The sequence below is a fragment of the Thermobia domestica genome, chromosome 7 (assembly GCF_964235325.1).
Source record: "Thermobia domestica chromosome 7, izTheDome1.hap1.1, whole genome shotgun sequence".
NCBI lineage: Eukaryota > Metazoa > Arthropoda > Insecta > Zygentoma > Lepismatidae > Thermobia > Thermobia domestica.
The window spans coordinates 30,903,938-30,962,002 of NC_137460.1; the positions used below are offsets into that span (position 1 = coordinate 30,903,938).

General features: G+C 36.0%; 1 protein-coding gene and 1 long non-coding RNA gene across 13 annotated transcripts in view; one reads left to right on the forward strand and one right to left on the reverse strand.

Annotated features, from left to right (window-relative positions):
- Window positions 1-451: 451 nt before the first annotated feature.
- On the reverse strand, window positions 452-29,761 carry LOC145689974 (uncharacterized). Of its 12 annotated transcripts, none has more exons than XM_081764394.1 (3): window positions 29,613-29,761; window positions 19,077-19,840; window positions 452-2,053 (listed from the first exon to the last, which is right to left on the reverse strand). In XM_081764394.1, the coding sequence occupies exons 2-3, from the start codon at window positions 19,661-19,663 to the stop codon at window positions 622-624; spliced, it is 2,019 nt and encodes a 672-aa protein (XP_081620520.1). In that variant the 5' UTR covers window positions 19,664-19,840; window positions 29,613-29,761; the 3' UTR covers window positions 452-621. The 12 variants fall into 12 exon arrangements, with proteins under 12 accessions (XP_081620520.1, XP_081620516.1, XP_081620513.1 ...); XM_081764390.1 differs by having other exon boundaries at window positions 29,558-29,618; XM_081764387.1 differs by lacking the exon at window positions 29,613-29,761 and adding an exon at window positions 29,542-29,609.
- Window positions 29,762-54,543: 24,782 nt separating this feature from the next.
- Window positions 54,544-58,065, forward strand: part of LOC145688843 (uncharacterized) — a 10,805-nt gene continuing 7,283 nt past the window's right edge. The window contains exon 1 of the long non-coding RNA XR_014132002.1: window positions 54,544-54,786. This is a non-coding gene — a long non-coding RNA (uncharacterized LOC145688843). The remainder of the gene's footprint in view (window positions 54,787-58,065) is intronic.

A 58,065-nucleotide genomic window follows, 5' to 3' on the forward strand; every position in this document is an offset into this window, starting at 1 on the left:
GATTCAAGTTTAATATCAATTTTTGTCGTTAGTACTTATTTCCTCACCACGCTGTGCACCAGTTTACTCTTTGTCTAGAACCGTTAATCTAACTCTGAACTGCTGCATAGTTGTTAACATTGAAAGTAAAGAAAATATTATACTAAGCTACTGATGGTACACTGAAAGTACTTACTGCTACACTACCTTTAAGCCCATATGCTTAAAATTACTAATATTTTTAACACACTACTTGTGTGTGTTCCACGACAATGTGTTGCGAATGTTTCCTTATACGAACAGTATAGTAATTAAGTAGATATTTTGTATATAAATGGACAACAAAAATTGAATGCATAACAGAATATTCAAATCTATATTTTGAAGTCTAAATTCTTTCACAAAATCGATATATCAATACATGAAATTTTGAGATCCAACCTTCACCAAAGATATTTTGAAAAAAGTAAAATAGATTCAAAATTCTGTTTATTACTATTGTAAGTATACAAGAATTAATTCCATATCACGAGAAACAAGTTTCGAAAAAAAATTGAATGTAAGTACTACCTATATTCATGTAATAAAACTACGATATTCTTTCCTATCATTCGTTTAAACTATTTTCCACAATTTATAAGTTTATTTCGCTGTGTGAGTTTCCATGTGTTTCGAAAGGCCATAGCTTCTGGTGAACCTTTTGCCGCATTCTTTACATTCAAAGGCTTTCTCATTAGCATGTAAGGACATATGATTTTGAAGACTGTCCTTCCGGATAAATTTCTTCCCACATGTTTCACACTCAAATTTCCTATCTCCTTTATGTATTCTTTCATGCTGCTGACGCGCTGAGCTCTGTGTGAAACTTTTTGAACAATAGGAACATTTGTATGGGCGTAACCCAATGTGAATACGCACGTGGCATATAAGGTGGGCTCTGTCATAGAAAATTTTCCCACAATCATTACAGGTGTAAGGTGTATATTTCAGATGACGTTTCATATGCGTAAATAGATTATATCTGGCATTGAAACATCTCCCACATTCGTCACATTTAAAAACTTCCTTGTTAGTATGCGATTTTAAGTGACAATTAAGATCGCTTTTAATTTTGAATACCCTATTGCATTCTCTGCATTGGTGCTTTTCATTTGAGATATGTCTTTTCATATGGATGTCGCAGTAATTTTTAGTTGCAAAGGTTTTTGCACAAATTTTGCACTGAAATGGCTTTTGATCGGTGTGCAACATTTTGTGTTGTAACAAACTTCCTTGTTCAGTAAATTTTGCTCCACAGGTTTCACATTGATATTTTTTCTCCTTAGTATGAACTACAAAATGTTTCTCCAAATTACCTCTTTGTGAGAATGATTTCCCACATTCATTACAAAAGTACAACTTCATTTTTGTATGTTTGTTAATATGATTATGAAGGTAATATTTACAGGAAAATTGTTTTTGACAATACTCACACACAAAATCTTTCCTAACGGTATGTACCTGCTTCATATGGACTTTTAAGTGCGCTTTGGCCACGTATTCCTTCCCGCATTTGTCACACTTAAAAGGGCATTTTTCAGTATGAGTATATTTATGATATTTTAAAGTATATTTAGAATTAAACGATTTAAAACAAATATTACATTTATACAATTGATAATGAATATGCATTAAATTTATGTGTTGACATAAAGAGTGTTTTGTCGGAAATGATTTTGCGCACTCAAAACATGTTAAAGGTTGGTACTTAATGTGCATTATTTTTTTGTGTTCCTGTAACAGGTGTTTTGATGTGTATGACCTTCCACATTCGTAACATATACATTGCTTATTTACAATTCGGTTGAAAATGCTATTACTCTTGTATGGCGTTGTCTTTCCGATAGTTGTGTTGCTCCTTGTGGCTATGGATTTTGTGCTTTCAAAAAATATATTTCCTTGATCTTTCTTCTGCGATGATTGAAAAACATCGTCATTTGAAGAATTCTTATTACATGCTTCGGGAACATCTCGTGTTTCATTATTTGTTACAATATGAGATAATTGTAAGACGTCAGCAGATGTTGAAGAGTACCTGCAATATTAAATTTACATGTATTACTAATTTTGAAATTCAATGAACTCTATATATATACAATTTAATTTGCTGTGGTATATATATATATATCAGCAGGATTAATGAGTTACTCGAAGAATCGTAAGGAATGCTTCACCACCATCACAAGAAAAAAATTTATATGGATCTGAGGAAAATCCATGGTTTCATAGCTAGGTTTTTCCAGAAGTGTGGCAAAAAAAATACATAGTAGCATCGTTATTAGGAACAAGAGGACTGATGATTCCTATCACTACCTATTTCCGTCGACGACTCTAGTTTTCATTGCTGTTACGGCTTATTTTGAGCAAGAATGCTGGTAGTGCCCTGTGAATCTTCTTCGCGCCTATTGCACATTACTCAAGTACTCTCTCCGGTGTTGCAAACGATCTATTTACGCTGACATGCACCGCTACTCAACGGTTCGTCATGTTCATATATAATGTATTTAGAGTATATAATGCCTTTTTGCTACGCAGTTGGACGTCCTAGCTCTTAAACTTAACACATTTCCCAGAAGTTCATTTGAAAACGTTTTTATTATTGTGAAGAATCATTTTTGCTGTTTGTAACAATACCTTATTTTATATATATATATACAGACTGTCCCATAATTCGTGTGTAAACTTTAATTTCATAGTACTCAGAACTGGTAAAAGCTAGAACTGTGAAATTTGCAAGCAATTTAGAGGAAGGTATGAAGGTTTTTTTTTAATGGCAAACCGAGATCGTGGGTGTTATTGTTTGAGAGTTACAGGGTCAAAGGTCAAAATGCGAATTTTTTTCTCATGGGATTTCAAGGTTAAATAGTAGTCTCACATGTCATTTTTTTGAATATCCATCTCAGGTAGCAGAAATTGATATATCGACATAAATTCTGATCCGAAACAATGTGATAACGAGAAATGTGGGCAATCGTGATCCGATGACCTCTAACAAGTCATCTGTGACCCTCGAAGAAAAGGCTCCGTTTTCAACAGCTCATTGTATACAACTAATTCAGTTGAAGATAATGTTAAAAAAAACATATGCACAAAGGATCTACTGAACATGCTTTTTAGCAAAACGAAGAAGTCAGCAATATCAGAGGTCAAAGGTCACGTAGTTAAAATGTCGTATTTGATATGTTAACAAATAAGAAACTGTAACATTGGAAATAATGCTTTGAAGTGGCATAGAACACATGAATAAAGATCTTTCCAACGAGTGTGTATGAGCATAGGGAAAAGGTCATCATAAGAGGTCAAAGGTCACGCAGTTAAAATTTCATGTTTGATGTGTTAGCAACTATGAAACTGTGACGTTTGATTAATGATTTGAGTTACCATGGAACACATGCATAAAGGTGTTTTGAATTGGTGTAGATGGGCATAGCAAAAAGGTCAACAATGTCATGAAAGGTCAAAGGTCACACAGTTAAAATGCCATGTTTGGTGTGTTAACAAGTATGAAATTGCGATGTTGGAAATTAGGATTTGAGCTGCCACTGGGCAGATGAAGAAAGGATCTTCCAATTGGTGTGTGTGTGAGGTCAGCAATATCGTAAATAGTCAAAGGTCACGCAGCTAAAATTTCATGTTTGATATGTTAGTAAGTATGAAACTGAGACGTTTGGAAAATGATGTGAGCTACTACAGAACACATGCATGAAGGTCCTTCGAATTGCTGTCTATGGGAATAGGAAAAAGGTCTACAAGGCCATAATGGGTCAAAGGTCACGCAGTTAAAATTTCATGTTTGTGTTAGCAAGTATAAAACTGTGACGTTTTAAATACGGATTTGAGCTTCCATAGAACACATGCAGAAAGGTCCTTCCAAGGGGTGCACATGACCATAATGAGAAGGTCAATATTGCCATAAGGTGAAGAAGCCTGATTTTGTAATTCAGATCCTGCCGGCAATTGTAGGTATGTTTCTGTGATGTTTAAAAGAATGAATAGAACATAGTATGAGTCCCACCTTTTGTTAATTACTTAGCTTTGCAAAACTGCATTCGAAATGTTTTTTTTTCTTTTTGAAACATATTAATATCTATTTACTGCACAGAAATATTTGAAATATTGTCTTACCAGACACTGACGTGCTTGTAGACTGTAAATCTTTTTAGTACTTCGCAATTTATTCCACGTGATCTCCGTGATGTGCTAAACTTAAGTTCACTCTATGTATAAGAGTCTTTGTGAAGATTTTTTCAAGAGTGTCTGGAGTTATCTGTTCAACGCCACGCTGTATCGATCGTCGAAGTTCTTCAAGTGTTATTGAAGGAGTTTCATAAACTTGTTGCTTAACCCATTAGTGCCCAGAATTCCCCAGTGGTATTTTGAAAAGTTTCTCTTCGCCTATTTGGTCTTAATAGTACTCTAAAATAGAAATTAGAATATTTTTGAAAAATATTTATTTTTTTCTTGTTTTTAGGCCGGCAACTTAAGTTGCCAAACGGCACATACATATTCAAAAAAGGGAAAATTTGGGAAAGTTACAATTTTGAGCGAGAAAATACACTGCGAAAACATAACTATTAAAATCAAGTTAATCCTTCCTTTACAGACCTTCAATCCTTCCTTCTGGAGTCTTTGAAATCAATCCTGTTGAGTCTTTCTCCTCAAAACACATTGTAGCCAAAAACAATGCTAACCTTACGTCAATATATCATACAAAGAAAATGCAACGATGCTATGACGAAACAGACTCCAAAGTAACTTCATGCTTAAAACCTGTAACGTCAATCCATGAATTTCTGCGCTATAACGAAAAATTGCCGTGGCAACTTAAGTTGCCAAGGGGCAGTAATGGGTTAAGAGAGCCCCATAGAAAGAAGTCGCATGGGGTTAAATCAGGACTTCTAGCTGGCCACTCAACATCAGAAACTATACTTATTAAACTGTTTCCAAACATTCCTCTTACAATTTGTAATGTTGCCCTAGTACGATGTGCTGGAGCACCATCCTGTTCAAACCACATATCATTGTGTGGATCAAGATTTAAGCGATCAAGTTCAGGGAAAAGAAATTCTCGCAACATATTTTGGTATATAAGTTGATTAACGTATCCTTCGAAGAAAAACGGCCCTATTACACCAGTTGCTGTTAGTCCCATCGACACCATAATACCCCTTTAATCTGCACAGCGTTTAATTCTTTCCGCCGGTAACTGGGTCCCAAGAACCGTTCACGTGACGAAGACACTGTTCCATTTAAAAAAGGAGCTTCATCTGACATTATAAGTTGAAATAAAAACATGGGATTTTCATATAATGTGTCTATCAACCAGTTACAGAATAAAATTCTGGCACCGAAATCATCATCATGTAATTTATGTACAACCATCATACTGTACGCCTTAACCTCAAGCACAAGCAATATCCTACTCGGGGAACTTCTTTTAACGTTAGGTGCAACACTCCAGCGACGGATTGATTTTCTTGGTGAACTAAGCACAAAACGAACCACTTTGCGTTTAGTATCCTCGGTAGAGATCCTTACAGGTGGTCCTAGATTACGTTGTCGCTGAGAAAGATGTTCCTTGCTAAAACAGTTATTCCGAAACTGTTTGTAAAGATGAAGAATTTGGGTATTGCTTATTTTCACACCCCACCGTGCAAACGCCTTTCTCCGCGTTTTTGTAACCTAATTTCTACTAAGAACTGTAGGCAAATCGGCATGTTATTCCTTTGTTAGAGTATCCCTTGTGACTTACACAATTACACACGCACACACTTCCAAACACGTAGGCCTATGAGTATAGGGAAAATAAGAAATACAACAGTTTTTTTTCTTACACACTCACAAAACACACACTCACTTAATTCACATTTCAAAAACTCATTTAATTTTAAGCTCAACTCCACACTCCACTGCCTCACTGTCTCTGTCCAACTAGATTATCATTCTAGTAACACCAAATCACACTTTTGAACGAAACAAACTGATTATTTGACGTGATTCCAAAACATAAACAGATTGTGTTTATGCTTCAGTCACGAAAGGGTATAAATAAACTATAAGAGTGCGTCTCTTCCTACATATGGGGAAACAATTTATTTCCAGTGGAATTATTTTTATTTTTTTTTCTCAATTTCCCAGGTAAGCATCAAGGCAATATTAAGGCTGGCATTTTTATTTTTCATGAGAATACGGGACATCTTTGTTCTCCCCTCAAACTTCACAACACAATGCATTGCTCGGAAACAGTTTATTTTCAATGCATTATCCTATTTGATATGGATACAAAGGAATAACGAACAATCTGCAGTACAGTCTGTGCTCAGGATTTTTTTTTTTTTTTGAAGGACTCCTGAGTGATTTGCATTTACATGTGATATTTTCATTGGAAAATGCTACTCAAATAATATGTTTTTAGAATCTATTAGACGAAAGAAAATCCGTGCACCCACTATGATCTAGAATTTCCTGCACACGATAGTGTGCATTCTATAATCACTTCCTAAAATTAAGTATTCTTGCTATTTAAAAGAGATTTCCGAGAACCCAAATAAATATTCTTAATTTTATATACCATACCAATTAAATTAGTTCTCAAACATTGCCGTCTCATACTTGCCAATATACGAACTATAAACTTCTTATTTCGTGACCTTTGACCTTTTATGACATTGTTGACCATTAATTATGCATGTATTCCATGGCCACCTTTTTGCATGTGTTCTATGGCAGGTCAAATCACTTTTCAAACATTACACTTTCATATTTGCTAACACATAAACTGATGTTTTAACTGCGTGACCTTTGACCTTTTATGACATTGTTGACCTTTTTCTATGCCCATACACTCTCCTTGGAAGGACCTTTCTGCATATGTTCTATGCGAGCTCCAATTATTCTTTCTACCGTCACAGTTTTATACTTGTTAACACTTCAAACATGACATTTTAACTGCGTGACCTTTGACCTTTTATGACATTGTTGATCTTTTTGCTATGCCCATACACACCAATTAAAAAGACCTTTATGCATATTTTCTATGGCAGCTCAAATCCTTATTTCCAACATCACAGTTTCATACTTGCTAATACATCAAACATGAAATTTTAACTGCGTGACCTTTGACCTTTAAGGACATTCTTGATCTTTTTCCTGTACCCATACACATCCAATGGAAGGACCTTTCTGTGTGTATTCTATGGGACGTTAAATCATTTTTCAAACGTCGCCGTTCCATATTTTCTAACACATCAAACGTGATATTTAAACTACGTGACCTTTGAACTTTAATGACATTGTTGACCTTTTTCCTATCCCCAAACACACCAATCAGAAGGACCGTTATGCATGTGTTCCATGGTAACTCAAATCATTAATCAAACGTCACAGTTTCTAGTTGCTAAAACATCAAACATGAAATTTTAACTGCGTGATCTTTGACCTCTTATCATGACCTTTTCCCTGTGCTCATACACACTCGTTGGAAGGATCTTTATTCATGTGTTCTATGGCACTTCAAAGCATTATTTCCAATGTTACAGTTTCTTATTTGTTAACACATCAAATATGACATTTTAACTACGTGACTTTTGACCTCTGATGATATTGCTGACCTCTTCGTTTTGCTAAAAAGGATGTTCAGTAGATTCTTTGTGCATATGTTTTTTTTAACGTTATCTTCAACTGAATTAGTTGTGTACAATAGGCTGTTGAAAACGGAGCTTTTTCTTCAAGGGTCACAGATGACCTGTTAGAGGTCACCGGGTCACGATTGCCCACATTTCTCGTTATCACATTGTTTCCGATTAGAATTTATGTCGATATACCAATTTTTGCTACCGGAGATGAATATTCAATAAAATGACATGTGAAACTACTATTTAACATTGAAATCCCATAAGGAAAAAATTCGCATTTTGACCTTTGACCCTGTAACTTCGCAAAGAATAACACATTTGATTCAGGTCTAGTCAAGAATGGTTTCCAATAACATTCGGATGAAAATTTTTCCAGAACTTCGCATGATCCACTCTAAATTTTCGCACTACGAAAGTATTAAAAAACGTAACAGATTAATTGTTCGAGATAAATTTCGAATGTACGTTTATCCAGTAAATGACAGGGACGTATATACAGACAACCTGTGGCTTTTTACTTTTTTAGTCCAAAATGAAATTTAAGATTAAATTTAAATATTTGACGACAACACTCTTCGTCATTATTAGAAAACTCCTTTGTGTCACGACTGATTAATGTTCTAGTTGAAAAACGAGTAAGTATTATTCAGTTCTGTTTAAAGGAAACTTCAGTTCTGTTTAAACGAAACTTAGTTCTATATTATTATGTCATTTATTACAATGTTGTAGTTTAGGCTTTCACACAGCATACTCATATCTTGATATTTATTTAGTTCGACACTGCTGCAGCCAAATTATACTTGAACATTTCAAAACCTGATGTAGATGCATCAGTTATATATATATATATATATATATATATATATATATATATATATATGTACAGGGTGTCCCATAAGTCCGTTTACATAGGCCATCTCGGTAACTATTGAAGATACGAAAAAATGGTAAAAGAGCAAAGTTGCTGGAAAGTAAGTGTTTTCAATCTAAAATGTTGAAATTTTCGGAATTTGATCAACCGTTTGGGCTCTACACAAGTATAGCGCCCAATGTTAAAGAAAAATGCAATGTTGCCACGTCTTTTTTGGACAAAAGTGAAGGTAAGTGCGTGTGTTTTGGAGTATCCTGGACCGAGGAGAATAGAAGGGAGACCTTCAATCCAAGCGAGTGGTGTCACCATCAGAAGGGGAGGGGGAAGGTACGAAGAAGAAATTGAATTGAATTTATTAAAGGCAAACTGGTATTAATTACTTGATGGTGTTAACGGGAGAGACAAGAGGACAATTAATACAATTAGGAAGAACCTAAATGCCAAAACTAAAAAAAAAGTCCATAAACGTGAGTTATCGTAATACAAAGTAAGCAGGTACTGCGACCATATGACTGCTTTAAAACAGAAGCAACAACTTTTAAGTTATAAACACCTTACAAACGTATTCTACTTGGTACTAAGACAACTTTGAAAGATTCAATTCAATTCTACTTATTGTGGCACTTAGATCCTGTCCCATTATTCAATTGCTGTCTCGTCTAGAAGCAGAAGCAGTCACGTTTCGAGACGAGTTGAAACGAAATTAATTTTCTCGTACCCAGCCGCTGGTATAGGGGTAGTGTGCCTGCCCTCAACACAGCATTTGTGTAGGTTGAACGTGGGCATCAAACCTGCATTGACAGGCGATCCTGACTAAGTGTTTTCCTGGTTTTCTTTGGTCTCCCCGGTATATGTCGGGATGGTCTCTTCTCTCAGCCCAGGGCCGCTTTCTTCTTCAGTCCCAGACTCACCTAACGGTTAGATGTGATCTCTGAGTGCAGGTTGAATCTCTCCTTGTTTCATTTCCTTGAACAAATAAATAAGTAAAGTTTCCTGCTGGTGAGCGTCGTTATTTATTTTAAAGTCTCATATCGGCTCGTAAACTTGTTGCCTCATCGCATTTCGTTGAACGATTGTCTAGTGTCGTATATGAGTTTTCGAAACGAGACGAGACACGAGAATAGGAAACGTCCCGCGGAAACGTGTTTCATTGGAAAGGGTTAAAAATGTAGAAGCCAGCTATTTGAAATGTACCATTCCAGCATTTGTCTAATGGGTGACACTGACAAATGAATGATATGAGAAGAAAGGACTGCGACACCCACACAAGGGATACCACACCTAACCTACTCCAATCATTTCAAGTCACCTGTCTCTTGGAAGATCCTGAAACAGGCAGAACGCTGCAACTGTGCACAGTCTTGATTTTCGAAGGGATGTCGACCTTGTGCACGAATTGCCATACAATGTCGATAACTAGCCCTAACCTGTTGCAGTTTCAGTGGTAATAGCAGCGCAGCCCTCGCGAATATTATGTTGTAGGGCATCATTTGTACGTGGGTGATCACAGTAAACAACGGATTTTTGTGGCTGTACAGAAAGAAAAGCAGCGTTAAATCTGGGAATCTCGGTGGCCATTCCGCCAGATCCGGTGTCCACGATATGCTGCATGCAACCAATGTCGAACAATGACACTAAAGTACGGTGGCGCACAATCGTGTTGGCAGTAAGAAGTGCAGATGATTTCCGAATGGCAAGTTAACTAAATAAGGTTCCTGCATTCCTTGTATCTGCTATGATAGATTTAACATGTTAATTCCCATTCTAGGATCACAGGACCCAACAAAACACTACCGTGAATTGCACACCACACATTTATATGAAGGTCAACTTGATTATGGGAAACTTCGGCAACATGACGGTTGCTGTCTGCCCAATACATGTAGTGATGTCTTAACAGTTCCATTAACATAAAATGTGACCTCGTCGGGAAACGATGTTAGCTCAAAGTTGGGTTGTTTACGTTTTCTGCGTGTAAACCATTCGCAGAATTCACGTCGTCAATCGGCATTATCTCCATTCAACTTCTGCACGAAATGTACCTTCAAAGGATGAAAATTATGCTTGCGCAGAATTTTTTTGGACAGACATTCGGCTAGTATTACTTTCTTGGGCCACCTTTTGTGTCGGTCGCATTGGACTGCATGTAACTTTAGCCAGAATGTTAACGAGTGTGCCATCCTCGGTTACAGAACGCCGTCTGCCAGAGCGAAGACACTGACAGTATTCTCGAAGCGTGTCAATAAATTACTAATCATTGTATGTAATGACAATGGGAGCTGTGGATGGAGGTGATGAAACTGTTCTACAGCCGCACTTATACTCAAACCGGATGCGTGAAAGATCATTTCCGCTTTGTTTGCAGGTGAATACATAGTCACTATTCTTCATACACACGGACAGTACAGTCACCAACTCAATAAACCACTTGAATGCAACACACAATCCAGCACCAATTCAACACACAATGACACAAACAAAACTAAATGGAAAGTGAAAGATGAGTGGTGTGTTGCTTGTGCTTGATTACGTGAGACGCTACCACTTGAGTTAAATAGGAGTATCATGGTACTATGGTCATTTAAGAAAATCGCACAATGCCACTTTCTGTAATATTTGACGATATCCTCCCCTCCTGCTTGTCTACTTTCAACGGAATTTCCATCAAATAATGCACATTCGAATAGTTGCTCTGTCCAAACTCAGGCATTTCATTTTTCTTTCTTCATTTATTTGATTTCCCAGTTCCTATACAGTTCGCAGTAGCTCTGTCGGTAACGAGTCTTGACTATTCAGGTTATCCAGGTGGTCATGGTTCAAACCTTGGTTAGGACATTGGTTCATTTTAAATGCTCTCGTGTCTGGCGACACTGAGGTGATTTCAGCCTTCTATTAAATTACATAGCAGTGTGTGTGTTTTTTTAAAAAAAACAGTACGATTTTTATGTTCATTCATTTATTTAACAAATAGATGACGAGCGCTGGTACTCACTACATGATTTGGACTATCTTGATGCCATTCATTTGTCAAAGAAAAAAGGATTGTATACTATTGTCACACTTAAGACGAATGCTGGGATGGTACATCTCAAACAGCTGGCTTCTACATTATCATCCCTTTAAAATGTAATAAGTAGTATTCGTTCATTCTTGTGTCTTGTCTAGTTTCGAAAACTTATACATGACACTAGATTCATTCAACGAAATGAGATGAGGTATCAAGTATACGTGCCGAGACGAGACCTGCAAATCAACAGTAATTCTCATCAGCCGAGAATCTTCACTTACTTATTTATTTGTTCAAGGAAATGATACATGCAGAGATGGGGCCTCTACTTCAAGGTCACATCAACCCTTTAGGAGTTTCCAAAAGTGGAAAAGGAAGCGGTCTTGGAATGAGAAAAGGGACTATCCCGACATGTATCCGGGGAGACTGAGGAAAATCAGGAAAAAACTTAAGTCAGAGTGGCCCGTCGGAACCGGTTTCTTGCTCACGTTTGACCTACCCAAATGCTGGCTGTACGAGATAATTAAACTATTTCGTTTCAACTCGTCTCGAAACGTGACATGCTTCTGTTTCTATAGAGCGTCCCACTCTTAGATTGCAGTACAGAGTAAATGGAGCGCGCTGTTGTCACATTTCTTCCGTCGTATGTTTTCTTTCGAAGAAAGAACAAGAAAGACAGAAAGAGTGATTGATGAGTCTGTAAATAAATCCTTAAATTCATATATTTTAAACTTTTTTGTCATTTCATTCGCGCAAATTAATTTAGAACGGCGAATTGGAGGGTACGAAATAACAGTCTATCAATTGTGTGTTAGAAGTTTTTTTTTTTTTTTTTAATGTTGGTTTATAAATCGTTGCAATAAAATTTTGATGGAAGCAATACGAAATCGAAAGAACATATGAAACGAATAGAAAACATATGATTGAAATAAATGGCAGGCAAAACAGTTCCACACACAAATTTCCTGTACCTATCGTGCGGCAAACTAAGGAATAGCAATGGGTAAGATACTGCTACTGAAGTTGGATAAGAGTGAAAACTGGAGTAGGGTGATAGTGATAAGTGACGAGAAAACGTGACGTACGAGAACGCTCATTCGTCTGTGTACGCAGAATATCCGCTAATCCAATTCCGTTTGTCAAACAAGTTACATCATAAAGTATATTGTGAAGGCGGCTTCTCCCCACTTCCGATGTTTAAGACTGTATCATGAAGGACGTCCTAGAAGGTATGGTGGCAGGAAACACAGGGAGGAGACGAAAAGAGAGACTACAATTACTGGACGATATCAAAATAGAAAAATCATACGTGAAGACGAAGAGGTTAACCGAAGACCGAGAATCATGAAAGCTTCTGAGCTGCAGCAAGTGGCCTGCCAATAAAATATGATGATGATGATGACGACAAATGCAATGGCGAATAGGAACAACCTCCCTAGTTTCTATACTCACTTCCGACACCTCAGACACACAATATCAGTCTGGAAACGGAAGAAGAATGAAAAGAAACCCCATTATATCCGTTCTAAACAAACGCCCAAGTTTGACTTTAAATCACGTATAGTGACAGCCAACAAGATATAGATCATTGGGCGAGGAAACAAAACCAAACAGAATTATCAAACCCTGTTTCCTAAAGAAGCATGGGGGGAAAGAATAAAGAGGCCTTTCATTCTGCTTTGTGAGCTCATAAAGTTATTTGTTGTGAACGCCGTCATTTTCATCTGTGTATGCAAAGTAAATAAGTAAAGTGGAATTGCAAACGAAACCAACTTTTATTGTCAGTATTGTCAGCATCTGAAACAGCATTATGGATTACATGCGAACTATAAATGAATCAATTACAAAACGAATAACTTTTTATCACCAGGAATGAGGAGATTTATTATTAAAATATATATATATATATATATATATATATATATATATATATATATATATATATGTGTGTGTGTGTGTGTGTGTGCAACTCACGGAAAACGAGCGAAGTAAGTAGTGGAACGTAAGATTGAGTGGAGTTGACGCAGTGTTTATCGTAGGTGAGGTCCAGGATTCGATTTTGCGAATATGCTTCCGTTAAGCAGTAGATTCGTGCTCGCATAGCATCAACGGTAAACACTCATCGGTATAGCACAATACTCTACATCAGTAACTTTAAAACAAACATTATAAGGAAAATAGAATCGGCAAGATTTATCACTGCTTTTCTTCTGGTCAGATGCGCGCGTTTTGGAAAGTTGATGCTTAACACTAAAAGTCATAAAACCTAAATGAAGAAAGATATTGACCTGCGAATTGTTTTAAAAATAATTTCAATCTTTTCTCAATATTTTTCTCGCTTTGCACTCCATCTAACCTGAAAAATAAAGAAGTTTCTCACTAGTCAACTTTTTAGATATTGCATTGTGATTGTATATGCACATTCTCTTACATTTTATTTTTTATTTTAAAATTCAAAAAGTTTTTTTTTTGGATGCAAACTTATCCAACATTGGCACCAAATATGGTGTTAATAGCTGTATAAGTTTCAACGTTGTATCTCTTAGAGTTCCGAACTTATGACGTGATATATTTAACGCGACGTTAGAACTTGCCATTAGCAAGATTTCATTCTTTCAATTTATTTCAATACTTGAAAATTCTTCTTGGTGTGAGAAAAACAGATTATTTGATAGAGAATACAATGTTCTACAATAATTTATTTATACCTAATAAAATAAACTATTTCTAAAATTCAGGCTAAGTTTGGCAACAATGGGCATAAGGAAAAGCATTGCCATTTACTCCTGTACTGCAATCTAAGGGTGGGACGCTCTATAGATGAGACAAGAATTGAACAATGAGACAGGATCTAAGTGCCACAATAAGTAGAATTCAATTGTATTTTTCAAAGTTGTCTTCGTACCAAGCAGAATACGTTTGTAAGGTGTTTATAACATAAAAGTTGTTGCTTCTGTTTTAAAGCAGTCATATGTTCGCAGTACCCACGTAACTTGTATTACGAAAACTCATGTTTATGGAGTTTTCTGTTTTTTTTTTGTTTTTTTTTTTTTAGTTTTGGCACTTAGGCCCTTTCTAATTGTATTAATTGTCCTCTTGTTTTATCTCGTTAACATCACCAACTAATTCATACCAGTTTGCCGTTAATAAATTCAATTTCTTCTTCGTTCCTTCTCTCTCCCCTTCTGGTGATGACGCCACTGCCTTGGATTGACTTTGCGTGTGATACTTTTTCATATACTTCAATGTGGCCAGCCTTCTATTCTCCTTGGTCCAGGATACTCTAAAACAGACGCACTTACCTTCATCTATGTCTAAAAAAGACGTGGCAACGTTGCATTTTTCCTTAACACTGGGTGCTATACCAGGGTAGAGCCCAAACGGTTGATCGAATTCCGAAAATTCCAACATTATATATTGAAAAAAAAAAAAAAAAATTCAAACATTGCTCTCTTACCATTTTCTCATATCTTCGTTACCGAGATGGCCTATATAAGCGGAGTTACGGGACACCCTGTATATATATACACGGTGTTTCGAAACAACGCTGGCAACGTTTGGGATGCGATTTCTGACACCAAGGTAGGCCAAAAAGTATAGACCAACTTGCGTCCACAAAAACTTGCTTTCGAAGTTTTAGGCTGCCGAAAACATGAAAAAATAAACTTTAAGGCCCATAGTTCTAAAACTATGGTACCTACAGTAGTCGGAACAAGACTTTACTTAAGAACTCATATGTGCGATAACCAAAAATACGTGGTTTAGAATCCTAAGGTATTCACGCAAAAAGATTTATAGAGGGAGTTTAGCTAAAAGCATATAATTCGAAATAGTCGCGAACTACCTCCATAAAAATTGTTGCGGAACTACCGCAGGATTCTGAAACATGGATATTTAGATAGAGCACATACTAGTTCGTAAGTGGAGTCTTGACCCGACTACGATAGCTCCAATAGTTTTGGGATTATGAAGTTTTAAATTTCATTTTCTCATGTTTTCGGCAGTATATAATTCCTTAAGGAAGCATTTCAGCACCCAGGTTGGTGTATACTTTTTGTCTTGCCTTGGTTCAGGAATCTCTTCCCAAACGTTGTCGGTGTTGCTTTGAAACATACTATATATATATATATATATATATATATATATATATATATATATATATATCGGGTGTTGCAAACTAAGTGTTACAACTCTTTTGAGGTGACTCCTGCCACTGAGGCAAGAGAAAAAGTTCTCTTGAACTTTCGGCTATCGGACATAGTTTCGGATCTACAAGGTGCCGAAAGAGTAGGAAAATGACTTTCGGACGCCAATAGTTTGGAAACTATTCAACGTAAAGAGTGCGGGTAAAAAATTCGCTGAAGAAGTCATACCTGCTGTATTGAATTTTGAATGTTTCACAATCCTACCATCCACGCGCAAGGGATTCCCCAAAGGAACGTGGGGAGTTCCGGATAATCTGCCAAATGAAAATCGGTTTAAATGGATATGAACTGATAGAGTTTCTACAGGGTAACAATAATTCGTTTGTATTAAGTCAATATCTGGAACAAATACAAAATGGCGGATACTTTCATGCCCATTGTGTGTGGTTGCATAATCGCCAGGTACGGATGCTGGCCAACAATGACGTTCTGAGTTTTAAGTGTAGCGAATTTGTATTCAAATGCTCTAGAAAGACATCTGGACTGTCAGTAGAACACAACAGATGAAGCAGGGTGATTCACACGTGTGGAAACACTTATCGAAAAATGTCCAGAAATGCACTCGTACTCAGTGAACGTAAGCTCAAAGCGTCCGAAATGTAAGGATTAGCGTCAAGAACATGAGAGCCATTGCTAATTCACCAATAACATTCAGTCAAACCGATGGAATATGATGCGCAAAGTTGCATACCAATAAGGATGCAACAACTGAAAATGAAATCTTTGAGTTTTACGTCCCACAATTATGCCGGTTAGACTAAAGGAGACGGTGATGATGAGTAATTAATGAAATGGTGGAATGAAGAAAGTGGGAGGAAACGGGAGAACCCCGAGAAAACCCACGCACACGGTGTTTGTCCACCACGAAGTTCACTTGGCGGGGGCGGGGATCGAACCCGGGACCCCTAGCACCAGAGGTGAACGCTTTAACACTGAGCCACCGCGGCCCCTGATGCAACAACTGAGGCTAAGTTGAAATTGTGCAAGGGGACTCACTGAGAAACTGGATAAACTAAATGAATGTCACTATTAAGATCGCACGATCAAAATTGAAATGTGACCAATGTGTGTGTTGATATCGACATGTAGCTAATGAACAAATGTCAACATATCCCACTACTGCTGGGACACCGACCCACGTGCGATAAATAAGAAACTAACTACTCGGGTCTTGAATCTAAGGACGTAGACTCCCAGTAAGATTGGAACCTGCGACCACACGAGCAAAACTGAGCGCTCTAGCCCTAAGGCGTCGAGGGAGCCTGACTTTCTCTGTATTCATTTCTTTGAGGAGTACCCACTTTGTGTGGCATGCGCTCTTGTACAGCCTCCCGACATACTTCTGTGTTTCATTGTGTTATTCCTCCTGCACAGTTGTAAACAATCAGAGCTTTAAGACGTTTCTTCATATTTCTCATATCGTTTTGTTTTCCATATGTATGGTATTCCAGCAGTAGTGTTACATGTGCCAAATTAGTTCATTTTCGTCTTTGTCTTGGTATGTGCACTGTGTGTAAGATAGAATTTCTGGATGTATTTCCCTATATTTCGAGTACGTCATATGTCCCAGAAGTGGGACTTGATACACGTTTGTTATTTTCACGCTCTCTCAGAATTTGAATCAAGGATTAAGAGATTTCTTTTCATATGTGTCAACTATAGAACAATGTCCCAAACAAAGAGGGACATTGATACAATCGTGTTCTAGTTACGTTCTACCAAAAAGTGCACCAGATGTAATAGCAGAATGTACGTTATTTTTCTAGTTTTCGTACGTGGAACGGTGTCCCAGCAGTAGTGGGACATGTTGACATTTCTCCATTAGCTACATGTTATATCAACACACACATTGGCCACATTTCAATATCGATCATGCCATCCCACTAGTTACATTCCTTTAGTTTATATAGTTTTTTTGTGAGTCCCCTGCACAATTTGAACTTGATCTCAGTTGTTCCATCCTTATCGGTATGCAACCGTGCAGATCATATTGCATCGGATTGATGGAATATTATTAGTGAATTGGCAATGGCTCTCATGTTCTTGATGCTATTCCTTACATTTTCGACGCTTTGAACTCACGTTACTTAGTATGAGTGCATTTCTGAACATTTTTCGTTAAGTGTTTCCACACATGTGAATCACCCTGCTTCATCTTTTGCGCTTTACCGACACTCCAGATGTCTACCTAGAGCATTTGAGTACAAATTCGCTACACTTAATACTCAGAACGTCACTATTGGCCAGCATCCGTACCGGCGATTATGCAACCACACAGAATGGGTATGAAAGTATCCGCCATTTTGTATTTGTTCCAGATATCGACTTAATACAAACAAATTATTGTTACCCTGTAGAAACCCTATCAACTCATATCCATTTAGACCAATTTTTATTTGGCAGATTATCCGGGACTCCCTACACTTCTTTGGGGAATCCCTTGCGCGTGCATGGTAGGATTGTGAAACATGCAAAATTCAATACAGCAGGTATGACTTCTTCGGTGAATTTTTTACCAACTCTCTTTACGTTGGATAACTTCCAAACTACTGGCGTCCGAAAGTCATTTTCCCGCGCTTTCGGCACCTTGTAGATCCGAAACTATGTCCGATAGCCGAAAGTTCAAGAGAACTTTTTTTACTTGCGCAGTGGCAGGAGTCACCTCCCAAGAGTTGTAACACTTATTTTGCAACACCCGATATATATATATATATATATATATATATATATATATATATGTGTGTGTGTGAGTGTGTGTGTGTGTTTAAACTGAAGATATTAAAATGAAACTACATACATATTGGTAGTTCCACTCGTAAAAATTTTGGTATATTAAATTCACATCTACGAATAACATATTATTTCCAATTTGTCAATTTCTTATTATATTTCTGAGATAATATGCTTAACCTATTCTGGCTTCATGAAATCGTTATTAGTTGCTTCAGAGTTAAAATTAGCACTATTCTAAGTAGATAGTATTTACGAGAAAACGAGTAACAATAATATCTTTACAAAACTTGACTTATTAACGAGCACATAGCACATACTTTTAATTTTTATCAATAAGGTCACCCTATGTTACACATAGAATTTAAGGTGAATCCTAAGCACTTTTGAGGAAACGAAACAAGCACTAAGCACCATGCAGAGTTCAAATTCAAATTTCAACATATTAACAAATTCGTCTTGTACTTTACTTGAAGAACAATAGCTTTATTTGAAAATATTTTGTTTGAGTTTAGCTGAAAATCCATTAGCGTAAGGCTTAGGAAGAAAAGAACCTATTTCAATGTACACTTAAATAAACTTTTACATGGTAGATAAATTGTATACCATACCTTTCTGATGGAGAATCAGCCATGGGTGAAATATTTGTAATTCTTCTTTTGAATTTCTTGTCAGGGTGTAACACAATTGTATCATTCACCGACCTGCTTTCAACGATTGAATTCTCTGGTAAACTTTGGAACTCTGAGGTCTTTGCTTCGACTTCGGAAATACGACATGCGTTTTCGGAAGAGAAACTTAAATGACGGCTGCCATACTTGTCTTTTAATACACGTGTGTGTTTACTTGATGGCAAGTTGTCTTTGGTTTCTTGGTTTCTGAATTCGTTGCTACTTTGATCACCAATATGTGCTTTATTCAAATTGTTCTCGACATTTTTTTCGCTACCACCGAAATGTGTCTTATTATTTAGTGGAAGAGAATATTTCAACGATAATGACTGTTCTTCTTTGAACTTACGAAAATTTCCAGCACAGTCAGAGTCAGTCGTTTTAATTTTATTGGTAGCTAGAAACATGTCCTTTGTAGTTACTAAACTAAGTTCTATTTTATGAACACTCAAAGTTTCGAATTTCATGTTTGTTACGTAAGTTGGTAATCTCTCACATAACACAACGGCCTGTTTTAACGGAAACATTTTGATAAGTAAAATCAATGCTCACGTCTCTTAAATAAGCACTTCTTCGCTCACAATGCACTAAGGAATATTGCCTACAATAAGAAAAATATTAAAAATGGATATGAGACCGCATAGTTATGTTCTCTTTATGAATTCGTAACAGCAACGAAGAGTACGCTTTGCGTTGATTGGCATCTGCAAACAAAAGAAAAAAATATTAGATATTAGTAGACTTTCTACGGTTCAAATTTGATTGCTAGTACCTTTGTATACAATAATAAAACTCTTTAAACGGTTGATTGATTGAGTGGTCAGCCGAGGTTTGATGCCACTGTCAGCACTGAGGCTATTTGTCTTCATCAGGATGAACAAGACTAACGTAAATGAAAGTAAACAAAATATAAGAAAATACTGCAGCAAGAGAAATAAAAATCTGAAAAAGATAACATCGTAAATATGAGAATAACAAACGCATAACTGTACCAGGAAATATATATCAATGACAGTAAACAGTAATAACTGTAACAACAAAACATAATAATAATAATTGTAAAAACCAGTAACACATTAGAAATCGAAGTTTGAAGCGAATCTTTTAACATGAGCCAAGTGCCGTTCACTAAGTGTCCTTTAGTTAATCTACCACCACTTCACATTTCAAGGAAACTGCATGTTGCTTATGAACAAGTGTGGACTTTGTTCTTTTCGAGTAAAGAAGCCTATCATTAAGCTGGGATATACATTAGCAAAATTTTAGGTCGGCCAACCACCACTAAAAGAAAACGGGATTTTGTGTAGATTCTCTTATAAGTATGACTTGGTTCTGAATCTCCTAATTTCTTTGTCGCGAACAAGATAAGTTTGACTGGAAACGTTGGACCTCTGGGTTGCCACAGATTTATAGGAAGTAGCTGCAACAGTAGCAAAAGGCACAGAAAGCGAGAAAGTGATGCTTTATCTAACCTACATTTAGCACAAACAGTAGAGATCTTCACAACAATCATTAATTTTCAGAGAAGTTTCTGACATTCAAAGGCAGGACAATCCCGAGTCCAGGCAGAATGCTCGCCCTTGCAGTTGATACCAAAGGGCTCAGTCTCCTTGAAAGATAATATTAAACATTAAGTTTAACCGATTTGTGTAGTGATGTTCTCACTCTGTATACCAGAATCTATACCAATTATAAGTTGTTTCACCGCATAATTTAATCTATATCAAATGCAAGCCCAGCTTATAAATCAAACGATCTGATCGAAGTACACTTCAATATAGAAAATAGTACAAACTGTCTGGAAAAGTAATGTGCCGCGATCATTCCCTTACGAAAAAAATACCTAGAAACCGCACATAAATGAAGATGAAACTATTCGAGAAAATAAATGAAGACGATGCCATTGGAGAAAGTAAACTAACAAGAAATAATCTTCAAGAAAATGCATACAGAAATGAATATTATGTCAAGAATTGAATATTATACCCCTAAACCTTTATCATCTCCCATACTTAGTTGCAGTTATTAAATAAACGCAGAAAATAATAACAAAGGAGAGATACCAATAAACCTAAATTTAAAAAAAAAATCTCAGAAGATAATTGTTTCTGGAAAGGATAAATTATGAAAGCATTAAATAACATCTCATGTTATAGATGTTAAAACAATAAGTGAGAATCATAGAACCTCGTGGAATTTTAATAATTGCCACAGAGTACTTAATGTAACGAAGAAGTTTCTAATCCAGCAAGTTGTGTATATGGCTATTACTTTCGAAATGATTAATGGGAAAAAGCAAAGTATCAAGCATTAAAATTTAACTCTATTCTACATATGATTTAATTGTAACGATTGAAAATGGTTCACTGTATTTCTAAACTTGGAAGACTATTAAGTTAATTTGAACGTTACGTTGAGCAATTTTAAAAGATTTGAAAATATTACGAATGACAGCATAGTTCTTTTATTCAAGCTGACTTCTAGTTAGTAATACTCTTTTATTTTTATTTATTTATACATAGTTTTAAGCATTATCTGTATCTACAGCCTTAAACTTGTCATGAATAACGGATAACATACATCTTTGGGAAACATACTAGCCCGGAAAATGAAAGTGAAGAATCGGAGAAGGAAGGGGTCTGGGAACTTCGTTATATACAATCCCATCATTTCCCTTTTGGCAAAGAAAAATCTTTATTCAGAGTGACTGGCTTGAAATAGTTGCTATATCTTTTCGACTGAGTTTCCTTCAGTCGAAAATTTTGAATAAAAAAAGAAAAATATTTTACTGAACTTTATCAAGCACGTACTACAATTATATCTTAATTGAGAAGCAGAATATATTATAAATAAAAAAAAAACATTCCCTTAGCTTCTCTTTTATATGTGATCTATTAAACGAAACACCCTGCAATAATTTTCCATTTTCCTAAAAGCGATTAACGGGATTTTAGTCATATTAACCATTAATTTAAAATGCCACTATTGCCACAATACATTTAAAAGAGATAATTTAATATCACGTCTAGTATCTCAATCAATGTTATAGGAATTTAAAGTACGAAAACTGTCATCAGAACAGTTATCTAGAAACATCATGCTACTAGGATATAACCTGCCAGTGTGATATTAAGTAATGTGTATGGTCAATATACAAAACAAAATTGCTTTGCGAATAATCTGAAATATTTCTCGAATTTGTTTCTCATACCTTTAACGATAAAAAATGTTAATCAACAAATAAGTAAACCACGAAGTAAAAACCTCGATGTAAACTCAAGGACACCATGGCTTAATCAAATGATATCATGAACTGGTACTTTTAACACAAGAAGTTAGGTTAGGAAACATGAACATCTGTCTCATTTAAAAATATAATATATAATGGACCCATCGTTGCGGTGTATTTATAAGTAAGTTTGTATAGACTATTTAAAAACAAATAGTAATTATATGCTCATATCATAGAACTAATGTCAATACTCGAACTTTCATGGAAAAGCTTGTGCATGATTTGACTTCATTTTCAGTTAGGGTTCCTCTCAGCACCAAAGCTACATGAGGCGTGGACCAATAGTTTAACGTAGAAACCGAAACACATAACCTGCCGCCGGGAATCTGAATCTCACACATGTTTTATTACCTGAAAGTGTGACTGAAAAAACATATAATATAGAAGTTATAGCTTTCATTGTTGACATAGGATAATTTTCCACTCGAAATCTGCCAATGTAGAGGATTAATATGCTTTACTCTGCGATATATTTTCCCAAGAAATGCGAAAGGGCCTGGCCACGTGGGAGTTTCTTTTCTTTAAATTTATTTCTTTTAAATTCAGCATAGCAGGAGCTCAACCTGTTGTAGAGACGTTACCCATCTTTCATCTTTACAATTAAAGATTGTGGATGAGACCTGATGAGTTAAGGTATGTATGCTACAAACACAAATCATAGCATTGAGTCTATGAACCACACACAGTTAAATATAAAAGGAGTTTCAACCAGGACTGAGAATATACCCAGCCAATTTCATTCACCAAAATGAAGAAATATACAAGAAAAGACAATGTGCCTTAAACGGCTGATGATGTTTCACAAACACATTATACATTTCGTGTGAGAATATCCCGGGTGCAAATTATCGGGGGATTTTTTCCTCCTCAATTACATTTTGTTTTCCCCCAAAGAAATCAACTGAAGTTTCCCCACCGGGGGTGCTCACTTCCCCCCAAAAAAAACATGCTTTGTGTAACGCCAAATTTCACTGATTTTCGTCATTTCTTGTAAGTTTAATCTGCTAACCGTATTTCGAAATGAGCAATGTACACTATCCAGTTTTGATCATTTCTAATTTTCCCATTATTTTCACCGTTACTTACTTTCACTATATTATTATGACTACAGTTGTTACTTGCCTCACACCCTTCAGTTCGTCGTCGTTCATGAATACTGAATGTACTAATTGCGTATATCAAAGTAGGATATGGATTTATAAATGATCTTAGTAGTTGGCCAAGGAGTAAACAAACAGCTTCTTTCATCATACTCGGGCATGTCATATCCATCCTCTACATTTGTATCGATTATCATGTTGTTTTAATTTTTGTTATATTTCATTTTAGTTTGCAAGTTTGCATAATATTTGTAATATCCAATAAATAAAAAAAGTGGACTTAAAAGAACATAAGTGGGCTATTATTGCTTTAGCATCATTGCCTTTTACAGTTTACGGAAATGAATTTTTGAAACTGTACTCAAAATCTGAGTTATATATTCTCTCATGGCTATATGTTAACGTATATGCTTACGATGCGTCTGTAGTGAGCAGACACGTTAGTGAAGGTAAGACCAGAAGATTTTTTTTTTAGCATTTGATAATACGACAGATTCACCGTGTCACTCATTGTCCGTGTCTGTATAAGCACTTCAACTAGAGCAAGCATTTTAAAGTCAACCCTTCACTTTCAATCTTCCTTTTCGCTGTACAGTTTGCTGTCCACGCCAATAATCCTGTCTGAAAAAATTTCAATGTAGTGCTTACACTTCATTTGATAACGTAGCACATATTGAATCAACTCAGCTGTAACCTAACAGTAAAGTAATTATAAGTGTTGATTTCCTGAGCTCAATCATAGAATCGATATTTGAAAAAAAAAAAAAAAAATGGAGAGTGCAGCATTAGCGAGATGTAGAAGAGCAAGCTCGAAATTTGAATTGAGGGTTTTTAGATATTTGGCTTTCGATTTGACCTTGATGCCAGAAATCGGGACCAGCAACAATCCATTTCTCGTATCATAGATTAAAATGTAGATTTTACTTTTTCTGAAGTAAGTCCGGTTTAACTGATAATTTTAGTGGTTTTCATAATAATGAAGTAGGTTTTCTTACGCAAGGCTGTACGCAAAGTGGAAGATTTCAATATGGGTGGAAAAATTAACATGTGTTTGTGATCATGGCTATCACTCGGACCGAATTATTAAGTTAATACACCCTAGGGAGCACAAGAGTGGGTACAACATTAAAACACGTTCAGAAAGGTTAGGTGCGGTGTGTGCATGTCAAACAATATATCCATAGTTTTTCTCGGTATATTTATTGAATTAATAAATCCCTATTTATTAGATTTCACATCATATTCATGTGTGTGCGGGGTGAAGGGTTAAGGCATTATTGTCTCATTTTGAATTATATCACCTTCAGATTCTACGTCAAGTTGGCCTAATTTTATCCCCCCAATGTAAATTGTCTAATTTGCACACTGAGAATATCTGAATGATATGCTTAAAGATAAATTAATTGAAAGAGATTCAGCATAGCACTGCGAAGTCAAGTTATTTCCTAGTTTGGAAATGCATAGCTAAATGACTGAAAGGGTCGGTCGTGTATGCGTCTTGTTTCTTAGATCAAATCTGAACCGGAGAGGAACAGAAATAGCTGTAAACATATTAATTCTACAGCCGATAAAACCATTATCAAAATTCTCTAATGTGTTAAGAATGTTCATACTCGAGCTTGAATATTTATTCCCACAGTGATAGTATTTTTCAATCATGATATATTTCATCTTGTTTCCACAGTTTATCATCATGTAGAACTTACCTAATTAGATAAGAAATATGGTTGAGTTGATTTTGAGTGTAACGGCTCGATCAGCAGTAAGGCTATATGAGACGTGGACCTACTGATTAACGTAAAAACCACACCACAGAAGCACCGACGGGAATCGAGCTCGAGTCTCCCACGCCAAGGGCTACTATGCTACCCACTTAGCCATGAAGGAGATCCTACATAAGAATTATAGTTTAAAGTGACAATCACACTTATTAGAAATCGAATCTGGGTTTTCTTACGTCAAAATCAAGAACGCAAGACCGTCGTACTACAAGAGTTGAAAAAAGTAGATTCTAAAGTGACTAACATTTGCTTACATATTAACATGAGAGATATAACAATATATTAATAGGAAAAAGAAAAGGAAATATCAGTCTCGTAATCTCCGGGTTACGAAGGTAATAACCAGTTTCATCAATCGCATTGTCCGGGAACACTGAAGTGTAGGCAGCTCACGCATTATATTAACACTGTGCACAAACTTAACGCTGGATTTTCCCTCTGAATAATTAACGCCTGCTATGTTACGGAGCACTGTACACCGAACTTAAATAACATTTGCCCTATTCTAAGAAAATTGTGGTATTAACGTGGTCTTTCTAACTGTACTGCAGTGAGAACAACTTGTATATTGGGACCTCGTGTTCTTTTTTTCTACTCAAAACTTTGCCTTAGGGTTACCGTTTTCCTGGATACTTCATACGGATGATGAGACTTTTGAATTACACTGTAGACATTAAAGAGGCCAAAATCATTTTCGAATTAAACAATTTCTTTAATTTCAATACACAACACCAATAACGTTATGGTAATTGCTCATAAATGTTATTTAACCAGTATAAAAAAATACAATTCTTAAATATGCCAATATTGCGACACTTATGAGAAAGAGAAAGTCAGTGATCGGAAACAATGTGCTAATACACATATCAAAAACAGCCTCTTTGAACTGTTACAACAGAGCTTCATACATTTCCTAAATATAGCCCATCACAACGTGATACGTATAAACATGACCACGCTAAAAACTTAAAATTTAAATGAAGTTGCAAAAGAAATTCTGCATTTTTGTAAATGTTAATAATAATAATAATAATAATAAAAACCTTCCTTGCTGCTGATTCTTTGGAATGCGTTCAGGATTTACTTTGATGTGGTCCACGAGAATGCGACGTCTTCGCCTACACAATTTGATAAACTCAAGAAATTCGAATAATTTTAAAGAATAAGGTTCGTACTCAGGCGGGAGTTTATGTGGTTTGGATTCCACATTAATCAGTCGCTCCTAAAAGGGAACTTAAATTCAAAACTCAACCTCAATTTTAAAAAATACACTATTTTTCAATTTAATGTACAAGATAGTAAGGTAAGCAGCACTCTAATAACAGAACACAGAAAGGATCTGAAACCGATTTTGAGCACCTCACTATTTCACCCAACCTTATACAAACTTTCAAAAATGAACCATCATATAACTAACATTTGTCATTCAGAAATATCCTAGAACTGAACGACTGCAATAATACACGTTTACTACATTGACAAAAATAGTAGTTGAAACAATCCTATTTCATGGAGGCACACTCTTGTAATATGTACCGGTGAAATATGATTCTAAAGTAGAAACAGGAATATATAAGAAACTGCCTATCTGTGGATCTTACTTGTAGCATGCGTAAATTGTGAGAATATCTAAAACAAATATTGCACTTGGAACCACAGAAGAACAAATTGTTAAACGTTATTTCTGTTATTTACGGAAATCATTCCAAAAAATTTCTGACTCGTGCCAGTGTACAGTTTGAAATAATGCACTGGCAGGGTTGACAGTTACTAAAAAACAGTGATAAGTTCAAATATGAAAGAAAATTAAGATAGCAATTCGAGTTACCTGATATTCGAAAGAATAAAATATTACGATTACAAGGTATTCCAAATCTTAAGTTCACCATATTCCTAGGTTATGGGAAAGAAACGTGATTAAATAAATACAAGATCGTGAGTTTTTGAAGTCTGATGTAATATTTCTGGAATGCAACGAGCATATGACATTAACAAACTAAAGTAACTTAGTTGATGTGGTACTGTGGTAAAGTGAGACGTAAATTAAAACAACGAAATGAGCAGTAAGAAGAGGGAGAGGAAAGAAGAAAGGACTGATGAAAATTCCATTGGAATGCATGTTAATTATACTCACATGTATAGATTACGCGGATATGCAATATTGCACATGCGCCTGATACCTATGAACACACCCTGCCGCTTTCGCTCGCCCCCATCTCACTGAGATACCATTAGTGCTTTTGAGTGCCCACCTAGCGTAAGTTTGCTTGTGTTTTCAGTTCGTTCGTATCTGTACTCAGCATTCTTAGACTGAATCTGAATCTATTAATGCAACTTCCCGCCAGAAACAGTATTTAAGGTAGTAAGAGTACATTTCCTGCTTAGAGAAAATCATATTACATGAACATAAGTATGCCTTTATAAAATAGAATTGCTCCTAATAGTTTTCAGGTTAATTTCATCGTAAAGATGAATTCACATCGTCAAATTACAGAACTCAATTATTATGTAATCGATGTTTATGCAATGCTAGTGGTACATGTAATCATGTAATGCTAGTGATACAATCGAACGATTTTGAACATTTTTTATATTTCTTATAAAGCTATTTTTTGCATTGGCGCAGATCAAGAATAGTCCGTAAATGTTTTTTAAATAATACGTGGTATCCTAGTACCTGGTATTCTATTGTATGTAATCGTTAGATCACGGAATTCATTTCCAGAGTCTTAGAACTTGTATCTTAGAGTTCGAGTTTCGTTCATATGTGCAGATTCACTCTACAAGAAGCTTTTCTTACTCATATAAATACGCATTCGGATGTATGGCATTATAGACGACTGCAGAAAGCATATATTAACGCGTGCTAAGAGGCCACAAAACGAGACTTTTATTGAATCAAGTCAAGGCAGCAGCATACGATTAGAGCTGCGCGGTTGAGCGTGTGTAAGGAGCAGGCGCGTTACCGACGTAAGGTATCGTATAAAAAGAATAGTACAAAAACAACTGGATAACACACAAATGTCAGCACTTATAATGGCTTCACAGCTGTAACTCCAATATCTAACAGACGATACACTTTTTTTTTTTTTTACATCGTGCAGAAATATTTCGCCGGTAGAAAACAATAACCTGTACAGTAGTCTTTGAAGGTTTACTCGAGCAAATGGTTCTACCAAGCAGAAAATTTATAGGTAAAATGCACTGCAGTCGGTTACATTTGGTTGGATTACCTTACGTTAGATCACATTGCATTAGATGCCAGTATTACTATACGCATCCATACTGTAAGTAGTAATAGTAGCAAAAGCACCAACAGCAGTAGTAGTAGGAACGGGCTATAAGCCCGGCAGGGATTGGTTGGGTTAAGTTCTCGACATGAAATGAGCAAATTAAAGATCCGCCCACATGTTTCTATATATTTTATAATATATGGATTTGTATAATAAAACAAATGTACTTCTCCGCGAAATAGTCTAACTTCCTTAACATACAGTGCTGCTCACAACATCGAAAACAAAATACAAATACAACCACTTTATCAATTTTTACTATTTCCTTTATCTGACTGTCACACATCCTTCCTCACAAAATAAATAAATTCTCCAATTGAGCCGGCAATTTCCTAGAATTTGTCCGGCGATAAAGAAATTAACCATATATAAGTAATTTCTGTCAGTTTACAGCATATTGAAATGAATTTTGAATGATGGTGAAATTATTGTATGTTTATATATGTTCTACTATCCTCGTTTAGGTGCATACGCCCGTCGCTGACGCGCGTGCTCCCTACGGATACAAACACTCGTTAACTACGCAGCTGCCCTCCTGCTGAGACTCGCTGACATAGCGTTCACACTTTTAGTCGCCACCTAGAACAAGCTGGTTCGTGTTTAATGCACTGTAGTTTAATCCATACATCGAAACTGTATGTATATTGAGCCCCCTGAAGTCAATCTACATGCTCTGCACTAGAAATACAAAGCACTAACCTAACCTGTAAATGTAAGGAAAGTGTTAAAATATGGTGGAACCATCTGTTCGAGCAATACAATCTTTGATACGCACTCATTCATTTCTATCCTAATGAGTCCTTGTAATGTGCACATTTGTAAACATAAAACACTGGTTTCCTACATTCTGAAAAAATTCTTTCTACAGTGGAATTTAAAGTCGTACAAAGCCTCTTCTAGATGCACTCACTCAGACACTCATTTTGATCGTAAAATTACCATTTTTATAACGTACTATTTTTGCCCTTATCTCTATATCTTGTCCGTTTGTAATTTCCTAAAACATATACCTTAACACAGTGATGCCAATTCCTTCAGAGCCGTTTTCCCTTCACAAGCTTTAGAATTTCCCTTTTCCGGATAAAATTTCCCTTCATCCAAACCGTTCAAGTACTGTATTTAGTAAACGTATTTTTAACCCTTTCCGGATCCTGGCATTTTGGGCTACATTTTAGACTTTCAGTCAAGCAGCTACTGCATCGTCACTATTTATCCTAGGATCATGGTTCATACCTCATTCTCTTCAGAATAGAGCAGGCTTTCAAATGGTATCACTTCCATGCCCATACCATATACCAGAAGAGGGAAAATTGATGCCAAAGGGAAATTTTTTTGTCCAACTTTGGGCCCCACTTCCCCCCCTCCTGTGTGAACGTAGAGACCTCCAAAAAATCTCATGAATAGTACTTGGTAAACTAAATGTGTGTACCAAATTTCAAGTTTCTATCTTGAATACCGTAGTAAGGGCGGGAGAAATTTTATCAGGAATTCCCACCATGCCCCAAACTACCGCAAACACCATGATCTCAGGGAAAAAATTTCCTGAGACATCCCTAATTACCCTAGAGTCATGTTTCGCCCATTACTCTCTTCAGAACAGAAACTGCCTTTCAGACGGTATGACTCACGTGTCTCTATCACGTATGTCAAGGGGGAAAATCCCGAAGAAAGGGATTTTTTGGGTCTAAAAATCCCTTTTCTCAACTTTTGCCCCCTCTGGACCCCCCTGTTTTTACACAGAAATCGGAAAAGAAAACTTCTGTCAAATACTACTCGGTGGACTGAGTGTTTGTGCAAAATTTCAATCTTCTACGTGAAAAAATAGACCCGCCAGAAAAAATTTCCCTACCATGCCCCACTTTTACCCTATACAGAAGTATATTTGGGTAAAAATTCACTGAGACGGCCCTAATTACCCTAGAATAATAATTCGACCGTCGATCTCTTCAGAATGGAACTGCCTTTCAGACGGTATGTCTCACGTGTCCCCATCGTGTATGTAAGGCGGGAAAATGACGAAAAACGGGATTTTTGGGGTAAAAATATCCGTTTTTTTTAACCCTTTGCCCCTCTGGTCCCCCCCCCTGTTTTAGCACTGACATCGGAACAAAAAATCTGGTAAATACTACTCAGTGTACTGAATGTTTGTGCAAAATTTCAATCTTCTACGTGAAAAAATAGGCCCGCCAGAAAAAAATCCCTACCATGCCCCACTTTTACCCTATACAGAAGTATATTTGGGTAAAAATTCACTGAGACGGCCCTAATTACCCTAGAATAATAATTCGACCGTCGATCTCTTCAGAATGGAACTGCCTTTCAGACGGTATGACTCACGTGTCCCCATCGTGTATGTGAGGCGGGAAAATGACGAAAAACGGGATTTTGGGGGTAAAAATATCCCTTTTTTTAACCTTTTGCCCCTCTGGTTCCCCTCCTGTTTTAACACTTACATCGGAACAAAAAATCTGGTAAATACTACTCGGTGGGCATTCAGTTTGTGGAAAATTTCAATCTTCTACGTTCAAAAATAAGCCCGCCAAAAAATAATGAACATAAGGCTTAAAAAGGGAAAAAATACATTTTAAGATTATGACGTCATCACCTCCTATGTCTGGACGCAGGACGGTCTGAAACCATATGTAATGTCTTCTACAATGTCTCTGGACTTAAAAAAAAACGGACGAAAAAGCTCAAATACAAGAGAAATAACGCAATGTACCATGAAAAATGCGTATGGTACAAATTGTACCAAGGATCCGGAAAGGGTTAATCGTGTTCGCTTCCATCCTCTCACCCCAATCTTATAACCACATACAAGCAGATACCTGACAGCCTTCCTTTTAGCTTATGCGGAATTTGAACTTGATTTGTTGTTTAGGTATCTAAGGCGTCGCGACAGAGGAGGGGAAAGGATATGGAAAGGTGTTGGCAGGGCCGGCGCGAGGGTGAATAAGATTATCAGCTAGGGTGAATAAGATTATCAAGGTATATTTTATGTTTTTCTATTCAACAATGTTCTAAAGCTAAACTCGAAGTATGCAAAAGGTACACTCCCACTTGAGATGCATGGGAGGACCAAATAAATGCCACCATTACTTAGGAAAAGATGTCCAAACTGGAATCATTCAGATTCTTAGTGAACAAATAAAAAGTAAAATACTGTCTTTGTTGAGAGTTGCAAAATATTATAGTATAATACTAGACTGTACGCCAGATATTTCTGGTACCGAGCAAATGACAATAATCGTTCATGTACAAATTACATACAGTAATGGAGAATGCCCTGTAAAAATTTGAGATCACTTTCTTGGTTTCGTAGCGGTAACAGACACCACTAGTCTAGGACTGACAGAAGTAATAATTAAACATATAAAGGAAATTAACATTGCTATCGAAGACATAAGGAGCCAAGGATGTGACAATGTTTCCAATATGAAAAGCAAACATTCAGATATTCAGAAGAGAATTTTAGAAATAAATTCCCGAATCTTCTATGTTCTTTGCAATAGTCATTCACAAAACCTTGTCGTTAATGATGCAGCCACAACATTGCAATACGCCGTTCATTTTGTATAGCTAAAAAAGTTAGATTTTTTTTCTGCATCGGTTCAACATTGGGCTATACTAAAGGAATATATTACCAGTCTCACTTTAAAGCCATTGAGCACCACAAGATGCGAGAGCCGAATTGATGCTCCGACTCCATTCAGATACGAGTCTCTCGTATCAAACAGGGAAAGTTTATGATGCCTTATTTCAAATAAGTAATGGCAATAGAACAAATAGAATGGTCGCCGTCGATGCTCTGTGTATAGCAAACAAGCTGCATAACTTTCCTTTCCTTTACTCACTAGTTATTTGGCATGATTTTTTTACTCCACATAGACACAGTAACTAAAAGTCTCCCAAGCATTGATTCTCGTGTGTTGGATGCAGTTGGGGTTTCTTGACAATATATCTGAATACTTTGAGAGGAGCAGAAATGTTGCAAAGTTTCAATCTTATTTAGTTGATATGATGGAGTTGTCATCAGCATTAAACATGGATGACCCGCGGATAGGTAATACAGTGCAAGCTCGAAGTGGAAAGAGGAAGAGACAATTTCAGTACAAGGCAGAGGATGAAGCTATTGAAGATCCACAAACAAGATACAAGAGCGATTTTTATTATAAAGTTCTAGACGTGATTGTGTTAACTTTAAGAGAAAACTTAAACATCACATCGAGTATTTCTATTTTCATTACGATATAAGTAATCTTAAAGATATGTCACCTGAACTTTTGTCTGAAAAGGTACTGAACTTGCCGGCATTTTAACACACGAAGAATCAAAAGATATTAACTCCAGTGATTTGAAAGACGAACTAAAAGTGTTATCCGCTATAGTTAAACGTAAAAGTTCAACAAAAGAAACTTTAAGGAACATGACTTTACTCCCAATGTTAGTGTTGCACTTAGGATTTTGTTAACCTTACTGGTAACCGTGGCAAGTGGAGAAAGAAGGTTTTCGAAACTTAAGTTTATTAAAAACTATCTACGTCTTCCATGTCTGAAACACTCTTGAGTGGCCTAGCGATGATATCAATACAACACGAATTGGCTGAAAGATTGGACTACGCGAATGTTATACAGAAATTTGCTCATATCTAAGCAAGAAAAGTTTCTTTCAATTAAGGTATGTTAAATTCATGTATCACTATTGTGTTCTAGTACATCATAAGGCTTAGGCTAATCACTTAATTTTGCCGTAATAGCTGATTCACTATTATTTTCATGCTTCATACTCTATTGGAAACACCTTTGGCGTGGGAGACCCGGGTTCGATTCCCGGCGGGAGCTCATGTGGTTCGGATTCCACGTTAATCAGTAGGTCCACGTCTCATATAGCCTCGCTGGCGAAAGGGACGCTAAACTAAAAATCAACTCAATCAACCAACTCTATTGGAAACACCTTTTGATATAAAATAAGTTTAAAAATTAAAATTCTTAGTTGTGACTAAAGCATTTTTTTTTTAATTTTATTTTCTGTATGCGCTGCTGTATATCACAGGTATACAGCGAAATCGAGCATACTGAATATTGTGTTATATATGGAGTCATGTAAATATTACGTAATCATTCGAGAGAGGTAGTTCAATTTTTTGTTTACTTTTACATTTCATACATGTTTTTAAACGGGGCATCCTACTTTTTCGTGACACTTGAACGTTTTCTGTCAAAATAAGGTTGTGGATTAAAGGGGCGGCATGTGAAAGTACCGCTCAGGCGGTAAAACTGCTGGCGCCGGCCCTGGGTGTAGGTCAGGACCTTTGTTAGAGGTGCAATCTCTGCATTTGCCTGGTGTGACTGAGGAAAAACCCTATAAATACCTCGATCAGGACGAACAACCTAAATAAATCATAAAAAATATAAAATAAATATTATGTAAATTTAATTTTTATCCTACGTATCATTATATATTTTAATATTAATGTAACCTAAGATACAAAGAAAATATTAAGTATATATTTGGTATGTACTTAAGTACAGCACTCCCATATTTACTGAAACGAATACGAACAGTCACAAAGAAAACTCTAGCTGCTACTATCTTTGGCTGTACACGAGGAATGTTCGTAAGCACAATACAAACTTAATCAAAGTTTTTTTAGGGGCTGCGGTGGCTCAGTGGTAGAGCGTTCACCTCTGGTGCTTGGGGTCCCGGGTTCGATCCCAGTCCCCGCCAAGTGAACTTTGTGGTGGACAAACACCGTGTGCGTGGGTTTTCTCGGGGATCTCCCGTTTCCTCCCACTTTCTTCATTCCACCATTTCATTCATTACTCATCATAACCGTCTCCTTTAGCCTAACCGGCATAATCGTGGGACGTAAAACTCAAAGATTTCATTTCATTTCATTTAATCAAAGTTTAGAGATGCGGAATTCTTAAGAATTTGTAATTCTGTGAGCACAGTCACCAGAAAATTTGTAAACTTACACACACACACACACACACACACACACACACACACACACACACACACACACACACACACACACACACACACACTAATGACCCAGTATTCGACCATATATACATATTTACATTCACGACACGTCCCGAACACGAATCCAAACCAAACTGTTATAATAGTTGGAATGATAATTTAATTGATAAAGAAACGAAATCCCGTAGTCATTTCTTGTCACATTCCAACCCAGTTTAATGCGGTGTTCCACAGGGCTCGGTTTTGGGATTTGTCTTTTTTCTGCTATACGTTAATGATTTTCCTAACTACCTTCACTCATCGAAGTCAGCTTTATATGCATGCAGCTATACAAGCATTCTCATTACAGGTTAAAATTACGACACACTGCAACAGGAAACAACAACCATAAACAATAAATTACATAAATGACTTACTTTACACGGTTTAAAAATAAATATAGAAAAACCAGGGCTTTGAACTCTCACTATTTAAAAAACAAACATACTCACGACACAAATATATCAATCATGAATTCTGACTTAAAGTATGTAACTTCAACAAATTCCTTAGGTCTTCATAAAAGTAATACACATACTTGGGATACGCACATAATGTCATTAGCAGAAAACCTTAATAATGTTTTATATGCCTTGAAAGTTTTTAAAAATATTTTGGATATAAATACCTACAGAAACGTTTATTCTTGTATCTTTCAATCTTCGTTAATTTATGGCATTATTTCCTGGGGAAGTGATTCAAGAAGTAAATTAATCTTCCGTATTAAAAAAAATTTAAAGTATTAGGCAATGCGAGAGTGAACGAACTATGTAAAATACTTTTTATAAAACTACAACATTACCACTGCCATGTCTTTCTGTATTACAGTTATTAATTTTCAAACGCCAAAACCTTAATATATTCTTTGCCAATAAAGGGAACTTTCACTGTCATAATACTAGATATAGGGAAAATCTCCACATTCAAAATCACTATACAGCTGTTTCGAAACGGTCTCACATACTTAAGTCCAACATTATAAAATAACCTCCCTAAAGTTATAAAAAATCTTTAAGTTTAACGTCCCATGGTTATGCCGGTTAGGCTAAAGAAGACGGTGATAATGAGAAATGAGTGAAATGCTGGAATGAAGAAAGTGGGAGGAAACGGGAGAATCCCAAGAAAACCCACGAGCACGGTGTCCCTAAAGTTATTCGTAACGAAGTCAATGAATGGATTTAAATCAGTTACAAAAAGGTATCTACTGGACAATTGTTTTTTTCTCAGTGGGTGAATACCAGTTTGCTAAATGCAGCTTATATATTATATGGTGTAATTTTGTCTCATTATTGTTTCTTAGTATGTAACAACTATATCTTTCTGTCTTATTTATTGGCGTGTCCGATTCATATGCTAGTCTTCCTTCGAGTATGATATAGGACTTATAAATGAAAATAAAATTAAATGAAATATTGTAGACCCACCTGGGCGACAGTCGGGAAAATTGCCCGTTTTTCCAATCAGCGCCCTTTGATATATACTCCTCGTTAGACATACATGCTTCTTCCTTTCCATTATTTCATTTGTCTAATAAATGTCACTGTAACTTTTACCTCGTTTTCACTTAACATATTAAAAGGGTAGTACGATCTCTCTTACCACCTTTCATGTGCTGTATGCATTATTAAAAAAATCTCCTTGGAGTGGACTCGGATTGACGTTCTTTGGATTTGTAATCTAGCGCCTTAACCACCACAACAAGGTCAATGCTTGGTAAGCGTTTAGTTATTGACATATTTGTAGCATCTGTATTTTATGTTCCCACTTCGACAACTTCTGCTGTTTTTGCTCCGTTTAGTAGCTATTTCTGGAGTTCCCTTTGGGTGTCATTCTCTATTTACACCATGCACTGTTCGTACTCACAGCTTGTGCCCCTCTTCAATGTTTATTCAGATAAGGCTTTTCTTCTTGCCCCTTCACTACACATTTGATTGATTTAATTCTCATATTCTCCATGGCTGGAGCGCAGGAATACCATACACACAAAGGAGATGTACCTATACTTTTGTGATAGAGACAGGTGCGTCACTTGGGGGGGGGGCAATTGCCCCCATAAGAGTTTGAGGAATACATATACTTTAATCGATTGTCTACTAATATACTAGTACAAAATGTGAAAGTCTTATGTCGATGGTACTCTTGCTCCCTCAAGCAAAGTGAGAAATGACTTCCCTGGATAGAGAGTACGTTCATTCCGAGCAGCACTTATTAGCAATAAAGATACTGTAGTTTTTTAAAACATTTTTAGAAATGTGATAAACCTTTTACAATTTTAATTTTTTGTTTTTGACTGACGAGAATGTAATGGTAAAACTTAAAGTGGCTCACTCGGACTTGTATTGGATCAGACTTACTATCCTTATGAGTTTGTGCTCAGTACTCTCAATGAGGTTCCCGTTAACTCGCTTGAGCTCCGGCTCACTGATTTAAATATGGCCCGCAATAGTCAGATATAGCATCCATTAAACTCACTGGTCTGACATTTGCCAAAGGCTCAGGCTGGGTATCAACGAGGATCGTATTTACTCATCTTCATGCTTAGTATTCTTATTAGAGTTGACGCTTGCTGGAATTGTCTCGGCTAATTAACTACGTTTGGCACTGATGTTCACAGACAATAGACATCGAGAAATAGCTTGCGAGTTCAGATATCCACGCATCAATACACTATCATCTTCAAACTCATTACATAAGATATTGAGGTTATATAAGTAGGGGCCAAAATGGAGTTGTCATAGTGTTTTTCCAACTAACTCAGATATTTCACCAAAAATTAACAAAATTTTCTTCAGTGTTTGGACAAAAATAGTTGTCATAAATACGTCTTACTACTTATACTGGTTTGAAAATGAGCAATTTTTGAATAAACACAGGCTACTCTCTGAATATTTTTGATCAACTTTCTCTTCAAAATCTGTCGCAAAAATGTTTAAATGCTGTTGTGATTTCATTTATAAATGTCTCTAATAACCCTATAACGTGATGCAGGTATTTTTTTTAATTGAAAACAATCCTTCAGGTTATTTAACCTAGCAAACCAAGATATTTCCAGGATATTTTTCCAAAAACGATTCAATCGTTTTCGTCCATATTTCATAAACAAAATAAATAATAACCCCACAATGTAACCAGCGGCGCAAATCTGTCATCAACATTGGGAGGACGGATAAGACAGTTACTATGACCTTTTTTTTCTTTTTAAAGTAATCTTCAAAATATTTATGAAGTCGAAAAACAATGCTGTGGAGGATCAGCGGACTAGAGTTGTATTTAACACTGGGAGGTGTGTAGATTTGTCTTAATCCGGGAGATCATAAGTTTTATCTCAATTTTCATTGCGGCAATCGTACACATATCATCACATTTCTCCCTAAAAATTACATTTCAAATTGAATTATTTGGGGGGAGAGTCCCCCCAGTTCCAAGATTGGAGGGAACATGTCTTCCTCATTCTCCCGGGCTTTGCACCAGTGAAAGTAACAAGAACATTTCTCATGAAAAAGTTAAGAACGGGTAGTTTGGTCTCTAAATATTCTTCGGACAAAGTATACCGACAATGCTTCATATTTGTTTAGAACTCGTGAATATATATTTCAGTAAAAGTGCTCCGTCATATGGTTGAACTTAGAAACAGTTCTTTCACAAATTACACAAAAAATAAATGTCTTATATCGGTATTAGCTATTCTGTTTCGTGAAGATTCGTGTTCGACCACCCAGATATTTCCTTCTTTTAAAAGAAGTAAACAAATCAGGATTATACAAAACTAAAGATTTTTACAGAAGAACAGTTCAGGGTAGTTGAATTGTATCATCATTATAATTGATCTGTCATTATAGGCAGGTACAATTCCACAAATAAAAATCCATGCAACATGGCATTGAGCTAATTTCGTCTTCACGTATGATTTCTCTTCTTTAATGCCATACGACGAGTGTAAACTTGATTTCTTTCCCTCGCATTCCTGCCTATCTTTTTCCTTCTTAACATAGACCTTCCTGAGGCATATGTCCTAACCATAATTTCTTCCTCTTTCCAATTACATTTATTTATTTACAGAGACGAAAATCACAGGTAAAGATAGTTATTTACATTATTCGCAAGAACAGAAAAACAAACAGTAGAATAAAGAGTCATGCAATAATTTTAACGACTGGTTAATCTTCGATTCTGGCAATTAAAGAATTTACTTTCTCTTTCTAGAATTTAGTGAAGGACATTCTGAATACATAAATATTTGGACCAAACGCACAACGTTCGTTGTAGAGGTTCACATGCTCCAAATAGTGAACTTTTCATTATGTTGGCTTTTAATGCTCTGTGGTTATATAAGCCACCTTTCGAACGTCTTGTGACATTGGAAACATTAAATTACAGAAGTAATTGTGACACTTGGATTTTGTTGTTCAAAATTTGATATGTATGGGAGACTATCCGATCGTTTCTTCTGTAGTTGAAAGATACAATGTCCACTTCTTTAGTTAAAGATTGATATGTTTGAAATTTTTGATATACGCCTGTTTCTTTGAAAACTAAGTACCTTGCGGATTTTGGTTGTGGCATTTCTATTTTGCGGCTATATTACTAGCTTAAAGGGTTCCAGATTTTGGCAGGATATTCCAGTTTCAATTTGCGATTGCGTTGTATATCGTTTTTGTCTTGTTTCTTGATATCCTTCCATTTCTTATCGTAAATCTAAAATCGTACTTATCTCACTTCTATTTCAGACACTTCTTCATTCTTTTTCCGTTCGACGCTGTTAAATCTCTCCATTCTTCTCCAAAACAATATTTTGAAAGAACCTTTTCTTTTTTTAATCGTTTCTGTGGAGTGTCTATCTTTATTCATCTTTCCAAAAAATGAGCTTTAACTTTCAGATTTTTTGTTTTACTATTCAAATATTTGAATTTATTTTGCATACGCACTTTACGTACTCATTAATAATACTACCAAAGTACAGAAAACTACTTGCCCGTTCTATTTCATTCCACCTACTTGTATACTTGGTACCGATCGCTCCGTCCAAATCAACATTGCTCATTTGTTTGTTTGATGTCAAAATTTTCGTGCATTTTATTAAACGTTCTAGTAATGTCTCAACATGATGGATCAACAAATGTTGGTCACTTTGTGCTTCTTGTAAGTCACACATCATCATTAAAGTAAATATTTTTAAGCACAAGAACAACATCCACCTGTAACTTGAAAATTCAATGGTTTATGAAAAACTAATATAAAAACACTTTTCACCTCACAGCCACGACAATAATGAATGTAAGAAATACATAAATAACATTATCAAATTACCTAAAATCATTCACATATCAGTATCTGAAATATATAAGAAATTTTGGATCAAGCTCCACACTGGTCAGTATTTCTAAGCTAGTGTTGTAGGTTTACAAGTGTTTAAAAATAGGTAGGTTCTATAACAAACTTGAAATTCATTGTCACAGAAACAATATCTTTCCACTGTACGGTAGTCTGTAGAGCGAAAAGTTTACATTGCTTTACCTTTGTAATGTCTAATTTATTGTTATCGTATTTCTCGTTGCTCTACGTGAACATTTCTTTCCACGGTGTTTCCGCATGATACTTTATTAGTGTGGAAACTGTATTTATCATGCCAGGGCAGATAAAACACCTGAATGTAATGATTTAACTTAGAAACAAAGAAAATCTTGTATTCATGGTTCCGGACTTGTGAATTCCTAATAAAAAAAACTTCCCATCTTTCTTTAGCATTAATTTTTACCCACTTTCGAAATATTTAAATAAACGTCTTTTCTGCTGTTGAGAGGTACCTCGGGGACTGAGAATAACGTAAGTCAGCGTTCAATAAAAAAAATTGTCATATCCATTTGGAATGAGAGTGTGAATATCTATAAGTGATTACTGTCACTGCACAGCACCTTGAAATGAATTTGTAGTGAAAATATTGTATGTACAAGTGTTCTGTTCCACTATCCTCGTTTATACATATACCTCCCGCCGCTGACACGTCTGCTCCGTACGGAGGCTAACCCTTGCCAACGCTTGGCCCCGTGCTGCGCTCGTCCTGACTCGGTTATGTAGCGTTCGCGCGTTTCAGTGGCAACCTAGCACAAATTAGTTCGTACTTTATGCACTGTAGTTTTCATGCCATACGTCGATACTGTCGATAAAGTTATTCCGAATAGGCCAAAACTAGGTAAGGACCCGAATGTTTCCAGGAGAAATCAGTGCATTTTATGGAAGACTAATAGATGTGTAAGTAATCTGTAATTATATTGCAATGTAAATGGGCGTGTTGAGTGGAGCACATGGCGGGATCCTGCATTGGTTGTGAAATTTCAGTTCTAAAGTTTACTCGTACTTACGTTTGAAACATAAGCGAATTATTGAAATATCTTGAAAGACATGGATTAATAAGATTGAGAGACCATGCCCATGCGGTAAAGAGCCTTGTACATGTTCAACGATAGGCCTACTTGCTCCCTTTCTTGCTTTAGATACAAAAGACTCTAAATGAATATTTGTAGGGATCACAATTTCATTGATTTCACTACAGAATCCACAAAATAACTTGTAAAGGATTACGCAACTGGAGTCAAACCAAGGCCTTATTATTATTATTTGAATTATTGTTATGAATAATGATGAAAAGTTAAGTTACTTCTCTTGTTAGGGGCGTTCTTTTGTGTTTTCCTCTCCTTTACAATTATGAAAAAGGATTACCCCTCAAAGTATCGTTAATTTATACATGCAGGCCTACGGTAGGTTCTACTCTTTCTCGGCAACTTCTCCACCGAATCCTACACTTGAAATTCATTTCAAAGCCCTCTGCTATCTGTGGCTCAGATCACGCACCGTACATATAATGAACAAACACCACGGCTTTAATTTAGAAGAGGCAGGGGCATGTTTTCATGGAATCTAGGACATAATCCCCCTTGAAAAAATGTGCCTAGGACAAAATCTCCCCGGACGAATTGCCCCGGAAAAGTAATTCTTAATGAATGATAATATATTATTCGTGTGATATAAGTTAACATCTGTACAGCAAGTTCCATCATATCTCCTCTATTAGAATAATGTTGTTCTTATTAGCTATGTCTACTTTTTCACCTCCGACAAAATGATTAGCACACCGAAACATTCGTAAAATATGCCGAACTAGCATTCACAGCAAGTTAAACGAATACTCAAGCGTGCTTTCCAAACTTCTTTAATATGAAGTGCCATCATAGCCTACACTTATACAAAATGATCGAACAAATAAAGGTATACAATATAGTGAATAAAGGTGAAAACATACATCCAATTTAAAAACCAAAGATTAATGAAGTAATATAAAAATCAACATACATATATTGGGCCTTATGCAGAGTCGTTTTGACGTATGATTAGCGTCATACTAAATGCCTGACTACTGCAGGAAACATATGTCAGTCGAACTCTTTAGTATGGCACTAATAACGCGTCAAAACGACTCTGCATAAGGGCTATTCAGTATACTACAACCAGTCACTACATTAATTGTAATTGGGTCGCCATTAAGTTTAATTTTGTCCCACTGAGGTTTCTTAACGACTTCTTGCAATTTGACTGACACTTCTAAGAAAGTCTTCTAGAGACACTTCTAACTCTTGGCACACAATTTTTTCAAACGTGTCTTGTACATTCGATGGTTGACACAAATGAAAAAAATACCCTTGTATTTCCGTTGCATCTCCAAATACTTCTTTCACAGCTATCGTAAAGGATTACGCCTATATTAACCCTGGAAGTCCCAAACGGGTCCATTGGACCCATATGACTTTTCATTTATTAATTACATAGTAAGTTTTCGTGAGAGATCGCTAATATTCCGTGACTTTTTCCTTATGGTGCTCGTCTCCCATGTTATGTCAGAAATACTTTGTTCCTTTAAGTCAGGGGATATATATAAAAATTAAAGCATTGTGTACCAGGTGGGTCCAGTGGATCCACTGTATATTTTAAATAGGAATACTGGTTCAAATTTTGTTTTGATTTACATTGAGGATCATAGATGTCAGAATTAACGTCAGCGTGTTGTTTATTCTTTGTTATCAATATTATGTTTAAAAATGTTTTATTTATAAAGTAGTTTAATGCAGTTTTAGTAAGTTTTCCTAATTATTCCTTTTTTACGTCATGTCTACTGGTTTATGGTGTTTTCTCAATGACACCACTTCTCAGGGGCATATTATAAATTTCTACCTATAATACATTCTAAACCAGCAAGTGCAAGTTTCACTTTAGTCATTGGATTTAGTGTCTGAGGATAATGGCACGTGGCGGACTTACAGATAACGATATACGCCAATGTCTTTTGGCAGAAGAGGAGGATTTTTGTTGTGATTCGACAGATGATGGAGAAGTGGACTGTGAATTTTTAGAGTTATCTGCAAGTGAGAGTTATTTTTCTTATGTTAGTGACAGCGACGTGCAAGATGAAGCAATTTTCCACTCTTGAAGTGGCTTAGAACATTCGAATTTAGTACCCTTCCCTACCAGTCGCGGGCGTGCTGGTGCTGCCAAAGTAACTAGAAAGGACCGTTGTCCTACACGGTACGCTAACAGGGAAGTTGATGATGAGAAATCTGCTTTTTGTCTATTTTTTCGTAGGAACATTCTGGAAACAATTTGCAAGTGGACTTACAACGAAGGTAGGATAAAATTTCCTCGTGAGTGGAAACCTGTTACTGTTGAGGAACTTCAGAAATATATCGGCGTGCTAATACTTATTGGGGTATACAAATCAAAGAATGAAGAAACTAGGCAGCTCTGGAGTAAGGAAAACGGTCGACCTATCTTCAATTCCATTATGAGCAGGAATCGTTTTCAACAAATCAATTCTGCTCTACGTTTTGTTGATGCAGAGAGCAGGCGCCAGAGAACACCTGATGATAAACTATCTCCAATTCGTGCAGTGTTTGAAGACTGGGTTAAAACTCTACAGGAAGCTTATATTCCCGGATATAACATGACGGTGGACGAACAGCTTGTGACTTTTCGTGGACGTTGTCCATTTCGGCAATACATACCAAGTAAACCGGGTAAACATGGAATAAAGTTCTGGGTTATTTGTGATAGCACCACAAGCTATGTGTGGAAGATGCAAATATATAGCGGAAAAAGTTCATCACGGGGAAGAGAAGTCAATCAAGGGGAAATAGTCGTTCTTCAACTAACAGAAGAAATTGCTATAAGTGGTAGAAACATTACTGGGGATATATTCTTTACAAGTCTTTCTCTTACACGTAAATAGAATGAACGAAAACTCACCTTCGTCGGAACTATACGGAAGAGTAAGCCAGAACTCCCCAACCAAAGCGGGTAAATGTAGGGCTGTAGGAAGCAGTTTGGATTCCAACAGGATGCCATGATAGTTTCGTACTGTCCAAAGAAGTACAAAACTGTTACTCTTCTGATTACAATGCATAACCATCTTGAAGTTGACACTTCTACAGCAGAGAAAAAGCCAGAAGTAATCCTTTACTATAACAAAACAAAGTCGGGCTTGGACACTATGGACCAGATGACCCGCTGCTACAGCACAAAGCGAATAACAAGGAGATGGCCTCTGGTAGTATTCTTCAACATGATTGATATAAGCACACTCAACGCTTATATTATATTCTTACCACTACAGAAGAAAGAGAAGAGGCAGAGATTGGAGCGCCGTAACTTCCTGATTTCCCTCGGCTAGAAATTGGCCCATATTGAAGAAGACTTTACACAGAAGAAAAGCCACACAGGAACTGATCAGCTCACGGAAAAAGAGTCATCCAAAAACAAAGCTGGATGCGCATCAAAACGGGATCGCAAGACAAGAACCTTCTGTACCAAATGCAAGACAAATGTGCGTTCTGAGCATAGCAGAGTTGTTTGTGAAAAATGTTTCGTACACTAACCTTAACAAATTTAAAATAAAAGGCAAAGGGATAGTAATTTTCAGTTTTTTGGAAGCAAATATTTGCTACTTGTAATCAAATGTCGTTATTATGTGTACGTAAAAGTTGACTATCTCATTATGCCTAAAAATCATAACTTCTATTTGAGCTAATATAAAGAAACAGTAATACCGCTAAGTTAGCATATTTCTAGTGCACGGTATAACTACGATAACTACGAAGGGTGTTTTATTAATTCGTTATAAATACATTGCAAAAAGGACATTCTTAAGTATTTCGTTGTTCATTTTCTCCCAAAAATTTAATTATTTGTCTAGATGGTCTCAATATATTACTGTGGGTCCATTGGACCCGACTGGTACACAAAGGTATAAAAATATGTCTGGAGTTCCAGGGTTAAAATTCCTTATCACTTTCTTCAGTGCAAGATGTTTTCTCAAGAACAATAATTCTTAAAATAGCTCGACGTGAGTATCGTGATTTTTCCAATAAAGCAAGGGATATACAGTTCAAATTGCCTTTCCACAAATGCCCACCTGCATAGTATGAAGTTGGCGGAAATCTCTGGGAGCAACTTCAAATGTCCCTTTAATAGGGCTATATCATACGTCTTGTTCCAGCAAGAGCTGGAGAAACAAGTCTTGTGCAAAAATCAATATTTTGTTCACACTTTCTAGACAATTAGCATAAATGTGAAATCGTTATGCATCTTCCGTCCCCGTCGTGGTTCACTATGGGTCAATTACTAGTTCGTGTAAGGAATCAGGTGTATATGGGTACTTGACAAAACGTTGTCGCCTAAGTAACAGTTTCGCGCTTTCCTCTTTAGGCAATGTTCAATATTCCTCTTACACTTTCTCTTACGCTTCTTTAATATTCCTCTTACACTTTCTCTATGTGTTACACCAGGGGCTTCATGAGACGAACAGACATGTTTTTTCATATTGTGCTGTTTCGTGAAGACCTGAGATGAAAAGGAAATCTTTACTTCTAGTTAAACAAACAAAAATTATAGATTGTCTTCAATCAGATTACCAGTCAATTAAATGATTATACCAAATGGTAAACGAAAAAAACATTTACATGAGACGTATCCTTCTGCTGTGACAAATATGGACGTATGTGTTTTCATTTGATTGAAGTTTGGCAATCTTAACTAATGTATAGCCAAATTTCTTAACCAAAAATGAATTACTCACCATAAAATCATACTCATGTGTAATGTGTAAATACAGTTTCAAGAATAGGCGCTAATGTAGAAGGGATGCTTTTTTTCAGAGATTCGCTAACTACATAGATACAAATAAACAACATATAAATATAAATGGACTTACCTCAATCTTCGTACCATCCGGCAGAAGGTTATACCCACTGGATTTTAAAACCTTAGTCACCGCACTGTCCGATGTTATTGCTCCTTAAAAATTTTCCATTTTCTTCCGCATACAAGTGCAGCAAATATTATCGTGTGCGGCTTTTTCTAGTATATATAAAACCCATTGTACAGATGGGCTTGAAGTAATAGAGCCTTAATTAAAAGTTACTTTTCCGGTGGAAATTTGTCCGGGAGGATTTTGTCCTAGGTGAAAATTTTCACAGGGGATTATGTCCCACCTGGTACAATTGGGGAGATTTCGTCCCGGGGAACTTTCTCCGAGGGGAATTTGTCCAAATACCGTTCCCATGCACTTTCGTCAAGTATGCATAATGTAAGTCGATGGCTTCGTTCTTTAAGCTAAACAACCAGTTCGATGCCTATAAATTACATTAAGGATGAAAATTAAAACTTCCTTACCAAACATTTTCTCTTTCATATTGTAATTAACCAATTAAAATATATAGATATTCAATTTATAATTAATGAAGAAATACAACTCACTTTTCCACGTTTTCTCTAGTCTCAGTACTCCCAAAATTCCCAGTCCAGTCCTAGAATTCAGGTAACAAGGACGAAACGAATTGCGAGAAACCTCTGGTAGTGACGAACTCCAAGTATATTTAGTCTATTATCTGGATGCAAAACAAATAGAATTCATAATATTTAAACAAAATATATAATTTTAAATCTCTCCAAACAATTTCTTAATTTCGTAATTGCCGACAAGCTCCCGATGTAGGGCAGAAGAAAAATGCCGACAGATATTGGCAGTCCTTTTCTGAACGACTTTGATTATCAAGCCGATATCGTTTAATCGTCCCGAAAAAGGATGCTTTTTTTTTCGACAATTTGGAACAAAAGGCCAACGTGCTACGTTGTCCCGAAACTGACGAGACGATAAATGGACGATGCCGACCATAAAAGTACATCGACCCGATATCCTCTGCTACTTGTGTACATCCTTGCCCTCGTAAATAAATGGACTACAAACTTCAAGAGTTCGCTACTGAAATTAGTAGAAAAATACTCACCACGTGTTGACAACACCTGTCTTCATTAGTGGTATAGGAATTGCGACAGCATCAAAATTATATACCCATTCTGTCTCTAAAGAGCAATCCCATAGAGCTTAGAACTGCAGTGTTACTCGCGATATTAAAAAAGCAGTTTTGTAATATGTGCGTGAAATAACTATGATACATACTGCTGCGCCACACAAATAATTATGTACTCATTCTTTCCAAAACTAAACACATGGGAGCAGGCCTCTTCTATGAGGTGTACAACGAATGTAAATGTGTCATGGAATGGCACCGTCTTATACGTAATATTTCCCATCAGTGTATTCAGATTTCTACAGTGCATTCTTAATAATAATTTGTGAAAATTGTTTTGAATGTGCCTGTACATTTTCCCTTAGTTCATATAGTAAGCGGAACACTCGTTATATTGCATGCTTTAATATTGTTTATCTGTAGCGGTAACATTATTGAAAAGGCAAGAAATAGTTTCTGTGCACAAGACTTTTCAATGAATGCTTTAAAATATATTTGCTCTAGGATGTTCCACGTTTTTGAATTTTACAGCAGCTGTAGAGGGGACCTACTGTTGTGAGAGATGATCTCTTCCACATAGAAAGAAATTTTCTCGCTAGCATCTAAATTGTCCACACAATATATATTTTTTAATGAAGGGAGAAAAAACAGCACCGATGAAAAGTGGACATTGTATCAAACTAAGAAAATATTCTACAACACAGGTGAGTCATTTTATAAGATACCAACCCTGTTCGGAACTCCCGCTTCCATTTCCGGTTTCTAAGAGATAGGGCGAGTATATGTGAAATTTTTATCATTTAAGTTGTCAGTTATTATTATGCCTTAGTATGTTTCTTACGAAGGTTTGCACAAGGGGCTCGATTGGGTTTTTCTCGTACTTGATAACATTTTAGGGTTTCTTCGTGACCTCAGAAATTTGGTGTAGTGTTCTCCATGGAGTAGTTCAACTTTAAAACATTCGTGTATCAAAATTTACTTGGAAAATTTCTAGCATGTCGAAATTTAACAGATTATCTTCATGTACGCCCTATGAATACAGTTCTGAAATAGAATATTTAGGATTTAAACTGAAGGCAAGTCCAATAAACAAGTTGACTAATAATAAACATCTCAAGTAACAAGTTGCATATGTGCTACCGTCTGTAATTACAAGATCAAAACTCTGCCAAGGAAATATCATCACACAGCTATACTTTTGTAATCACCAGATATTTTGGATTTAGGGTACTGTTGTGTTTATATAATTAAAGTTCATTCGATCGTTTTTTTTTTAACAAAATTTTTACTCAATAGTTTCACTTAAAAAGGGTTTCCGTTTGTTTGTGTTCTGGTAACCCATCTATTTCGCCTGCTTTTATCAGCTGTCAGTAAAAGGGTTCAGAAACTGATAGGGCAAGAATATCTAATACATAGGGTGGCAAAAAATTAGGAATACAGTTCTATACTAATCGGCACATGGCATTTTTTACCATTTTACTCATTGTTATTCATATAGGCATTACCATAGTTTCTTTATTATTTGTTCTTATTTCTTTTCACCTAAATCTTAAGCTCGGAACAGACCTACACAAAGACTCTCATTTTCTTAACAAAGTAAAATGTCATACCGATTAATGCAGAGCTGCGTACCTACTTTTGGATCACCCTATATCTGAAAAATGGAGCATGTCATGGAGGCAAGTAGATTCTGTTCCATTTCTTCTCGAACCCTATGGGCCTTACGCAGAGTCGTTTTGACGGCTGATTAAAGCCATACTACGAGGTTGACTAACGGATAGTTATAAAAATCGTATTCAGTCTCTCTGATTAGGACGTCGTATTTGACGAAGTTAATCACGTGTGACTAATTAATCTAGAGGCTAATCTTTTACCCACGGTTTAGCGTGCGACACAACATTTCGGATTTCGTAATTTATCTATCTTCATTTTTAAAGACTACACATGCGCAAATCTACTTTTCCGTAGTTGCCACATTTATTTTTTCACCAATGCATTGGGGTTGTGTAAGGTAATCATATCCAAATCCACGTTTTAGTTGTGCTCAAAGTAGACTGTGAATTACATAAAAGTGCACCTTCCTTAGTCAAGATCTAGTATGCCATTAACTAGTCCGAGACAAACCCACGATTAACTCATTCTCTCTGAATACCGCCTTATATGTTTCTTATAGTCATTATATTCCTTAGTTTCCCCTCATCCTCCTTTATTTTATGATTAGGAGGTGAATCCCACACAGCAAGGAATATTTTCTCAACCAAAAGAAAATATTTTCCTTGGTTTCCAAAAGGTTTTCCTTCTCTGGAGGTTTCCATGCTGGTTTCCCTAATGTATTCCGAATATTTCCGGAAAATATTTTCCCAAAAATGTTTAGAAAACATTTTAGAAATTACCGAAAGTACATTTTGAGAATGCTAGCCGGAAAGTATATCCAGGAAAATATTCACAAAATGTATTAGAAATACTTTATTGGATGTAATCTAATATGTTTTCACTATTGAGAAAGAAAATATTTTCGAAATGATAATAAAAATGTTTTCAATACATGATATGGGAAACAATGAAAGGAAATATATTCCATATATTTGAAAAATGTTTTCTAATAGGTTGTTTGCAATATTTTCTATTTTTACAAGAAAACATATTGAATATATATTTTTTAAAACGTTTAGAATATTTTAAAAATAAATTCTTTCATAATATAAGAAATATTTTTCAGAAATGTTTTAAAAAGGTTTACTTAATTTTAACAAAAGTATTTTGGTAACCTTCTGTTATAACTTAAATGGAATATTTTCGTACAATATTTTAGTCTTATTTCCAGAATATTTTATCGCATTTTGAATATAAAACTCTAAAACAGGGAAAAGTAAACATATTAAAAATGAATAGAAAATGTTTTCCTTTATATTTTGGAAAATATTTTGTGTTTTTAGTGAACAACATTTTCTGATATATTATAGAAATATTTTTACATTGTTTTCAGAATATACTCTTCCGTTACTGGAGAAAATATATTTCTTGTTATATCTGAGAAATATCCCAAATCCTTACCGCAAATATTTTTAAAAAAATGTTTGGAAAACATTTTATGAAGTACAATAAGTATATTTTTAGAATGTTAGACGGAAAATAATCTAAGGAAAATTTTCACAAATTCTACTATTGTGTTGAATGTAATGCAATATGTTTGCAATGTTGAGAGAGAAAATGTTTTCAAAGTAATTCTGAAAATGTTTTACATACATGATATAAAAAAAGAATAGGAAATATATTCCATAGATTTTACAAATGTTTTCCAACGTGTTACTTGTAATATTTTCTATTGTTACGAGAAAACGTATGAAATATAATTTTAAAAATGTTTCGTATATTTTAAAAATAAATTCGTTCGTAATGTGAGAAATATTTCCCAGAAATATTTTTAAAACACCTATTAATTTTGTATGGAAATGTTTTTGTTACCTTCTACTGTAAATTAACCCTAGGAAGTCCAAGAATTTTTTTTTGTCTCAAGTAGGTCCAAGGAAGGGGGGGCTCCTCGAACCCACAGTATAACATACTATAACTCACATAATGCCATCAAACAAGAAATGAATATAAAATAAGCATTCAGAACTAACTCGTGGCTGATACGTTGTTTCCCAACATAAGAACACAATCCTTGTTAAATACAAACGAAAAAATCTAAGTTCAGGAAATATACTTGTAGAAAATATGTCACATGGAAGTCCAAGGAGGGGGTTCGATGAGCCCACTACTTAGAAATAATTTATAATTTACAAGTTACTAAATAATACCGCACATTAATGATGTGGATTTATCAAAGAAGTAATAATAGACAACAAATAAAATTCTCAATATTTTAATCAAGACTTACGACGAAGTTTTTCAGGAAATATACTTGTAGAAATTATGTCACATGGAAGTCCAAGGAGGGGGTTCGATGAACCCACTACTTGAAATAATTTTTAACTTACAAGTTACTAAATAAAAATGCACATTAATGATGTGGATTTATCAAAGAAGTAATAATACAAAATAAATAAAATTCTTAATATTTTCATCAAGACTTACGACGGGTTTTTTGCAAGAAATACAAACGAGTGGGCTCGAGAAGCCCCTCCCTTGGACTTCCTAGGGTTAAATAAAATATTTTCATACAATATTTTAGAATTATTTTCAGAATATTTTATCTAATGTTTAATTAAAAAAGTTAAAACAGATTAAAAATGAATAGAAAGTGTTTACTATCATGTTTATGAAATATAGTTTGTGCTTTTAGCTAATAGTATTTTATTATATATCAAAGAAATACTTTTATTCCTTGTTATACCTAAAATGAATTTTATCAGAAATGTTTGTGAAACATTTTTCTAATTTAAATATGTTGGAGAATATATATATATATATATATATATATATATATATATATATATATATATAGAGAGAGAGAGAGAGAGAGAGAGAGAGGAAAGTTACCAATACCAGCCCCCTATCCCTAATCCGGCACCCCAGTCTCTAGCGTCTCTATGAATCATAAACAGCCAAGTGTTGTGTTGGGCACATTAATTACTCCGATTAAGAAAAGGTGCTGATATTAGAAAGTAATCCCACAAAGTTTGGGGGCTGAGAATCAGTAGGCATTGTGATTTGAGTGACTTGCAAGTTTTGGTAGTGTCACAGAAATCTGAAGTTTCACGATAAAGGAGTATGGGTAGGCAAAATTTTCATTTTAGTAGCTAATTAAGGAACTCCAAAGTAAGTAAATACGTGTTTAGTAATGCATTATAAGCTTTAATTGCGAAACTATTACGTTTGTTTCCGCTAAAGTTTAAAGTGGTATAACAACTACATGAGCTCCCACCGGAAATCGAACCATGGTCTCCCGTGCTCAAGGCGTATTTATGCTAACCATACAAACGCGAAGAAATTCACAAAAGCACACACACACACACACACCAGAGATGTGCGTCTACGCGTAAAAAACGATAGTTTACGTTTACGTGTCAACTATGTGTAGACAATGTAAACAACGTAGACTATGTAGAATATGTCAACAACACGTAATTTAATATGGCGTCGTGGACAATAAAGGAGATTTCTTTTGTCGTTACCTTGCGAAATTGCGTATAAAATAAAATGCCTAGACCAGCGAATAGTAACTTTCGAATACCTAGTTTCGTATTGATGAAGGAAAATGAAAAATATTATTCATTTTGTAAAATATGCAAGAAAAAATTGGCAAATACAGCAGCTTCAAGACTGAAAGCCCACAGGCGAGGATTAGTTTTGTAAGTTTCATTATAAAAGCAGTGCTCGAAGTGGAAAATCTAAGGAAGTGGTATGTGCAGAGCACAGTACACATACAGATTAGATAATTCCCTCTGCTTTTTATATGTTAGTCGTTTCCCTAATCTTTCGCTGCACCGAAGCAAAACAACTGAATGAGGAAATATGAACAAACGAGCAACGAAATTCCTCCTTACATTTGATAGTGGTTGTCTACATAGTCTACACGGGAAAAGGTGTAATGTAGATTACGTATAGATTACAGTAGACAATCGCGTAGACGTAAAATTATAGTTTACGGCACATCACTGACACACACACACACACACACACACACACACATATATATATATATATATATATATATATATATATATATATATATATATATATATATATATATATTGTTGAGTTGATATTGAGTTTAACGTCCCTTTTAGCAGCGAGGCGTGGACCTACTGATTAACGTGGAATCCGAACTAAATGTGGACGTCTTTTAGGCCGCGCATATATTACTTCCGAATGCGAATTTCCCAGCACGTGTAAATAAATTGGAGAGGCCTCTACTAGTTCCGACTAGCAAATTGTGAAAAAAACGACGAAAAGATGCGAATGATCCCAGCCTGTTGGGGTTGTTCGTCCGAATACGTGCGAAGGAGATTTGTCTGCAGAGGAATTGAGCGCTACGAGAGAAATAAAGTTTGTTTTGCGTGAAAGCAGACGACGTTGCAAGGTGCGGAGATAAAATAAAAAATAAAAATTAGGATGGAAGTAGATGTTCATGGTTTAATAAATTGTGCTTTTGATAAAGTTGCATTGTGGAACCAAGCTTATCCAGATTATCACAAACGACACGTCGCGAACAAATTATGGACAGATGTAAGCAAGGAACTTGGAGTGGAAGGTATGTATATTTTTCTTTGTTTTGTCTTTAAAATATGAAGATTTAATTAATACACGAACTCCAACTTTTTATTCAATTTCTATTTCCTTTCTGTTCCTTAAATAATGATTTTAGGAATATATGTAATTATTAACAAATATGTTTGAAGTAGCAAAAACGGGTTCATTTTACTCATGGAGAAAAGTTACTTAGAAAGTAGATTGATTCTGTAATCTCTAATTTTATTTAGTTAATTTATTTTAAAGTGAAAATAGTAGCGGTTACCACGAAAGCATAATAATAAAGGGAGAGACATTCAGTCTATTTTGCACACAAAGGAAATGCCATTCATCCTTTGAATGTGCAAAATATGTCATTTATCCGCATTCGTCTTCTTCGTGCTCTCAAGATTTTAAGGTACGAATTTTGAAGCAAAAATATTTCACATTGAAGCGCTGAAAGAGACATTGCAACTTGATTCGCATTCGCAATCGCATTCGGAAGCAATAAAGGCGCAGCCTTACACGTGATTCTAGTACCTGTAGTATGCAGCGCCAGGGGCAAGTATATGAACCAGCGTTGCCAGATCTAGCATAATGATGCTAGATCTAGCATAATTTGCATTTCTTTACGATCTAGCATCTTGCTTTTATCATCCTACCCAAATCTAGCATAATTTCAGCAAGTTTATCAAAAAGGCGTAAAACCTGAAGATGAGAAACAAGTTGGTCGTGGGAAGAAAAAGAACGGCAGAAATGTAGCCTCTTTCATCGATTCATATAGTCGGTAAACCATACAGGCAGTCTTATTTTCCGAAGTAAGTTAAAAACGACTTTGGGCTTTTTTTTTTTTTGTGGCTCCACCCAGGGTTTTCTAATCCTTTAACTGCGAGGCATGGTCGGAGCTGTGGGGGCCATTCTCACCCCCCCCCCAACCTTTTGACAATTTCACCATCTTAATTTCTGACTTCATGACCATCTTTATTCCTGAAATGAAAGGTCCGAGACCGACCAAAAATTCCCCCCTCCCCAGCAGACAATTCCCAACTCCGCTTATGCTGCTAGGTAATTTTCTTTCAAAATATGTAAACAAACGCTTTGCATTCATTTATACGATATATACGGCATTGAGTCTAGCAACGACTGCACTAATTTAGTTGAGTTAAAGCTTTGGTGCGTGAAGTATTGAGTTCTATCCACGCATTCTTGCGCTCTGCGTATTTTAAGTTACGGTATCGTATCTCAACTTCGTTCTTTTTTCTTATAAACTCCTGAATTAGTAATTATGAGGATCTAGCATAATTTGACCGAATCTAGCATAATTTCGATCACGTTTTGGAATAATTCCGAGCTGTCAGTCTGGCAACGCTGATTTGAACCAGCGAGTTTTAAACAAACGATTGTGGGTGGATCATTCGTTTGAGGTTTGAAACGTATGTGAAGCAAAGAAGGACTTTGACTCTTTTCCTGACTTGTGTCACTTTTTCCCGATTGTGTCCTGTATATTATTCTATTTTGTTTTTCAATCATAAATCCTCTGTTTGAGGTACACATTTGACCATTTAGCATTAGTAGTACATACGACTACTATGAAGGGAAGCAGAAGCAAAGAAGCTAACATTTCAAACAAGTAAGTGTATATTTATTTATATATATAACTTTGACAAATTTCTTCCATTTTCAGGTTAGGGTAGAGCTTTTTTGGGGTTAAGTTTAGAGTTACCCCTCCGCTTTTTATAAAAATCAGGAAAATTTACAGGAGAAATGAGGTAAGAAATGATAATTTGAAGTTTTTATTTGATGTTTAGGAATGTAAGTTCGGCATGAGAGTTATGTTTAATACGATAAAAGATATGTGGAATTTAGTACTATTTGCCGGATGCGGAAGCATTCGCGGAAGGTTTCAGCAGCATGGTAGTTGTAAAATATGGCGAATATGGTGAACAGGTGTTACGGATGCTCAAAAATAATGAAGAAAACCTTTTAAATTTTTGTGAAGCCCACGGAGTACTAAAGTTAAGTGAAATGTGACAATTTTTAATACTTTAAACACCGTTTTTTGTATGTTGCGAAGTCCAAGGGCAGCTTCAGCCTGGAGGGGCAACTCTAAACTTAAGCCCTTTGTATTTCTGTTAACGGAGCAAGCAATGGATATAGTATACATGAAGCTGCATCAGTTCCCGAAGGAGCAGGACGCTCATACTTTTGGGGATTATTCATTGAGTATGTACAAACTTACAAAGGGGGTAACAAAGCCACTTTTATTTACTTATCGACTAATACGAAAATAAAAATGATCGGACCTGTACTTTATATCTGCATGTGTAATGCCCTTGTACTTTATCTATGTGTGTTTTGGGGGGAGGGGATTTAACTCATATCACATGTCTTGTGTACATGGATACTTCTTACTATTGCACTACGTAGAAAATTTATGGTATTTCATGTAGAAGTGGTAATAGAACACAGAAGAAACGCAGATCAGCGGGTTCTCATGTATACTATTACCGCGGGCGTTGTAAATTAACCCGTGCATAAAACACAAACCAGTTTGTGCTAGGTAGCCACTGAAAAGCGCGAGTGCTATATAACTGAGTCAGGGCAGGAGTGCAGCACGAAAGCCCGAGTGACACCGGTGCGCCCGTAGGGAGCAGGCGCGTCTGCGACGGGGGTTACGCGCATAAACGATGATAGTGGAATAGCACACTAACAGGTATTTATTCCGAAGTTGGTCGTCGCCTACTTTTTGGCTAAAAGTGTAATAATTGGTTTCTTTGTTTACCAAAGTTTTACATTTAATTCACATAATAATGCCGAGTGAGCGTTAGCGAGTGGAGACGGGCTAGTGCCCCGCAGGGCACGTTGTTTTCTGTTTTTATTACAGCTAAATGGGAAGACGGGCCTGTGTTCTAGAAGATTGCTGCCTTCTTGGTTATGTCACTAACCGTTACAGTAAACAATATAACCGCTTCTCGAGTTACTTCCGAGAGAAATTGTCCTCCATTTGAACTCGGAACCAGGACTAATTGGCCAGAAATGCGATACGCCTGCCGACTCACTCACGAAGGAATCCTGATAAAAATACGTTGAACTGATCTTTACATGCTTCTTGATATAATTGTCAAGAGTAATTTCAGAAGAGCAAAAAGATAAACAGTTGCACAAGTGAAATTAATATATAGAATTACATATAAAGATACGAATTATTTGTGTCCACTTTGGCTCAGATTCATTTATACATAAATAGATACCAAAAATACTTCTCATTTCACTAAATGCCTGTCGTGGGGTTTGTATAACCCCCTTCCCACACACACACAAAAAGTACGGCATTTCGAAGTATTTTATCAATAGTAAACATTGAAACGAAACAATATTTAGAATTTTTCTTTGTTTGCTGTTACATAACAATAATAACAACTACAAAAAAATCACAAACATTTATAAACTTAAAAAAAAGTTTTTTTTTGTAGTATAATCTTTTTGAGTAATGAATGGGGAATTTAGGTCTGAATATAACACGAATAATATATGGGAGTGAAACGTGATAACCCACAGATGTGTGTTCATCAAGATTTTACAAACACTTACACTTTTACGAACATTTTTCGTTTTTTGGTTTAAACCAGTTGTTTTTTTTTTGAAAAAACCAGGAGGTTTAAACCACCTTGGTTTAAACCAGCCGACCCTGGTATATATATAGGGTGTAAAAAAATTTAAAGCATCAAACCTACAGAGGTGATTTGTCACATCAGAGCAAAGAAATAGTTCATATGGACCTGTGGTCAAAAGTCCATACTTTCGGTGCTATAGACTGTCGAAGACATAAGAATATAAACTTTAAAAATCTATAGTTTCAGTGTGGGACCGAGCGCAGTCAAGGAAGACATTACTTAAGAACTAGTATGTGCCCTATTCAAATACCCATGTTTCAGAATTCTGCGGTGCTTGCGTATCAATAGACAGTTTATGAGCACTTCAACTTTTCTGAGTATTCCTCTACTGGCTCTATAAAAATTCATGTGTAAGTGCCGCAAGATTCTGAAATATGGATATTTGGATAAGGCACGTACTAGCTCTTAAGTAATGTGTTGACTCGACTGGGATCTGTCTCACAGTAGTGGAACTATAGACGTTTGACCACGGGTCCACATGAACTTTTTTTTTTCTTTTCGTGTACAGAGTAAGAATTAAATTATAACTTAGCTGCTGGTAGTCGAATTTCGGTTAAAACTACGCTAGAAGTCGTGTAGCCGAATAGTAACCGAGCAGTACTTAGTGAAACTACACTTTGCCTTTTCCTGGATTACTATAGTACGGAAGGTATAACGTCATTGCTTTCCCGTGAAAAGTTGTAGTGACGTTTATGGGGAGTTGCCAGCTTGGTTACTCGTGGCTCGCTGAATGCAGTGAATGGTGGCTGGTGATTTGCTATCCTCTTACCACACCCCCAGTGAGGAGCAGGTCCAAGTGCGGGAAGCCAACGACGCTATACCTTCTGACCTTTAGTTACCAAGAAAATTGTCAAAAGGTGTTAACCAACTTACTTGGTTACATTAAGCAAAAGGAATAACAGATGTACAGTTTTGCGGTAAAAATAGCCGTCTCGTCTTTGTAATTGCTCTTTGCACTTAATTATTGCCGGTACTTGGGCTGTTATAGACAATTAGTTATTTTAACCCCTCTTCCTTGGTTGCAGGACTCAGTTATTCAGGATAAATTATCACGTCTCAGTTGATCTTTCTTTTCGAGTATCGAAATTCTTATATAATATTAAATTAGCTGCAGTATGGGATATTTCGAAGTAAATTTTTCTGGTCACAGTATGAAACATCCTCAGATATGCTAGTTACCATTGTCGTGTATGCGATACACTGACAGGGTTTGCCCAAGTGGGCCCAGCCCGAAA

Coding starts and splice junctions, on each gene's coding strand:
- LOC145689974 (XM_081764394.1), bottom strand. CDS start 19,663: ATGTTTCCGTTAAAACAGGCCGTTGTGTTATGTGAGAGATTACCAACT. Junction 2,054..19,076: donor GCTGATTCTCCATCAGAAAG/GTATGGTATACA, acceptor TTAATATTGCAG/GTACTCTTCAACATCTGCTG.